This window comes from Episyrphus balteatus, chromosome 4, assembly GCF_945859705.1.
Source record: "Episyrphus balteatus chromosome 4, idEpiBalt1.1, whole genome shotgun sequence".
In the NCBI taxonomy this organism is placed as follows: Eukaryota; Metazoa; Arthropoda; class Insecta; order Diptera; family Syrphidae; genus Episyrphus; species Episyrphus balteatus.
The window spans coordinates 34,997,084-35,069,172 of record NC_079137.1 but is presented as its reverse complement, the minus strand read 5'-3'; the positions used below and the strand labels follow the sequence as shown (position 1 = coordinate 35,069,172).

Genomic DNA, 72,089 nt, shown 5'->3' with positions numbered 1-72,089 from the left:
CAAGCATCGTGGAGTCCAGGTCTTCAGGCCGTTTTTCACGAAGGGACCTAATAATAACACAGCAACACAAAACATTTTAAAAGTTCTGACCTGGGGTTGCGACTAGATTTTTCATATAGTTTTTGGGTCCCTGAAACCGAATCCAAAGTCCGTTTTTCCCCATCACGTCAGGTTTTCGAGATAACCTCAAAAACTGTCACGAAAACAAAAATTTTTTTCCCCTAATCTGGAGGTGCGAATATGTTAATCATATAGTTTTTGGATCGCTGAGTCCAGATTCGGAGTCAATTTTGTTCTATCACGTCACGCTTCTGAGATATGCTCAAAAAAATGTCAAAACCAAAAAACAAAAGTTCTTATCTGGAGTTGCGACCAGGTTTTTCATATATTTTTTGGGTCGCTAAAACCGAATCCGAAGTTTATTTTGCCGTATCACATCAGGTTTTTGAAATATCTTCAAAAAATATCTAAACTAAAAAAAAAGTTCTTATCTGACATTTTTTTAGGATATCTCGAAAACCTGACGTGATACGGCAAAATAGACTTCGGATTCGATTTCAGCGACCCAAAAACTATATGAAAAATCTAGTCGCAACCCCAGGTCAGAACTTTTATTTTTTTTTGTGTGGCTGTGTAATCGTAAATTTTCGATTATTAGCTTTACGAACTATGTAAACTGGTTGTAACACCTTTCATCCATCCCAAAAAGTGTAAGAAGATGTTTCCTGTTTCCAATTTAGCTTCGCCAAAGACTCATTTAGACTATAAATCATTCTGCAAAGTTACATTTCACCATCACAAGTGACCTTTCACGCGCCCTTAATGTTGGTTTAGCTGACTTCGGTCCTGCCCTCAGTTTATTATATTAAATTTGTCGAATACACAAAAATGCCACTATACCTATGTTTTTTTGTTTTCCCTTACCAACTTAAATTTTGATATTTATCTCAATTCAAATTACTGAAGTTATACGAACTACCCTATTAAAAATATTTAGTTGGTTGAATGGACCTCTGATAAAAAAAGCAAAAAACAAAAAAAAATTATCAAAAACTTCATCATTAACACGGTTTGTGTCGGTCGACTATTGTGTCGTCATGTCGCAAGCAGAATAGTGATGGAGTGTGGCAGTGGCAGTGGAAGCGTGAGGCGTGCGTGCTGCCTCAATTGAACAAAAAAAAAAAAATAAAAACAAGAAGTCAACATCAACACATCACACATAAATAACAAACCCCCACTTAACACTGGTAATTTACACTTGAAGGTCTATTGTTTATTTTTTTTTTCGTTTGTTTGTTTGTGTGTTTATTCCCTTACAAGTCCGCATATATATTGTCTAAGTTCCCGCCATGTGAATTTTTGAAAATTTCGTTTCGTAAATTCCTCTCGACGTATATCTCAAGTGTCGCGCTGTGAAATCCCACTACAAAGCGTGACAAAATATCCTGTTTTTGTGGGGATCTCAATTGCGCAAGTCTCTCTTGTGTGTTGTTTTGCAAAGATGCAAAAAAAACTCACTGCAAAATGCAAAATAACACAACAATGCAAAAATACAGAACAACACTAAACAAAACGTACAAAAAAAATAAGAAATAAAAAAAAAAAAAACAGAACAACTAGAGAATAACACCCCCTACTTTTGAGGATTTGTGCATTTCTGCGTGACCTCTTTATCGATTTGAACTATCGTTTGGCTTCGTTCATGTGGCACGGACAACAGAACAATCACACCAGGCATTCTCTAGTGTTTTGTCGTCGTCGGTCGTATAGTCGATATACCAACTACTATATCGTTCTATTCAAACCTCATCTACCACTGCCCTCTGCCTTCACTATTATACCGTCGAGGTATATAGGCAAAATTCTAAGGACTTTAAAGGACGAAAAAGGACTTGGAGGCAACACAACGAATGAAATAAAGGGCCAAAGGCATTATATCGTGCCACTTCCGCACTTAAAACTTGTGCAACTGCAATCAATCTCGAATCTCGGTCTCTAATCAAACCAGGGCTTTTCGATATGTATATTCAGCCAGAGCACAGAGCCTCTTTTGGGTTGTACACTTATAATGTTGTAGGTGGAAAATGCGACTGCCATCAGTACTCTGTGATTTTGGATATCCATAAGAGTATACTTTCACCCCCGCTTTTTCGTCATCGTCAACACGGCTATATGATGACGATTACGATATGACGATAGCGATAGCTGCTATACGACCGACAATGACGACGATAGCGATGTTTGGGATTTCTTGCTTCCTCCTAGATTTCTGGATACTCGCATCTAACACAGAAGAATCACTTATCGTGATGATAAACATTCGAAAATATCAGAGGGGTTCGTTCTTTTCATGGTCTACCATTTTGAAGGGACTTATTACATATTCGTTGTACCATCCTATAGCAAGCATACCATAATTCGTGCACATCGCATACATCTCTCACATAGGCCATGTATAAATAGACTTTGCACTTAGGGTATTTAGCAGCAAACACCGGGTGGTGATTATACTGCGTTTTTCTTCCCTTTGTGAATGCGAGAATGAGATTTGAGATGAATTATAATCTTTGTTTGAATCTGGTAGAAGCTTCTTTAGAAATATTTCAATACTTCGTAAAGTATACGCATTGGCAAATCTTATTCATTTTATTATTTTTGATGGGTAACATAGCTAAGAAAAATACACTTCTGTTCATTTGAATGGGGTTTTTGGCTTTTTAAAAAATTTCTTTCAATAAGTTGAATGGGGAAGAATTACGGATTTTCGGAATTTTAAATTTCGATGCACGCGAATAATCTTCTTCTTCTCTTTCTTTTTCTGCCAATTCTCATATCATGATTTCGTCTATTACGACTATACCTACGGTGACCATATTTTTAAATTCCAAATAATGAACTAAAACAAAAGTTAAGCCCAGTTCTTAACTACTTTTTTTTTGACGTCTTATAAATCGATGAACCATGGCAGCCACCATAAAAAAGTGACGCCATTTTCTCCCGTTCCACTCTTGCACTTTCGCAGTGCGGCAAAAATTTCAATTAAAAATTAAAAATAAACTATTAGAGATAAAAAAATCTTCTATAGCTTATTTGAAAGATAATAATCTAAAGTTGAATACATTTGAAAGATTTAAAAAAATTCCATCTTTTAATAGGGTAAATAGGGGTAAAACAAAATTTTTTTTGACAATTTGAAAAACGTCATTTCATAGATAATAAAAACGAAGTTAGGGGTCTAACACGGATTTTTTGTTAAGTCTCTGCGTTTCGAAATATGAATTTTTGTAAAACACCTACTCATTTTGGCGTATTTTTGGGTGATTTTTTTAAATTTTTGTAGCGTTCAAGCACCTGATGATGTTATCTTTCATTTGGTATATCACACATAACTGTAGATTCACTACAAGCTTCACAATGTTAAATTAAAAAACTTGCAAAATACCTCGAAACACCTGTGGAGATCTGTTGATCATGAACACGAACAGCAACCAGTGTGGAAAGTACCGTATTCTCAGTTTGAAATGTAGACATGGTTGGATTTAAAATATTCTAACTTTTTTTCTAGGCATCGCAGAAATAAGATTGAAACGTCATTTGATAGGTGAAATAATGAGCTTTCACATAATATAAAATTTTGTATAAGTTGTCATTGAAAAAATTGATTCAATAGCGTGAGAAAATAAAATTATATGCTTTTTTTTTGCCTTTTTTGATGAAAATTGATCGAGTTCAAAAAATTCTACCTCTTTTTGTAGATGTCTAATAGACATGATCGTTAAGCTGAAGCAATAAGCTTTCAGGTGGTATAAAATTTTTTATAGGTTGTTATATCGAAAAAATGGATTTTTTTTGTGATGGAAGTGATTTTTTCACTTTTTTTATAAGAAATGATTGTTTTTAATAAATTATTTTAATACTTTTTTCACATTGAAAAAAATTTGAAAATGGTTTTATTTTGTAAGCTTTTAAAATAAAAAAATTAATACCTATAATGAGAAAAGAAAAGAGGTATTTTTTTTTAGCTTTTTCTTGTAAATTATGATTGTTTGAAATAAATAAACGCTTCAATTGACTCATTTCAAACATTATCATTTTGTTCCAGAAATAACTTTACTTTTCCATTTTAATTTGATAAAATCATAAATACTGAACAAATAATGAACAGATTTTGAAGTAATGAACATTTGTATGTTTTTGAATACAAAATAATTCATAATGATCATTTACTTTAAACAATGGAGAGTTCATTATTACATATAATTAGCTGCTAAATAGCTCCACTTTTATCGGTTAAAAGACAAACAAATGTTTGGCAAGACGATGCCATATAGGAGACTTAAGGCCTAGTGATTCACAAATCTATAGGGGAAAGTGGCCCAAAATGGCACCCCAAGATGAAATGGCCCCCTTGCAATAGAAATCGTAGAATCGAACAGAATTAAAAGGTTTTCTGAATGTGATTCTTTATTTTACATATCGTTCCTCTCAATTGTTGCCAACTCAAAAACAACTTTTATAGCTTTGGTATTCATAGCTCTGGTTTTTCATAACTTTGGTTTCTCATATCTTTGACGCGCATAACTCTGGTTTTCATAACTGGATCAGTTTCCCATGGAAAAGATCTCCCCGTCTCATTTGGTGCGCTTTTGAGAGCATCGCAGGGGAAGCAGCTGATGAAATCAAATGAGGGATCAACGTTTCCTACGTTATTACTTTGGTCAGCGAAAAGGCAGTCAATATGAATGTCATACCTTGAAATGAATACTGAAATTTAGAGGCTAATTCAGTGGCGTAGCTTTGCCCTTTGGTGGCCCTGTGGCGCACTTAATTAGATTCGTCAAGAATTCTTAATATTGTTCTATTAAAATGTTCTATTAATATGTTTCGTCAAAATCCATCGGGATTCCAAGATAATTTGAAGCTTTTATTTTATACTTCGCAAAGATCTTGAGAAAATCTAAGAAGACCGCTGAAAATAATTTTCTTTCTAGGTTTGTTAAACCTTTCCGTAGGAGCATTCTTACAATTTCTGAAGTAGAAAGGGTTTTGGTACCGCTTTTTAATACTTACAATTTCTATTGATTAAGTTGCTTGTTGGAATCCTTCAAGGGTGTGGAAACATTAATAATAAATTTAAATGAGTCTGATGATCGGATTGGTCTCCGTGTAATAGCTATAACTCCAGCATAGAGCAGATTATTTCATTTACTTGCAATTCGGTGGTCAGACGTTAGAGTTACATAAAAAAAATGGTCAAGTTTAGAGAAAGTTCTTCGCAAACAATTTAAGTTTATGGACTCTTTTGACTCTTGTTCTTCACGACAAACCAAACATTTTTATCTCATTTTGTAAAGTCAAAAAAAAACAAAGAGTTTTTCAGGCTTCCACATCTCTCCTCCTTAATTCTTTTATCAACAGCCTAGAATATGAATTCCCTAATTTGTTGGCGTCATCAGTTTGTATAAATTTAAACTATTTTTTGAGTACCTATTTGAGTATATACCAAAACTATATGTCATCCGTCAGAACTTTGGAAAAGGGAGTGTGTATGCGATAAAAGATGTGATTTTTCTTATACCATAAGCTTGTTAATGACTTTACATGTAATAAAATTCGTCCTTTAAGGATATGCCCTATACCACCCCTGGCGCGAATAAAAAAAAAAACTATAAATGTCAAACTTAATTAATAAAAACAAAAACGCACAAATTAGCATTAAATTATACGTTCTATTATGAAATCTCTAAAATGTCAAACGGTAGGCATTATGGTGTATGAAGTAATTAATTAATTGGTAATTGTTAGTTGATTGCAAATAAAAACATTGCTTTGATTTTATATTCTTAAAACCAATTAATGGCCTTTTGTTCAAATAATACAAAAATTGCTTCATATAATATTTGTGTTCTTTTTTTTTTGTTCAGGTTTTTTTTTTTTACATGCACAAATACATACATGCCTACTCGCATATTAATATTTTTTTAAGTATTCAATTTTTTTTTTGTTCAATTTTTAGCGAGAATTATATATTAATAATAATAGGTCAACAATTTCTTTTGTAGATATTTACATATACCAATTAATTAATCATATTTGCATAACTGTTTCTATAAAATTGAATGTAATTCAACACTCTTTTTATGTAATTAAAGTTAAGAGTGTGGCAAAATAACAGAGTAAATAGTGTATAAACAAAAAAAAAATGGTTTTAATTTAAAATTCATTTCACTCAGATTATTTAACTTATTATGTGGGGATTTACACGATTAACAAAATTGTTATAATTTTATTGTGAAAATGGGTTTAAAATCTGCTCATAATTTTCCAGCTTAATATAATTTGCCATTTTTTTTTTTTTATGGTTAGAATATAATGGCGGATACAGACAGAGTTGCCATTAAAAATATTATTATATTAAGTAGTTTGGTTTTCAGATAACTTAGTTTAACCATTGGCTTTTTTTCAAATACAGATGCTGGTGAGGACGGTTCAGAGCAGTGTTTCTCAATGTGCGGCCACGCCCCACAGGGGGGCGATTTGGTTTTATAGAGGGGCAATTCAAAATAATACAGAATAACACTTTTTTCGAAAAAAATATGAAATTCTTCTGTTTCCACACTTAAAGATGTATTTGTAAACCAATCTGGGATCTGTTATTCATTGTGTCAACTGTCACTTATTTGACTTCATTCAACAGTTTCGTTCAAAAAGTACAATTTTTTGGTTTTTTGTTCATAATTGCGCATATTTATTGGTATTTAAATACTGTTTAATGATCATGTCAGCGTTCTGACCCGGCCAGGATTCCAAAAATTTTCATTTAACACACATAACAACAAGAGCTTTCCGTAAATCGTGGATGCAAGTACTTGGGTTAGAGAGGTGTGGTTAACAAAACAGGATCATATATAAGTGGTCAAAACTACCGAAAAACGTTACTTGATTTTTTCAAAAATGTTCCAGCATTACTTTCTAATACTAGAGTCAATACAGGGACAGCCTTAAAAAAATAATATCTGGCCAGTTAAAAAAGATATCAACATCAATTAAATTATATTTATTCTAAAAATTAGAATCTTAACGCAGTTTCAATCATTAGTTTTATCAGTGAAGTTGGCGTTGACGTGAGTTTATAGGTACACCAAGCACAAAGTAGGGATATTATCACATAATCGAAAAATGATACAAACTTTGTAGGTAGACACTAATTGTACACTGAGGGAAAAAACGCAACGTAAAATGTAAAATGTTCAACGTTGATTTAATGTTGAAAAAATTAACATGAAACTTCTTCAAAATAGAATTGAAACAACTTAAGAAATTTTTTTATTTTTTGCGGACTTCAGCTTTTGTTGCATTTTATCACTCTTATTTTCAACAGTGAGATAGCACGTTGGTAAAGCATTCGCCTAGTAACCCAAGAGTTGTAGGTTCGATCCCCAGCGGCTGCCCATTTTTCTTTTTTTTTTAATAAATTGATGTTTTTTTTTTAAGTTGAAACAACTTTGATTTAGGTCCAATTTATTCACACTCCATTAAATTTAAAGTCGCCATTAAAAAAGGGAAATTTTACAATTTGTATGCGATTTGACAGTTTTATAATTTTTAATGGAGCCTTTAAAAATAATGGAGAGTGAATAAATTGGGCCTTAAAGATGTTTTATAACGGTAAACCACTTTAAACTAACGATGTTCTACTTTGATTTTAAAATTTTCATCTTCAACGCAAAATCATTCCGAAAAATAGTTGAATCAACGTGGTTTTCGTTGATTTTAAGTTGTTTTTTCCCTCAGTGTAGAACAATTTTTTTCTAAGAAGATACCCAACAAATGTTTTGTTTTTTATTTTTTGGTCTGTTTATTTTTTCTCTTTACTATGTCACTGCAAAAATGTATAAAATATTATTATGGAACACTAAAACAAAAAAAAAAATACAATTTTAATAATAAATAAAAACATTTCAGAAACAGGTGTGTTAACTTTAAGCATCCACTGTTGTGATCAATTATAATTTGGAACAACCTATGAACACTTAGGTGATACAAATTTTTAGTTTTAAAAAATTTTGCTAAAGATTAGGTCTCTTTAATGAAAACATTCTAGAACAGAACAGATCAGAGCAGCACAAGTTTGTAAATACTGTCAGAACAAGAAAGAACAGAAAAGTTCAACTTCGTATTTAACAAGATTGACAGTTGTCTATATCAGTTGCAAAATTTTTAATTCAAAATTATTTCTTCAAATGATTTTTTACTAAAATTAATGATTTATAAGCACTTTTAATATTCCCGTAATTTTTTTTTGTTATTATTCAAAAAACTCTTAAGAAATTCACTTTTTAAAATCTTATTTTCTCTTATTTTTTTCACAATCAAACAAACAGCTGACAATTGACACTTTTCACTCACTTGCTCTACCCCTAAAGTAGGAGCAGATAAACTTGAACTTTTCTGTCCTGAAAAAATTCATGAAATATAGAATGACAGATTTTAGAACAAGTTGGGGCGAGTTTTTTTTTCATGAAACAGAAAAACTTGTACTTTTCGTATCTTTTCTGTTCTTTTCTGTGCGGATCAGATTCATTAAACAGACCTATTAAGACAATTTTTAAAGTTTTACTTCAATTATTTTTTCTTAGAAAATCTTTCTTCAGTGAATGATCCGAAACACAAAATTTTCTTAAAATTCATTGTTTTAATAGCTCTGATCTGTGAAACTGTGAAGTGATAAAAAATTTTTGAAGTTTGTTTTAATTTGTTAATTGTTTTAATTTAATTTTTGAAGTTTGTTTTAATTTTTGTTATAAATCCAGAATCGAATTTATTATGAAAACGTGATAAAACTTATCACTTCACAGTTTTACAGATCGGGAATTGACCCCCTGGAAGTTTTGTTCAAATAAAAAACAAATACACTGCTTGGCAAAAAAAACTCTGCAAGATGATTTTAATTAATTTTACTGTGGTGAATTCAAAACTGTTTCCAGATTTATTCCATCAGTCATCACGTCTAGTTTTTGAGCTCTACTGTCTACTCATCCCTTTTTTCGGTATAAAGTCTCAAAAACTAATTTTGAATTAAATGTTTTTGATAACCTATAACTTTCTTTTTTATCCAAATTAGCAGTCGAAAACTGGAATTTACTTCAAGTCTGCTTCAATAAACCATTAGTTTCGTTAACCACTTAGATTTTAAGATATTCTAAATTTATATTTAAAATACCTTTTAGAAAAAAATAACTTTGAAAAAAGAATTAACACATTTAAGACGATAAAATATGGATTTTTGAGATTGCATAAGTAGTTTTGGAAAAACAAAATTTAACGGTGATGTTTTTGACGCCAAAAGTCCCAAAAAAAAAACACGTTTTTGACCTATTAATCTTCAAATATTTCAAAAACTTGACGTGCCAGTGAAATTTTAATTTTGAATTCAAAATCAGCACATAAGAATCTTTTAGAAAATGATGGTTTGGTTCAAGCTCTATTTTCCTTACCGACCAATGTTACCATTATCTTAGTGAAAAATAGGAAAAGTCATTTTGGACAACAGTCCAGCTGTTGGGATCATATTCTTATGGGCGCTTTGAGTGGTACAAATCGAAATTGAAATTCGCCATATTATTATAACATTTTCTCTTCTAGTACATTAGTATTATTATAGAATAATAAATTATATATGGTTTTGAATATACGCATTTAACAGTTCCACTTTTATGCTAACCATGAAATTTAAAGTTTAATCTTTAAAATTTGAAAAAAAAACTCAAAATTTTTATTTTTAAAATAACCGGCTTAAAAAAATATTAAACGAAAATCCATAGTTGTAAAAAATTTTAATTTAACATCAATACCAATTTTAGGTATATTTATAATAATATTCATCTTCACAAACAACATCAATTTAAATAAACATTAATTTAATTTTATTATCAGTTTCCCTTTATTTTTTTTTTTTATTCATTCATTCATTTATTTTTACTAAGCTTATCGATAAAATCGCATAAATGTCAACAATTAAAAACCAAGAAAATAAATAAATCTTAATAAAATAAAAAAAAAAAAAAACGGAAATTAAATTAAAAAACATAAAAGTAACATTTTGTATATAATTATAAGTAAAACAATGTCGTCGGTTTGTCTGTCTCTAGTGGATATTCCCTTATACTCTCTGACCTGATGGCCATTTATTTATTAACTATTATCTTTGTCGCTGAATCAAATATTCAGATTTATCACACAACCAACACAACACAACACAACACCAGACCTTGGATGATGATGGTGTTTGGGTGCCTTTTTGGTGTGATGATGGTGGATGGTAGTGGCTTGAAGCTGGACCTCGTTAGTATAAGTATAGCTGCATGATGTAGACTTTTTTTAATTTGTTATTTTACGACTCACTTTCTGAAATGGAACTTCCAACACACAAAGAAGCCCTGGCAACCTAGATGCTGTTGGCCCACGCTTTCCCCCTTACCAACATCCCAACTTACCATCTTGGAGCATAGGTTTGGTCTTGCTATACAGCAGCGCCCACATTATTTTTCATGTAAAATTTTTTACTTTTTCCATTTTTTTTTTATGAATGGACGGTCATTAAATCAGCCAGGTGGATAACTTTGCGACTTGATTTCGTGGTGCCTACATTTTAAGTTATAGTCACAGAGACGACCATCCAACGCTTAAAATGTGGGTTTCCAAAAAAAAAAATCAGCAGGCACCATATACTAACTATTAACTCAACTCTCTCGAGTCTTGAGCAATCAACCTCTAAAAGATTTCTGAATGAATAATCACACTCCAAGACGACGACCGACCGACGACCGTTCTCCATCCGTCGTCATAGGAGTTTGTTATACTTGGTAACGTATAGTAACAACATTGAATTAATGGCAATACTCTACACACACACAGTTTGAAGATATGGACAAAAGTCAAATTGAAAACCGGGCCTATTAAAATAAATTATTGCATCTAAGTCGCAATCGGATCAAGGGACAGATGGGCTATTAACGGAGATTGAATATAAAATCAATTTTGATTTTGATTAAAATTGTGTAGGTCTACTGTTTGTTGTGAAAATGGAAGTGGAATTGGAAGTTTTTGTCATCTGGTCGAGATTGACTGACCTCAAGTCGGGTTTTGACCCTATTCAGTTCACATCAGCATAGTAGCTCAACTACACCATTTAGTTTTAATCAGATACATACGGATACATTTTATTATGAAGTTCAATGAGAGAGGAACCAGAACAGACATGTGAGATGAGTGACCATGTGAGTTAGTTCCCATGGTTTGTCTTCTCTTATACTTGTGGTTTAATATCATATATCTGACGAAGATGATTATGATGATGATGGTGGAAGACCAACTAAGGATGTGGTCAGCAAATCATTTATTAAATATGGTAACACGATGATTTTATTTCCAACGTCATCCTCATTATCATCTTCCCATATAATCTTTATCATCATTGTCATTAGTTTTGCGTCGGTTTCGGTTGTCGTCATAGGGAAAGCATTATAATAATAATAACCATGAAAGACGTTGAAAGGCGAATTATAAAAATTTATTGATTGAATACTCGTTATTTTAACTTATTTATGATGTTTTTTTTTGGCAAAAATAATATTAATAAATCATTTTTGTCAAAGCTCATTTAATAAAGTAAAATGATCAATTTGCGGAAAGCATTTGAGCCACAAAAAAGTTGTATAAAATGATTCTTTTTTTTTTATTTTGGTGTTTGAGTTAGGCTTGGGGTATTTTATTCAACACAGTTTTTGTCAATAAAAGCCCCCATCTACCTTCTCATAACTCAAAAAGGAAAAGAAAAGACAACGTTGACATGTAACAAACCTAATCAACTATAATAATAGAAAGTTCATTTTTAAATATAATTTCTTTCAAGGCCAAGCTCTTTTGCTAAGAATATTGATGTTATCAAAACAAAAGTTTTCCTTGGATCTTAATACTGAAAATAGATTCCAATTTTTATGTTTCAGCAGCAGCTTTTGAAGTTAATAATGACAATACTGACAAACTATGTGAAGTTTGAACGTCCAGATGCAAATTTTTGTTGCAAAGCTATGTGTTTCGTTTGCCCAACGTTAGCTCAACATTTATCCTTTCAGAACTTTTCAGAATACAAAAATAATATGGAAAAATTACCTAATAAAAAGGTCAATTTTATCTCGGTTATTTATGGAATATTCTCAACAATTGTATACCATTTAGAAAAAAGAATTGAACACACCAACTTTTAAGGTAACTTGATGAAACATCGTTGTGCATTTTTTTTACACTACGGTTCATTGAATTGGAGTCATATAAAATTTTTTAGTACTTAGTTGCTTTAAAACTGATGCAGCTGAGTTAAAACTTTTGAATGCATTTGGTAGCAGGGTAATTTAAGGTTCCGTAACAAAAGAAAAAAATGGGAAAAATTAAGAAAAAATTTATTATATTTTTTTTAATTTGCTTTTAAAGTCAGCAGATCAATTTCCAGTATTCAAGTTAATCTGTCTTTTACAAAAATTCTCGTGCGTAATTTTGGCAAAAACTCGAGAACATCTTAACTGATTTGGCTGATTTTTGTTTTGTTTTCTCCATTTTAATGCTGTTTTCATATTCATATTGAGAAAAATAAAAAAAATTAAATTTAAAAAGAAAAAAGAAAAATTAAATCGAAATTTTCGTTTTGTTCGAATCTTTATCAAATTGGAGCTTGAGGCACTATTTGATATCTACTGTTTTGAATAGTTATGGTAAAAGAAATTCACTCTGATGGTATTTCTATTAGGTATACAAAAATAACTGCTTACACATATAACTGTATCCAAACTGTAGCCAAACTAGTTCATATTGAAATTCTTTATTTGTTGAAAAATTAAATTAATTTGTTTGCATAGTATTTTTTATTATTTTCTTGCATATACAGGGTTTCTAAAAAGTAATGGATCAAACGAAATGTGCTGATAGGCTAACTTAAGATCTCTCAGAATTTGGTTACTTGTTCATCCCAAATCCTTACGGCAGTTCTTGTGAAATTTCAAAAAATCCCTACTTTGCAACAGTATTTTGCTTCCTCTGCCCATAATTGATTTTTGTTTTTTTGCAATTCTTTCACTAAAACATTGCCTTATAGTAAGAAACAATCAATTACCTAATAAAAATATTTTTTATTTCATACGCCATTTTTCGGCAAGTTAATTAGTTTCATAAAAACTCAATTTCTTACTTTTATTTCAGAGTAACAAGACGAAAAAAATTTGTATTGTGTGACTCTGGTTTATTATTTTTAAAACTTGTTCTGGTATTGCAGTTTTCAAAAAAGTATAAAAGTTTAAAAAGTTGAAGTTAGATAAAAAAAATATTACAGGTTTTTCAGAGCCTTGTATTCATCATAACTTTTTTCTTATAATTTAAGTCGAAAAAAGTGCTTGAGCAAAAATGTAGAACTTTAAATTATCTACATTTTATACCTTAACAGTTTTTTTGTACAATGCACGGTTCTTGCACCATAAAACTCATAAAACTCGAGTTAGGCTCACAGGGTATGAAAATTGTATTTTTGCTCCCAACACTACAAAAGCAAATCTTAGGAGGGGAAACGGTGATTATCTATTGTTTTGGTTTACCATGAACCCAAAAAGTTCAAATTAAACCCAATCACAAAAAATATTTTTATTTTTGTCGACCTGTGTTATTAATTCATTGAAAATTCAATTTTATTTATTTCATAAGAAATTTTGCAAGTTTTAATTCATAAAACTGTTTGAGGTTGAAAAAATAAACTACGATTTAAATTAAAAATCAGAATAATTTTAATCGTGAATTTTATCCATGAATTTATTGTGAAATAGTTTTTCACCAAAAACAAGATGGTTTTATATACCCTTAGCGTTATTTATATACCGAAAATCGGTATAATTTTTTAACCACCGGTGTTTATTATATACGAGAAAACGGTGTATTTATATTCAAAATGTATATCACGAAAGTGCAAAAAATACTCCAAATATTTTGGTGTATTTTAGACTTTTGTGCTACTTGAGGCCCATAAGTTCAAACATTTTTATCAATAAAAATGCATAGATAACTTAAAAAAACATCGTTTTTTGCATTTTATTAAAGATTTAATGTAAGGCGTTATGTAAAAAGGCGTAGGTATTATAAAAAAATCTAATTTTTTGTTTTGAATTTCTTGCAAGGTAGACTGACCAATGGGCTTGAAATTTTCACACGATTTTTTTATACTTTTTTTTCAGGTAATGATAGAAGGATTTAGGTTTCTGGCAATTTTTTGAGTTAAAAATGTCTTTATTTTGTAAAGCAGCCATTTTGTCAAAAATTTTGGCTATTCAATCGTTTATTACCTGTAATTCTTCTATTCTGAAAAAGAATTTTTTTTCGGAGGGACATCTTTTCCGGTTTTTCTCAATATCTCCTTAATGTCCCAAAAGCCACCAAAACCCTTTTTTTTCTTGATGAAAACAATAAATAACTTTTGTTTCAAAAAACTATATCTAATTTTTGTGGGAAATTTATTTAAGATTTGAGAACCCTCGGTAATTTTCTTGTGTTTTTTAATTTATTTTGGTTAGTTATTATTGGTTAAAGACAAAAAGATCCTTTTTCATGTTTGATATCTCAGCAAAAAGTTAGAGGTTAAGCATTTTTTGACGATGTTTTCGATCGGAACAAGCGATGCTAACTATTGTTAAATAAATTTTTTTCCCGCTGCCAAAACGTCTTCGTTGTGTAGTGACTTCGAAAAATGGTCAATACATGAAGCGTGAAGCGATTACAGCCATTGTTTAATTCCAATGAATATGAAAACTCAATCTCATCCGTAAAAAATAAGAAGCCCTTTCAACAATTACACAAATTATACAGAATTAAGTCTTGTCAACATAGATGATAACAATTAATCAGCCTCTACAACCGACCTAATCAGATCTTGCAAATAATCTAAGTATTACTAACCAGCTTTTTATGGACTTTTAAGTCCAAGGCGAACTTAACAGGGCCATCTCACTTCTTGACGTTCTTATGAAAATTTTTTTTATGAACAATTTTAGGACACGTTATTTCAATTGGGTTTTTAAGATTTTTAAAAAATTAGCATTTTTCTATAAATGGCTTAGTCCAAGGATAATTCTTTAACTTAAATTCTTTCATCAAAAAATCACTTTATGCCTGAGGCTTATGATTGTAAATTGTATTTATTATAGGTATCTCCTGAATAAGTCTTTTGATGGTTTGATGTGCAATCTTTCGATAGCAAATTAACATAGTATGAAAAAGGTTTGCGTAGATACTGCCTTATGAAAAAAAAGAGTCTTTTAAGGTCGTATGATTACTAGCAGATAAAACCATTCACCTGATTTGAGGACAAAGGCCACCTTTTTTTATCTTTCCCATCACTTAACCTTCAATAAGTGACTCTTCAGGACTTTCGAAGCAATTAGAATTCATAACACTACGTCTCTGAGTGCTTCAAACACGAGGGTCCTCATTTACCATTCCGCCTTATAACCCAATCTGGCTTTTTACTCCCCCTTTCCTCTCTCTCTTTCTTTTTTTCTAAAAGAAAAACAAATGCTAATAGATTTGCAGCTCATAAGAAATTATTGAAATGACTTTTGAATAAATCAACTAATAATAAGAAAAATGAAGACAAAACAAAAAATTCACAAAAAAAAAACTTGCCAATATTTTAGAGCCGTCTTATGAATGAAAATAAGATGAAAAAAAAAAAAAAATCATTGAACTTCTAAAGTAAAATTGCTCTAGCAAAGTCAAAAACAAAGTTTACCCGCATTGCAAAGCATTCATAATGGACCAAGCTTCAAAGATTCAAAATTTAATATCGCTCGCTGCCGCCATTTGATTGAATTCACAGCGAGTTTTTTTTTTTGCTTTTATTTTTAATTTCATATTCAGTGATTTATTCATGAAAAAGTCAATTTGTTTGTCTTCGTTCTTCCTATTTTTCTGGAATATATTCTTCATTTTGATAGCCAAGGAGTTATGATGGATTTATTGGTCTCGTTGCACGTCCTATAAATACAAACAATTTAACTCAACGGAAAGTGCGTCGTTGCCATCGTTGCGTCGTCATTGTTGTGCGTCAGTGTTATTGGAAAATGGAGCGTAACAATTTGTCCACTATTCTACATGTCCGTCCATTCGCTTGTTTACTTTAACTCGCTAGAATAGGTTCTACATGCACATGTTGTGGGATCTTGAAATAATATCCCCAAACCAAATGGTTTAAAATTTCCATCACAAACAAAGACGGTATATACCTAATATACAAATATGTGGGACTTTAATTTTTGTTTCAAGGATTTTCAAAAAGGGCAATATGAGCCTCTCTCAAATTATACTAAAAAATCAACGATTTTTTTTTATATTTTAATAATAATGAGAATAGGAGGTAATTTTAATAAAGCAACAAGATGATTACACTATCTTCTATTATTTGATTTTTTTTCAAAATACGAATTCTTAAAGATTAGTCAAGAAATGTTTACAGGCCTAGTTAAACGTTGTTCTACAGGGCTTTAAGGCCCATTGTTTGACTTCTCTTCCTAAATATACTAATATCTTCCTTCATAGACTGCACGCACATGGTAACTTTTTCAATAATTTTTGTCAAGCTACAAAATTTTTTTAAATCTGGACTTTTTTACCATGTATTTATCCATGAGCTCTATAAATCAGAATGATATCCAGCTGATACCCCTGTAAAGATAGTAACTGAAAAGGTTCCTTATAGCTCCTTAAAAATACTTTAAAATAAAAGCTTTTCCGAATAAAAATGACTTACTAAAACAAAAAAAAAAGGAAAACAAAATTGAAAAAGTTAAAGGTAAACATACTTAAAATGTTAAACATTTTGAAAAAAGTGTGACTAAATTTTGTTATATATTTTATTATGAAAACATGTTTGAAATTGTAATAGATAAAGTATAGTTTACGGCTCTAACGATTTTAAACTTCAAACTTTAACTTAAATTTCTTATCGAAAAGCTGTTCTATATTGATTCGGTTGTTTAAATATAGTTGATTTATATAATTTCTTACCAGTTCAGATAAATTTTGAAAAAAGGAATTAATGCCAAAATAATAATAATTTTTTTTTAATAAAAAAGTACGTATACGCCATACAACATTCTTTTGAAATTGCAAGTTATTGTGTTCTTTTGAAATGAAAACAAAATTAAAAAAAAAAAATTATATATGTTCATAAAAGCTGCATAGTCAAGCTATAAGCTTTCCATAAGAAAAAGAGTAATCGGAAAATATCAAGTAGGTATAACAGGTCGGTAGGATAAAGGGTTTATATTTTGTCGACCCATTCATTGTATTTTTCGTTTATGCCTATAGAAAGCAGAATTTACACATTATGATCGATTTTGGAACGAATCTTCTTCAAGTAATACTCTAGAAATCTCATCTTGAAGTGACATTAAACTTTTTTTCGAATCTAAATGGCAAAGGTGAGATCAATTTTTTTTCAAAACATATTAGCATAAAACGAAGGATCAGGAAATTTTTGATAAATGTTATACAAATCGATTGGACTGTAGTTCAGAAATGAGCTGGTGAAGGAAACGAAAGGGGTAAAACAGGTTTTTTTTACGATTTCTGTCAAAGGTATCCTTCATACAGTTAAAACATCTTTAACTTTAAGGTTACTGAACCTTTTTATACATAAATTTAAAAAAAAACATTGAGAACAATTTTTAAAACTATTTTTTTGGTTGGATTTCTTTAAAATTTTGTGAAAATGTGATTTTTTATTTTTGTATTTTTCAAGTGAGCTTGATTGAAGCAAAAATATTGTTTTTCGATTTATTAGGTATTACTTCTTTTTGTAAAATTACCAAATAAGAGTTATTGAAAAAAGTTGAGCTTTGAAAATTTTAATGCAGTAGTTTTTTATTATCTATAACTTTTACTTTAAGATGATGTAAGAAAAAAAAAATTTGCTGCTGCTGTAGAAAAATAGGAAAAATACTGTCAAATAAATAGAAATAGCTAAAAAAAAACTACAAAATACATTTTGGGGGTAGAATTTTTTGCAAATGCCAGAATGAGGTGTCTCATAATTCTTTAATATATTTTATTTTTACTAAATACAAAATCCTAAGAACTGCAATATTTATAGGTAGTGAGAGAAATTTAGGAAATATCTCAATTTATGATAGAGATCTATCTAGAACCTATATACAGCACTTCAAATTTAGAGTATGCCGAGTTATAATCTAGCCTAAGACGCATTTAGAAACCTTTAAAGTCGGTGGACTTATGTCGTTTCTGAAATAAACGAAATTTTTTTGGTAAAACTTATGTTTTTATTTAGCTATAGTTTTTGAACCCTACTTTCGATTTTAATAAATTAAATAGCAGTAGATAGAGTAAATCTTACCTATTTATAGATATATATTTATACCTTTTTATAGATGTATAACTTAGATACTTGCGTGTCATGATGTTTGCCAAAATAATTTAAAACTGGTAAAATGTCATATTATTCAAGAGTTAAAAATGCTGCCACCACCAGAAATCTGGCTATAACCTTTGAATCCTGAGTACAATTTTAATGAATTTAATAGATTTAGATAGAGTAATTCTTTGCCTTTTTATAGATATTTAACAAAAGGGGATGCGTGTCAAGATTGCTGCCAAAATAATTTAAAACTGGTAAAAAGTCATGTATTTAACAGTCAAAAATGTTGTCATCGGGTGAAATTTTTCCATATATTTTGAACCCTTTTCTTTCAGTTTTCGTATTTTGAGGGGTCTGACATACTTAATTTTTTTTTTCAGAAGATGAATAACTATACATAAATGAGAAATTTTCAAAAAAAATTTTTTTTGAAACTTAACTGGACTTATGCTGTTTCTGAAACAAACGATTCAAATAATAACACTTTTTTTAAAAACATGCATTTTGCATACAAAATTAGTTGTTAATTGAAACTTACTTTAATATTCTAAACTTTTTCTTTAACCCTTTCGGTGCCAGCGTTACTCTCATGTAACATATCTTTGAAAATTCGTAAAAAATATTCCATTAAATATTTTTTTAGGTTTCGATGGCTAAATTGAAAGATAATAATGCCTTGTTACTGGATTAGTACAAAAAGTTAGTCAAATATTAATCAAGAAAGTGTTTTGTTTTTTGGCTTAGAAGAAGTAGCATTCATTATTGTTCTATAAAAAGTTATTTCCTCAGTTGTCCGACTTTTTTTTTGTGGTCATAGGCAGGCTATTCATATTTCTTAGTTGTGATGTTTTTGACACGATAATACTTAAAAAGCATTTTTGAAGTGATAACGTCTTATAAATCGATGAACCATGGCAGCCACCACAAAAAAGTGACGCCATTTTCTGCCGTTCCACTCTCGCACTTTTGCAGTGCGGCCAAAAATTTCAATTAAAAATTAAAAATAAACTATTAGAGATACAAAAATCTCCTATAGCTTATTTGAAAGATGATAACCTAAAGCTTAATCCAAATGAAGGATTTTTAAAAATTCCGTCATTTAATAGGGTAAACAGGGGTAAAACGGAAAGATGAAATTTGCGCTAAAATCTAAACGCGTGGTTGTAGAGAGTTGATTCTTTTTGCTATAGATAGAGGAGACTGATTTATGGATAACTACATTTAAAAAAAAATTCTAAAAAATTCTGGAACTCCGCTATAACGTTTTGTTTGAACGTTGATCAGGTGTAGTTGTGGGTATGACAAAATGTTGATTATGGGTAGGGGAAATTTTTTTTGACAATTCTAAAGATGCTAGGTGAAAGATGAAGGAAAAAAAATTAGGGGTCTAATACGGATTTTTTTCCAACACTCTGCGTTTCGAAACATGAATTTTTGAAAAATACCTACTTTTTTAGGGGTATTTTTGGGTAGTTTTTGATTTTTAGCTTTATTTTGGAGCGATCAAAAAATCTCAAGTTATATAGGACATGTAGGATCAATGCACATACATATGCAAAAAATTGGAATCGTTTAAAGAGTTTTGACTGAAAACGGAGAAAAATAAATTTAAAAAAAACAGGTTTTTTGGCCGTTTTTAACCCATTTTCACCGTTTTTAATTTTTATCTTTTTTTCTTTAATAGACAGAGGAATATTATAAATTGAGTAATGATAGACCATGACTACGACTATATGTGTGCGAAATTTCAATCATTTTCGTAAACACAATTTTGAGATAACGGTAAAATAAAATTTTAGAATTCAACAGGTTATAACTTTTGACCAAAAGCAGATTGAAATTTGATTAAACATTAATGAGCATTCTGATACAACTACCTTTCATTTGGTATATCACACATAACGCTAGACTAACTACAAGCCACACAATGTTAAATCAAGAATCTTGCGAAAAACCTCAAACCACCAGTGGAGATCTGTTGCGCCATGAACAGCCACATGTGTGGGAAGTACCGTAATCTCAGTCTGGAAATTCCACATGGTTAACTTTAAAAAATTCTAACTTCTCTTGTAGGCATCTTTGAAATGAGATTGATACGTCAAGGTGAAACAATAAGCTTTCACATGGTATAAAATTTTTTATAGGTTTTTAGGGAAAAAATTCATTTAATAGCATGAGAACATAAAAATAAATGTTTTTTTTTTTTGCTTTTTTTGATGAAATTTCATCGAGTTTAAAAAATTCTAGCTCTTTTTGTAGATGTCTCATAGGCTTGATCTATATATATATTTTTAGCTAAGACAATAAGCTTTTAGATGGTGTAAAAATTTGTAAAGATTGTTGAAAAAAAAATGGATTTAATAGTGTGAGAAGATAAATTTACATGTTTTGTTTTTGCTTTTTTTAATGAAATTTGATCGAGTTCAAAAAATTCTAGCTCTCTTTGTAGATGTCTAATAGGCATGATCTATATATATTAGGGTGGGTCAAAAAAATCTAAATTCTTTTTTTTGATTTGGTACTCCAAAAAATCGATTGCTAGACACCTCTAAAATATACACACCAAATATGAGCTCTTTATATTAATAGGAAGGTCCTCCGCTTTGCAATTTTCCATTTTTACATCAAGCTTCTACTAAAAAAAAATATTTTTTTTATTAATTGACTTTTCAGAAAATTTCTTCTTTTCTTGTAGGAACTTGAAAGCTCTACAAAAAAGTCCTTATACACTTTTTTCGTTTACCTAACCGTTGAATAGATATTTGAGGTGCAAAAATCGAGAAAATCTTTAAAAATTCGTTTTTTGTTCTTAATTTTGTAACAAATTGAAAAATTATAAAAATCAAACACGCAAGACGTGTTCTTATTGGAAATTGAATGCTTCACAAAAAAGGTATTGTTAAATTTTTTCATTTATCTAACCATTTTGAAGATAAACGAGGTCAAAGTTAAAAAAAAAATATAAAAACATTTTATATTCTTAAAAAATTTCCAATTCACTGAAACTTCATTGTTTTCAAATTAGCAAGATATATTCTTGTAGAGGCTTAAACGATCTACAAAAAATTCCTTGGAATCAAATTGATTGCTTTAACCGTTTAGAAGATATTCGTATCCAAACCAATGCTCACTGATTTCAATAGTTTTCTGATGACCCGTATGCATTGCGATTTGGATACGAATATCTTCTAAACGGTTAAAGCAATCAATTTGATTCCAAGAAATTTTTTGTAGATCGTTTAAGCCCCTACAAGAATATGTCTTGCTAAATTGAAAATAATGAATTTTCAGTGAACTGAAAAATATAAAATGTTTTTATAATTTTTTTAAACTTTGATCTCGAATATCTTTAGAATGGTTAGATAAATGAAAAAACCTTTTTTGTAGAGCAATCAATTTCCAATAAGAATACGTCTTGCGCGTTTGATTTTTATAATTTTTCAATTTGTTACAAAATTAAGAACAAAAAACGAATTTTTAAAGATTTTCTCGATTTTTGGACCTCAAATATCTATTCAACGGTTAGGTAAACGAAAAAAGTGTATAAGGCCTTTTTTGTAGAGCTTTCAATTTCCTACAAGAATACGAAAAGAAATTTGCTAAAAAGTCAATTAATAAAAAAATTATTTTTTTTTAGTAGAAGCTTGATGTAAAAATGGAAAATTGCAAAGAGGAGGACCTTCCCATTAATATAAAGAGCTCATATTTGGTGTGTATATTCTAGAGGGGTTTAGCAATCAATTTTTAGTAGTACCAAATCAAAAAAAAAAAATTCGATTTTTTTGACCCACCCTAATATATATATTTTGAGCTGAAGCAATAGGCTTTCAGGTGTTATAAAATTTACTATAGGTTGTTGCATCAAAAAAATGAGTTTTTGTGTGAAGTGGTTTTTTCACTTTTTTCATAAGAAATTATTGTTTTCAATAAATTATTTTAATACTTTTTGCTCATTGTAAAAATTTAAAAATGGTTTTTTTATTTAGAAGAAATATTTGGCTTTTTAATGGTATAATTTTTTTTGTGAGCTTTTAAAATAAAAAAATTAATATAATGAGAAAAGAAAAAAGGTATTTTTTTTTAGCTTTTTCTTGTAAATTATGATTGTTTGAAATAAATAAACGCTTCAAATGGCTCATTTTAAAAGCACACAACCTGTTTTCCTACGACGTTATCACGTAAAATCATCGTCCGTAAACCAGCTTTACACAACCTCTTTTTAATATTGATTTCATAGCTTGGGTTCAAAAGGATTAAATAACTTCAAATCTCTGCAACATTAATGCCGTTTATATTAATACTTTCTGTTTTGGCCCACACATGCAAATTTCTTTTACTGCATTGTACAAAGTTCAATTCTCTGGTAATGGTACCAAATTGCGTGGAAATGGTTGGTTCTTGTTTTTTTTTTTTATTATTTAGTAAAGGTAGTATGTGACATGAAGTTTTCAAAGTTATGGATTCTTGAAATACCTGTCTCTACCTCTTGACAAAAAAAGCAGACACATAAATGTAGGTATTTATAGCTTATTTTTATTCCTAGAAAATATATCGTGAATGAGCTTCAATAACCTTTTAAGCAAAGGCAAACCCTTTAATAAATTATTGCGTCAGGCAATTATAATTGATTTCATTAAATTGCATGCAAAATGTAATGCGTGTTCGAACCGAATGCGTGAATGGTTATTATGCAAACTTATTAAAGTAATTACTGGTTCTACTTTATTTAACTTATTTTTACCTTTCAACACTTTTGCTTTCGAAAGCAATTTCCAAAAGGCTGTCAACAGTTTTTTGCAACAAAAAAAAAAAAAAAATCAAAAGAAAGAAAAAGTAGAACCAGAGCCCATTAAAGTTAAACAAATAAAAGAAGAAAAAAAAAAATTAAAGATCTCAATATTATACGAACTGGTTAGTTATAGGAGAAGAAACACTTAAATAGCAACTACAACAACAACAAAAAAAAAAAAGAAAAAATGACCAAATTAAAAGACATCAACTGAAGTACAATTTCTTTTAAAATCGGAACACACAAAATGCCAACTACATAAACTGGAACAAAAAAGAAGGGCAATTCATTAACTTAATTGGCTATTAAGCTAAATGAATTCGAAATTATGTCCAGGGGAGTGCAAAAATATATATATAAAGAACCATACCTATATAGAATAGGGAAACGGAAAGCTTTGTCTGATTAGCAAGACATCTACTATAAAATCTAATCTAAATGCTCTCCAGCTTCAGCTCTCCCTCTCTCTATCACTATTGCTTTTCGCTTTTTCTTCGCTCCAACAAAAATTTCACATCTTTAATAATAACTCTCGGTATTCTTGTGGAACTATTCAGAATTATCTTCTAGGAAACTTTATTTGCAAATTGGCCTCCAGAGTCTGTTATAAGGGGTCTGGCTAGGCTAGCGCCCCCTAACGTCGTCGTTGTAGTTGTCGCATTAAATCGTAGCACACCACACATATTTAATATAAATCTTGCATTTTAAATTAGGGAATTCTTTTTCATGGCTTATGATATTGTGAATTACAAATTAAGTTATATGCTATTGCATATTTCAAAGAAATACGTAGCTTAAATTTGTTTTTTTAAGGGAAAGTATAAATTGTATGCAAAAATTTAAGGAGTTTTTATTTACCTTCTGATTTTTCGCGTTTTCCAGGAATGCTTTTTCTAGTTTTTTTTTTTTATTTTGATTTTTTTGTTAAAGTGGTATACCAAATGTCATAAGACCAAAACTAACGGTATCGCCATATAACGGAAAACATTTTTTTTTTTTTCAAAAACGACTCTTACTATTTTGATTAAGTAACCGTAATATTAAAATTTAAAAAAATTAAAAAAAAAAAACACATTTTTGAAATTTTATAAAACATTTCAATTTTTGTCTTGAAAAATAAAAAATATTTTTTTTGAAAATAGCTTGGTGAAATAGTTCGAAATATCGTTTTTAAATATTATTTATTTATTTCTTCAAAATGGCATACCATTTTTTTTTTGTAAAATGTTGTAAAATTAAAAAAAAAAAAAAAAAAAACGGCTCTAACGATTTTCAAATTGGTGTTTCATAAAGTATAAAAACAGATTTTATGTATTTTTTTACATTATCAAAAATACTTTAATAAAATCAAATTATAATTTTCCCTAACTTTTTGTTCCATTAAAAGCCTTACGATAACAGCTAATTTTACTATAAGAGCAAGTAAGTGCCACCTAGTCGTGCATTTTATTTTTAACGAATCTTAGACTTGCCCTCGCAAATAAAAAAAAATTTAAAGTTAATTACACAATCATACAAAAAATTAAATAATTTTGAACACCAGATCGTTTAACTTATAGCCCACAAGCCAAAACACTTCAAAATTTTATCTAAGAAAAAGATTAGGTTTTCGAAATATGAATTTTTAAAAGAATAATTTTTGACAAATTTTACTCAAAAAAAAAAAAATCAAAATCTTTCGAATCCTCAAAGTTTCAAATTTGTGTATGTTTAGTCTGATTGCTAACAAAGATAAAAATATATTTTTTGTTAAAAAAATTATACTTTCAAATATTCTATACTATAAATTCTGTAAGAAATTTAAGGAAAACTTTAATGCAGGGGAAGGTAGCTTAAAATTTCCACACAATTTTAGTGGGTGTACTTTTTGGATGGCTTGAGACAGTCTGACCTGTCAATTTTCAAATATTAGCTAACATTTTATAAATGTCGGGGTTACCAAAAAAAAAGAAGACTTCTGAGGACCTTGCATCTAAAGGAGAGCAAGTCCAAACATAACTTTTTGTGGAAAACTAAACAAAAATTCTTTTCAAAATTAATTTTATCACAAATGTTTTGAAATGACATATTTTTAATCAATTATTAGCTTCTTTTTTTGAAGTTGGGATCCGCCTATGCTAAAAATCGATGCAAAGATCCTCAATTGTATTCACAAAACCTTTTAGCGGATTCTGTTTTATTTTACGATTTCCAGCAATTAGGCCATTTTACCTTTTTGGGCCATTTTAGGCTTCCTTCAAAAAATCAACATTTAAATGATTTATGATAGCAAAAAGCGTGAAAGAGACAACAACTGTGCGCCTTGATTTTGATGTCTTATTATCGAAGAACTATGAAATTGACACATTATTTGACTTTTCAAAAGTCACACGGAGAAAAGAGACCACATAGAATTAAGCGGATCGCACCTTAATTTAAGCGGATTTCTGCATGGTTTTTTGCTAAGATGACTTTCACTTTAAATTAAGGTGACAAGTCACATTAATTTCATGAATGCACTGTTGAAAATAAGCATAATAAACTGCAAGTTAAGCTAAAGTGTGACTATAATTTTAAATTTTTTATTTTTGGTCGGTTTTTTTAAGATGAACATTCACATTAAAATAAGATGAAGTTCACATTAAATTTAACTGAGTTTAAGTGGAATCACCTTATTTTAATAAATTCTAATAAATTCATTTATCAACCGAAGATACTATTTTCAGTGGTCTTAGCCTTAAATGAAGCCTAAAAAGTATCTAGATAGTCCCGAATCCCATGCGCTCCGAACCTACCACAGTACGAAAACGTAAACTTTAAACGCATTTTTTTCGAAACGCGTTTTTTTCCGCGATGTGCAACGTAACTCAAAAGCTATTGAAGCTATCGACTTGAAATATAAGGCAAATTACTCGTTAAATAATTGACAGTTGCATGAACCTAAAAGTTCAATAAAATAATTATACAATAAATATTTTTTTTAACAATTTCTTTATACAAAAAAATGTGTTTTTTCGTTTTTTTGGTCTCTAATTTTTATTTTAGATTTGTTTTTACTAAATTTAGGTTCATACAATGCGTATAAATATATCACAACAAAAACATTACTGTTAAAAAAAGAGCCAAGTTATCCTATGTTGAAATTATGCTGGCACAAAAATTACTGAGATGTAAAAGTGTACCAAGTTCTAAAGTTTGGGTTCAAATTCGTATCAATAAAATTTTGATTGTTCTCTTGACAATTTTTTTTAACCATCGATTTTTAAAGTTATTTCAAAAATTGAAAAGTAAACAATCAAAATTTTATTGATACGAATTTGAACCCAAACTTTAGAACTTGGTACACTTTTACATCTCAGTAATTTTTTTGCCAGCATAATTTCAACATAGGATAACTTGGCTCTTTTTTTAACAGTAATGTTTTTTGTTGTGATTTCACTACTTTTTGCAAGGTATGGCTGTAGAATATAAAATCTCTTTATTTGATGAAAATTCAGCGGGAATGGGCGGTTGCCACGCCCCCTGGCTGAAATTCTCAAATTTTAAATTTTTTCCTTTGTATAAACTACCATCTCTACCATTCTACCAAATTTAAAGATTCTACGACATACAGAAGTGCTCTATAATATTTGATGAAAATTCAGCGGGAATGGGCGGTTGCCACGCCCCCTGGCTGAAATTCTCAAATTTTAAATTTTTTCCTTTGTGTAAACTACCAGCACCACCATTCTACCAAATTTCAAGATTCTACGACAATCAGAAGTGCTCTATAATAATTTATGAAAATTCAGCGGAAATGGGCGGATGCCACGCCCCCTGAATTGAAAATCTCAAATTTTCGATTTTTTCCTTTGTATACACCACAAGTCCTATCACCGTGTAAAATTTCAAGTTTCTACGTTAACGGGAAGTTCTCCATAATTTTGATGATCTGTCAGTGAGTGAGTGAGTCAGTCAGTCAGTCAGTTACGGTTTTTGCGATTTTCGAAGCCCTATATCTCAGAAACTACTCATCGTAAAAGACTGAAATTTTGTGAGGAGTTTGGTTTTGACAAGCTCAATAAATGTTTGAAATTTCTAGCATCTTTGGTGTGGAAGTTAGAGGGGGGTCGAAAATGGCCTGAGTTGTTTCCTGTAAATAAGGGTGTAGTGCCAAAGTTGCTAGAGAACTTGGCTGGGCACTACCGTGCCCCTTGATCATATACTTTTCCAAATTTCAACAAATGCTTTCGGTTTTCCAAAAAAAAAGTTATTGAAAAAGCTGTCTTCCAGAGGGATTTCCCCCCTTAAGCGGATATCACCTTATTTTAAGGTGGTGAAATTCTCCGTGCATGAAAGAAAGTTAAGTGATAACCACATTTCCAACTCGACATAATAGATACATAAAATTCAAAAGATTTGAAATTCTTAAATACCATAATATCGGTCTATAGTAAAAATCCATGTTTAAGTTTTGAATTTAAGTTTGAAAATTTATACATGACAATGGAATTGCCAAAGTAAAACATTGGTATTCTTCAAATTTGGATGAAGTAAAGCTCAAAGAAAAATTTATCAAAAGCCTTCAAAAACAAAAATCTTCAAAATTCTATTTATTTATGGACAAGAAGAATCAATTTTAACTATATGAAATACCTTAAGTCCATCAAAAATCTGTTAAAAAACTCATTTCCAATAAATTTTTGAAACTTGCATCAGTAATTTTTTCTTTGAAATCTTTAAAATCAAATCAAAGTAAGAAGAACAGATAGTCTACAAGATTTTGTTATTTAAAACAAAAAATCTTTCATTTTCTTCTTGAAGAAATAGTGTCTTAAATAAACTACTTAGCTTTTATTTGCAAATGAACATAACCAAAAAGGAAATATTTTAAAGATTTTCTCAGGTGCAAGAGCTTTGTAAATATTACCTAAAATTTATTTATAAAATTTTACATATATAACACTAACATGCAACACAAAAATAGATAGTTCCTACATGTTTGCTCGATATAAGCAACAAAATCCCTTTTGTCTATGCGTCTGTTTTTATCCTTTTTTTTTTGTTTTTGTTTATATGATAAAGCTTGTCTATGCTTTTAATCCGGGTTAACTGCTTCAGACTCGACCTCTTCTAAATGCTCTATGCAATTTTTTTTATTAGGGCAGACAATATTAATGCAATCTATTCCTGAGGCCAAAAAATGTCCTCGTTCATTTTGAAAAAAAAAAATATATATATTATATCCTTTTTGCTATACAAGCGGTCACCACCCGCTTTCACTTTACACCCTCTCTCAGTGTGTTCCCTTTTTATACATTTTTTTTTGTTGTTGTCGAATATTTATCTGCCACAAACGAGGCACAAGCTATAACAATGTCAAATGGCTTGCAACCCAATTATTTATTGTTTAAGCCAGTAAATTTCGATTTTTTGACGGGTCACTAACAATTCGCAACGGGGGGGGAGTTCAATTCTCCATTCATTTTGTGTCGCGTCACTTACCCTCCCTGGATGACATATTAGGTGTAGACTTTGTATAGAAATCCTCCTAAATAATACCCACAACAGAGTCGAGAGTCCCGTCCGTGTCGGTCTCGGTCTCCGTGTCGCTTGTCCCGAGAGTGTTATATTTCGTCGTCAATATATACGAGTATTTATATCTCTGTATAGTGTTATACTCGGTTAAATGTGTAAAATTTTATTTTTGAGGGAAATATTGTTTGTTTAATTTTTGTGTCGCCTGGATGGTTTTTTTTTTTTATAAACTCTCATATAGCTCATATATATACCCGCAGAATATGGCAGAACAGAAGCTGAATTGATAACAACAACAAGAACCATAACCGAGACCGACGCACGGTTTCCACACTTGAAATATTTCATCTTTTAGTTATTTATTTATTTTTTTTCTTCTTCAGCTTGGACCGATGTTCATATAAAATACTTAAAAGTATTTCGAGCTGATATACCACAGGCAAAGATACACTCCACTCGAGAGCATAAATTTTTTTTAAAAATAGATGAATGTTTTGTCACTGTGTATAGAGTCTTTCTTATGTCGGATGCCATCTTCAGGCAAAAAAAAAAATAAAATGAAAATTGAAAAAAAAAAAAATTTGATCCTTATCCCTGGTGTGACCGAAGCATGAGTTAATGCGTTTAAGAAATTTGTCTTCCATTTGGTCCATTTCTAAATTTATAATGTGTTGATGTTGAAAAAGCCGATGGATGGTTTGCGGTAATATGGCATCGGGATTTGTCGTCGTCGTTGTCTACTTGACAACGCTTGAGTTTTTGTGGATATTTGTAAGCGATATACAAAATTATGCCTAATTATCCTTTTTTCAAATGCACACACACGATGAAAGATATGGTTTCTATTTTCTTTTTTTTTTTTTTTATTGTCTGGAGGTATGGAAATTATCCTTATACCTAGTCTGAGTCCCTATACAAAAAAAGGTCTTCGTTTTTTTCAATGACAGTAAATTATTCTGTGTCTAGCCTTTTCTATAACCTAAAAGATGTAGAATTCATTGAGTCTGTCATAGAATTCGAACACATGATGAATGAATAACGTAATTCATGGGTTTTCATTTAGTTTTCAATTTGTCAGGATAATTTCCTGTGTTTTTTTTTTTTGAAGAATTTGGATATATAAAGGAACTGAGGTTTAACAAAATAAGCAGGATATTAAAATAGTTGGTTTATAATTGGGAGACATTTCTCACACATATTGAAGTTTTAATGTGGTTTCGAAAGGTAGAAAGGCATCAAAAGACTCGTAAATAAGAATTGTTTAATAAATAATTTACATCGAGATAAGAGTTATTGGATAAAGCAGGAGTCTTGAGGGAGACCTTTTAACTCAAAAAGATTTTGTATACGGGTTGGTATTGACGTGAACGTGGTTTATTTTCTTTGCAAAATAATGTGTCAAAAATGATGTAGTACCACGTGTTGCAATGATAAGTGCGATGGACTTAGCCCAGTAGAATTAAACATTTCAAATGGAAAAAATTAGATCGTGCAATTTTTTTTCATAGGATGATAGAGGGGATCACTGGGAACTTGAAACCAGTTTTTCGGGAAAATCGACCTTGTGCTTAAGCCGCCATCTTGGATTAAAGGTAAAACACGTTTTAGTAAATAACTCGGCCATTTTTGATTTTTGACAAAAATTATATATGTAAAACGTGTAGAAAATTTTATTTTCTATAACTTTTGTCTTAATAAATTTTTCTATATGACCTATATTTTTCGAGTTAATTTGAAAAAACTATACCCCTACTCAGCTTAAACTGTATACCCGCTTTGATTATAGATTTTAAGATCAACGCAATATGGGAGTGTTTTTATATGTTTTTGGGGATGATAAATCTAGCTGCAATGTTAGTTTTTGCAAATTCATGAAATTTTATAAACAAAAGGAACTATCTCAAAATCGGAAAGTGTCGTTTTAAACAAGATTAGTAAATATTATAATTGATGTCTAGCAAGACAAGCAAGTTTTTGAATTTTTCAAATCGGTTCATTAATGCCTGAGATATGACCAATTGTTTATAATAAAAGCTTAAAAGAGAGAGTGAGTTATAAACAATTGGTCATATCTCAGGCATTAATGAACCGATTTGAAAAATTCAAAAACTTGCTTGTCTTGCTAGACATCAATTATAATATTTACTAATCTTGTTTAAAACGACACTTTCCGATTTTGAGATAGTTCCTTTTGTTTATAAAATTTCATGAATTTGAAAAAACTAACATTGCAGCTAGATTTATCATCCCCAAAAACATATAAAAACACTCCCATATTGCGTTGATCTTAAAATCTATAATCAAAGCGGGTATACAGTTTAAGCTGAGTAGGGGTATAGTTTTTTCAAATTAACTCGAAAAATATAGGTCATATAGAAAAATTTATTAAGACAAAAGTTATAGAAAATAAAATTTTCTACAAGTTTTACATATATAATTTTTGTCAAAAATCAAAAATGGCCGAGTTATTTACTAAAACGTGTTTTACCTTTAATCCAAGATGGCGGCTTAAGCACAAGGTCGATTTTCCCGAAAAACTGGTTTCAAGTTCCCAGTGATCCCCTCTATCATCCTATGAAAAAAAATTGCACGATCTAATTATTTCCATTTCAGCTTAATTTTTTGTACATCCCGACTGGGCTAACTATGAAGCCAGAGATCTGGGTTCGACTCTCAGCCTCTACCAATAAAAAGATTTTTGTAGTGAAAACTTCTTTAGTATCGTAGTGATTTGAAACAAGATGAATCGAAAAAGCGGCAGGAAAAATCAATTATTAATTATAATTTTTTTGTTTTATTAGATAGATGAATGAAATTATGCTGTAGATATGTAATAGAATAAACTTTAACTGTACAAAATTTCAATTTATATTCCAAATCCTGCAATAACGATGAAAAGATATTCTTTTTCTAAACACGTTTTATCTTTTGATCTAGAGCACATACAAATTTGATTGAATTTTAGTACACATAATATAATATTTTCTTTCATTTGATATATCACACATAACGGTACGTGCTCTTCAAGTTATACAATCTTAAATTGAAAAACTTGAAAAATACCTCAAGATCTGTTGCCAATGACCACGACTAGCCACCAGTGTAGGAAGTACCATAATTTCAGTTTGAAATTTCGACATGGTTGGCCTTAAAAAATTCTTACGTTTTTTGTAGGCATCGTAGAGATATGATTGAAGCTTCAAATAGAAGGTGAAATAATAAGCTTTAAGATGATATAAAATTTATTATTAGCTGTCATAGAAAAATCATGTACCTATGCAATTTAAACGTGGTAGAAGTTAAACCTTTAAAAATTATTTTACTTGAAAAAAGAAAAAGAAACTTCATCCAATAGTAGAGTCACAAGTGATGCTATAAGAATTTGGAGAAATCACTTCTGGAATCTCTACAGTGGCGATGATAAAACTAACTTCGCCCAAAAGGCAGGCTGCATCATTCAAAACCTCTTTGAACGGGTTTAAAAAATAATATAAGTGAGCTTAACTGTAGAACACTTTTTTCTTAGAGGGTAACCAAGAATCACCCCTTAAATTTTCATTATTTTATCTTCGGAAATCCTTTTTATACAATGCTATTCAGTGTTGCACTTAAATTTTAATCGAATTTTATCCGTTTAGTTTTTTTTTTTTAATATTTCTATAATAAGGTGAAATTTTGATTCCTCTCACTCAGCAAATTTTGGGCATATTTTTTTTAGCGTTGCCGACGAAGCTTAGATTGAATTCCGCATACTAAAGAGCTCAACAACTGACCCCATATGAAACCCATAATGAATTCGAATAAACGGGTTTAGCTTCTAAAGACTGAAAATCCGCTCTAATCCACTTCACTTGACATTAACAGCCAACAGTTCAATAATGGAAACATTTATGTTTTTAATGTTGTTCAAGAAATAACAATTTTTGACGTGATAACGTCTTATAAATCGATGAACCATGGCAGCCACCACAAAAAAGTGACGCCATTTTCTGCCGTTCCACTCTCGCACTTTCGCAGTGCGGCAAAAAATTTCAATTCAAAATTTAAAATAAACTATTAGAGGTACAAAAATCTTATCTATAGCTTATTTGAAAGATAATAACCTAAAGCTTAATCCAGTTGAAGGATTTTTAAAAATTCCGTAATTTAATAAGGTAAACAGGAGTAAAACGGAAAGATGATGTTTGGGCTAAAATCTAAACGCAAAATTGTAGAGAGTTCATTTTTTTTGCTATAGATAGATAAAACTAATTTAAGAATAACTGCATTTAAGAAAAAATTCCAAAAAATTTTGAAACTAAACTGCAATGTTTTATTTGAGAAAATGATGATTTTGGGTAGGAGAAATTTTTTTGACAATTCTAAAGGTGCCAGGTGAAAGATGATTAAAACAAAAAGTAGGCGTCTGATACGGATTTTTTTTCCAACACTCTGAGTTTCGAAATATGAATTTTTGAAAAACACCTTGTTTTTTAGGGGTATTTTTGGATAGTTTTTGATTTTTAGATTTTTTTTGGAGCGTTCAAAAAATCTGAAACTAATAGGACATGTTGGTTTTTGTCTTATGCATACATGTGCAAAATTGGAATCGTTTAGTGAGTTTTGACTGAAAAACGGAAGAAACAAGTTTTTTAAAAATACGTTTTTTGACCGTTTTTAACCAATTTTCATCGTTTTTTATTTTTATACAGGAATAAAGTCTATGGAGTAATGATAGACCATGACCACGACTAAATGTGTGCTAAGTTTCAATTATTTTCGTAAACACAATTTTGAGATAACGGTAAAATAAAATTTTAGAATTCAAAGGGTAAGAGCAGATTGAAATTTTATTAAACTTTTATGAGCATCCTGATACAATTACCTTTCATTTGGTATATCACACACAACGGTAGACTAACAACAAGCTACACAATGTTAAATCAAGAAACTTGCAAAAAACCTCAAAACACCAGTGGAGATCTGTTGCCCTCCGAACAGCCACCAGTGTGGGAAGTACCGTACCTAATCTGGAAATTCGACATGGTTGACTTTAAAAAATTCTAACTTCTCTCGTAGGCATCTTTTAAATGAGTTTGATACGTCATAATGAAAGGTGAAATAATAAGCTTTCACATTGTATAAAATTTTGTATAGGTTGTCAAACAAAAAAATTGATTCCATAGCGTGAGAACATAAAAATAAATGTTTTTTTTGGTTTTTTTTGATGAAAATGATTGTTTTCAATAAATTATTTTTATACTTTTTGCGCATTGTAAAAATTTAAAAATGGTTTTATTCTTAAGAAGAAATACTTGGCTTTTAAATTGCATAATTTTTTTTGTTAGCTTTTTCTTGTAAATTATGATTGTTTGAAAAAGTTAAAGCTTCAATTGACTCATTTTAAACAAAAGCACACAACCTGTTTTCTGACGATGTTATCACGTAAAATCATCGTCCGTTAACCGGCTTTACAGACAACCTCTTTTTAAAGACTATTTTGCTTTTTTTCATACCCAACTCTCAAGATATGTATTAAGACTTTTCAACTTGAAAATAGTTAAATATGATATATTTGATATTTGTCCATTTTCAATAAAAATTGAATAAATCTTTTTCCATCACCTTTCACTTTAATTATAGAAACACATCAGCAACGAACTTGGTAGCTAGCCCTTCACATAAATTTACACACCCGACTTAAAATGCTTAGCCTGATTAAAAGTCTTCTATATCTTCTATTATACTGACTTATCCATCGCGATGAGAAACAGGAGCTGTACTACCGCATTAATGATCGGGCGAATAAGTGAGTGACATCCGTGATCGAGAAGGTAAACAAGGATGATTGATTATAGTCACGTCTCACATATCGCAAAAGTGCATTCCGAATCGTAGTTAGTTTTTTTCATTTGCGACAACAACGTCGTACCTATGCGATGGACAAAATCATTTTCTTAATGCAGAAACATGTGCATGTTGTGCCAGTTGCAATGCAATGTTAGTAGCCAGTGCAAATGCATTGCAATGCAAGTGCTGTGCAAGCAACCCATCAATTCGACATCACACATATCGAACCAATCACAACCAATCGAACGAAACCAAGCCTACAAGTAGGAACATTTATAACCAAGGGAAGGGAGAATGAATCTCAAATTACGATTATTATGGTTATCGATCAGTTCGGTAGCCGCAGCGCCAGTAGTCGCTATTTTTTTTTTTTTTTTTTGTATCCCAATACTACTTGATGTTCCTCTAAGTCGTCGTTGTTGTTGGTGTTGTTGTCGATGGGTTGGACTGGACTGGATTCGAATTCGGGTTCAAGTTTTGAGTTTGGGTTGAAATAAATTGAATTGCGTGCCCACAAGGCATTCAAATGATTTTCATGAGATATTTCGATAAATCATTAGCTCACAGCTCAAGGCTGCTGCTTCAGTTTGTAGTAGTTGTGGAACTGAGCGATTTCGCATTGATGATGATGCAGTCATCATCATCAATGTCACCAAAAAATAAAAAAAAAAAAAAATAAAAATGCAGAGTGAGTTGAGTTTATATTATTTTGTATCACAAATGTACAGCAAGCTTAAGAGGAAACAGCCAGGAGCAAATCATAGAATCACAGCGCTGCCATAGCAAATGCAACTTATACCAATTCCAGCTAAAGCTATAGCGAGCGCCAACACACACATACACACTAACACATTCTAAACGGACTTTTTGATTTCATTAGGCATCAGCCGTCCACGTCCAGCCGAGCTCATGTCCATTGTATTATGCATGAGTTCATTTGCGAGCAACATCCCTCTTTATGTAGGCATCCGCGGATAAGCCTTTTACTTGTTCTACATCAGGACGTGTCTGGTAGGTATTGCGTCAGTCAGTCAAATATAAAGGAACGTATATACCTAAATAAAAAAAAAAAAAAAAATCCTGTCTATATTGTGATGGAATCGAATAAAGGAAGTATCAAATTGACTTGATGGTTTTAGTTGGAGTATAGGAGGTACGAGTATAATTTTTAGAAGAATATTTATATGCATAAGAGTATTACGTGATACGTGCAAAAATATCTGGAAAACACTGGTGAAATGTATGCATTTAGGTGTTTCCAAGCGCCTTTACAGAACGCTAATCATAAAAACGTAAGAGTGTCTGATGGTCCAGAATTTTGTTTCTTTGACATGATAATTCAAAGCAGGATATTATGGTTTTGACTCATTGTATTACATAGTGATCTATATCATTGGAAAGGTACTGATGAGTGTAATATTTTTTGAAATCCCATAATCTGTATCTCATAAAGGAAAGAGATATGGTGGTTCCATATATAGTTCATTTATTAAGGAACAAAATCGAAACTTGCTCAACAAAAAGTCGTGGAGAAACAGTTTTGTTTTTAATACATACATATATCTCGACATTGCCACGAGTTATAAGGGAGACGGAATCTCGATAAACGGCAACCAGAACTGAAAAACAATGGACTTGGGCTATGATGAAGGTAGGAACGACATAACAGATTATAAAACAACACAAAGCACAACACACAACGCACAACACACAACACACAATACACAATACACAACACACAACACACAACACACAACACACAACACACAACACACAACACACAACACACAACACACAACACACAACATACAACACACAATACACAGCACACATTACACTACACACAATACACAGCACACATTACACTACACACAATACACAGCACACATTACACAACCAAACAGCACAACACAACACAACACAACACAACACAACACAACACAACACAACACAACACAACACAACACAACACAACACAACACAACACAACACAACACAACACAACACAACACAACACAACACAACACAACACAACACAACACAACACAACACAACACAACACAACACAACACAACACAACACAACACAATAAGAGTCAATATCAGCAACATGAACAAAAAATAGAACGAACTCACTCTTTGAAGGATACAATTTTCCATCTACTGAACTAGCTACTTATGCCGCTTAAAAAATTTTAAGTATTGAAAAATATTTTGTAGTTCGAGAAATATTTCATCGTTTTCGAAGTAAAACCAATCTGAAATAATATCCTGAATATTGAGCTGTTGATGAATTTAAATGGATTGAATTAAATTTTTATTAAAATCTGCGAAAACTTTATTGTGAGCTCAATTCTTTCCGAGAAATTTAAGATAAAAATACTCATACAAAACAGGATAAACAAAAGTGCAATTCTGGCAAAATAAATTAACCTTTCGAAAATACGTGAAACATATAGGATTTTATGAGACAGGCTTTTTTTGTTTGTTTCCAGTGAAATTTGTTTACGACACTTCACAAGTGACATCTTATTTCATTTACGTAAAAGTATCTAGTAGGTATGTGTAAATTTATTTTTCTTTTTTTTTTTCTAAAAATTAATTATTTTATTGAAATTTTCTCCCTTTTTGATAAAAGACTGATCCTGAATCCAATAAAGTCACGTATTAAGTTAATTCCCGACACACGAGATTTGTATTCTTCATTTTTGCGCTCTTCTTAGTTTTTTTTTTTTTTTTCATACGCCAAAACCATTTCCCTAAAGTGCCAACGAAGTGCGGTTGTATACATCTTGAGGCAGGTGATTGTATGATGTAGCAGCAGCCTCGTCGTCTTTTGGTAGGCAAGACATCATCACCACCAGGTAGGCAGAGGTAAAGGTAGTTATAGGCACGTGCTACAAGACAACAAGTTTTATAAATGTCAGGTGCAATGTGGCAGGAGAGTCGCTTTGTTTATGAACAAAAGCGAAAAACATCCGGCGATGTGTAATAAAGAGACCACAAAGCAATCGCTATGTTGGTTGGTAGAGAATTCTATAAAGGCTCGAGGCATAGGTAAAGGTATGGTATAGAGTAGAAAAGTATATCTAAGAAGACATAACATGGGGTTGATGATTAAATTGTTAGGTGCGCATGATTGTCTGTCTTTGGGTAGGTAGGTAGGTACTATCCATCTGTCTGATATAAGTTGTTGCCGATGGTGATTGAATAACATATGAAGCTCATTCAAGGAATCAGACAGAATCCATCTATATGCCCTTGATATGGTGACGGAGTAGAGAGATATATTGACTTGATGGCAGAATGAATGACATCAACATTGCCATTTTTATGGACTGTTTTCAATCAAACAACAATAACAACAACGAACACATAAAAACACAACAAAAAAATAAAAAATGAGAACAAGAAGAAAAATTAATTTTATTTCCTTTGATGAGTGAAATGCCTGAGATCCCTGAGATAAAGTTTTGAAGGAAAAAAAAAAAAATAAAATAATATAAAACGTGTGGTTTTGCACATTTGTTTAATGCTTAGTCGTAGTAATTATACAGGGGATTGGGTTTTGCGTTTATTTTTTATTTTTTTTTTTTTTTTTTCAAAGGACATATTGCATTTTCTACCTTTTTTTTTCTTGGTTATATTTTTAGGGGAAACTTAAAAAAATTGTTTAATATTTGATGGAAGATTATACCAAGTAATGCAATATACATATAACGATCTTTCAGAACTTTGTCTTAAATTAACTTTAGTAAACCAGGAGAAACTATAAAGGATATTGGTTTTTGAAATAATGCAAACACAGAAGAATTTAACATCTTTGTTTCCATGAATTAAAAATTAGTTAAGTATGTATAATTTTTTGCAAATGGACTCCCAATGTATATAGATTCATTTCAATACAAAATATTATGCAAGTACATATGTATTTATAAGGAATTTAGGAAGATTAAAAGATTTTGGATATGATGATGAGATTAGTTGGCATAGAATCGCGAATTGTGGTGCAATCTAATTTATTAATAATTAACTACACAAACAAACTAATAACCAAATGTTCCTACAACTTGCATCGCGGTTATAATCAATAACTATGACCAAATTTCAATACTGGACAAAGATAAGTATGAAATAGCAGAAATTTTAAAGAAAATAAAATGCACGACTGGGTCGCACGAACTTGCTCTTAGAGTTAAAGTTGCTTAAATTTTTAAGACTTTTTATATAGAAATTTGAAAAATATAGGTACAAAACAAAAAAAAATTAAATAAAAAAAAATAAAATTCGTTTTAAAAAAAAATTAAATAAAATCTGAAATAAAATTGCCCTCCAAAACAAGTATGCAGTTTTGTTTGATATATTAAGATGCATTTTTAGAAAAAAATTTTCAAAATCGTTAGAGCCGTTTTTTAAAAAACTAATTTTTTATAAATAATTTTTTGGAAAAAAAGTTTTAAAATAAAATTGGTATGCTGTTTTGTAGAAATCACTAATCAACATCTAAAAACGAAATTTCAAAAAAATTCAATTTCCCGTTTTCAAAACTTTTTTTTTTAAATCCAAAAATAATTTTTTTCAAAATTTTATTTTTGGCTTATATTAAAATTATATAAATGCTTCTTCACAAAAAGTTTCGTTGAAATCGAATAAGCAGTTTCAGATATAATCGGATTTAAAAAAAAAGGGTTCTATGGCAGGCACTGTTAATAATGATTTTCAAAAAATATTTTTTTTCAAGAAGATAGACCTTGTCTTTAAACTTAGATTTTAATATTTTAAACAAAATCGTTGGAGCCGTTTTTGAGCAATTTCAACTTTACTAAAATCGGTATAATGACAAGTACCGTTATTTTTGGTCCAAAAAAATCAATTCCAAAAATCCCTCTGGAGAGGCGCCAAATAATTCTGCATACCAAGTTTGACATCAATCGGACAGACAGACTGACGGACTTCCGGGACCCACTTTTTTGGCATTCTCTACCATCGTAATGTCATGGAAAAATGCTATCCCAACTTTTTTTTTTGTACGAATGCATAACTTGATATATAGTACCTATATCGCAAGTACAACAAAGACTGCAACGAAAAGCAGCTCAATTGCTGGTAAGCTGAGAATGGTATTGTTGAAATTTGTGATAATAACCTCCTCCTTTTTGGAAGGCAGGATTGTATCCCACGTACTTAATAAAGTGAGACATTAAAAGAAAGGTCTCTCTCTTCTCTTTATATCTGTTCACAACTGAAAACCAAAAGTTTCTTGGAGATCTAGTTTTAGAGTTATTTGCATCCAAACATTTGTGTTTTTTCTTATATTCGGAAACAGACATCTGCGGACCAATATATAGAAATAAGTTTGGTTTAAAGATATGAGTTCACTTTCACTGTTAAAGAAAAATAGTTAAAAAAGGTATAATATTTTTTTTCAACTCAAAAATCACAAAAAATAATTTTTTTTTCCAGTGTAAAAATTTTTGGTTTTGCACTGTGGCTCGTTTGCTCAACGTTAGCCCAGGATAGCCCGACAATTTTTTTTCTTTATTCCAATATTTTTTCAAATTATACAACAAAAAAAACTTTTTTTCATATCAGAAACCGAAACAATTGTGATTTTTTTTAATGTTAAAAAATCGGTAGTTTTTTTGCCCAATGTAAGCCCAGGATAGCCAAAATTTTAGTTTCGCTATCCTGCGCTTATAGTTTTAAAATTTTTTTTTATTCACCAAACCAAGAAAAAAAGTGCGCATACACCACAGTGACTTTTTTTAAATTCATAATTGAAAAATATTAAATCCACTGGTGTTTGCATTGCGTCTCAAATGTTATTTATTGGACTTAGAATTTTACTTGATTAAACGTAGTCCATATAACATTCCTGTTAAGAAGTTTAAGTTGATTTGTTTCATTTTACCTTAAAAACTAATATTTTTTCAAGTGTAAAAATCATTGATTTTTTTGGTTTGCCATATAAGAAACTAGAAAAGCTACATGCTAAGTATAAGAACAATCTATCCAAAAAATGTTCAAAAGTAATAACAAATAAAAAGTGGTGTCAAGTGATATCTTTTTCAGTACACGAATAGAACTTCTTAGACTTTTTTGAACTATCCTTGGTAATTCCAAAAAATTACATCACTGTTTTTCTTTATCCCACCCTTAGTTCAAAAATTACGGCAAAAAAACTTTTTTCAAATTTCTTATGATAAAAGTAGATCTTATCTTAAAGCTCTAAAAAAAAAAAATAGAGAACATTATAATAAAGAAGATTATATTAAAGCACTTCCGATAATGTAAAAAAATACATAAAATCTGTTTTTAAATTCATGAAACAGCGTGAGGATTTTGAGCACAAAACAAAGTCTGATTTTTTGTATGAAAAGAAATTTTTAGAAAAAAAAAAGAATTGAAAATCGCTAGAGCCGTTTAAAAAAAAAATATTTTTTTATATAAAAATTCTTAATTTTTCGAAATTTTTATTAACACTTAAAAACGAAATTTCGAAATATTTTACTAATCCGTTTTCAAAAAATTGATTTTTCTCAAAAATTTTTTACTTATTTTTTAAAAGTCCAAAAATCTGATTTTTGAAAGTTTTTCAAAATTTTAATATGACCACTCTTTTGTATAAAAATTTTCATTGAACTTGCTTTTGATTTGTTGCAATGAAACATCTGAAGTGATGCAGAAAAATTTTAATAGAGTTTCATTCTTATTTATTCATCTCTTATGTGCTTGTTCTTCTGTACATAGGAAGATATTGTGTCGGAAAGTTTATTCCACTTAACCATCACAAAGGTTTAAAGATATTCCATAGTTTAAAATTGTTTTCCAAAATATTAATCTCAACTCATTTTAATCATAAGAAAAATTAATGTCGAAGTTATTCAAAGTAAGTTTTTGTGGTTAGGGCGTTTTTTTTATGGGGCATTTTTTGTCCATGCGACACTTTTTGATGCATGAGGCTTTTTTTTTAGCATTTTTTGTGATTTTTTGTGAAATGCGCGAAAACCAGTTTTACGAACTTCTGCATAATCTGTCTGTTTTAAAGAACCTCTAAAATATGATTTGAAAACAAACCAAGACTTGCTTTATGGAAAATAATAGCCAAATCTCAAAATAAATTTCAGAAAAGCGCATTTTTATCAATAACTTAATATTAGTAAAAAGTCTCTTTAAACTTTTTCCAGGTCATAGGGTATTTTTTCTCTATAACTGCCCTAAACTAAACCAAATAAAAAGTAGAAAAAAAACTTAAACGAAATTTATCAAAAAAAAAGTTTATTTTCTGAATAATTTCAAATACAAAAAAAATGTCTTTTTGTTTTTTGCTTCACAAAACGAAACAAAAAGTTTTATCTAAAAAAAAACTCAAACTAGCTCCTGTTTAAATTACAAGGATGGTGTTATTTTTTTTATTTACTTCCAACAACAATTTTACATCTTGAGGCCATATTCGAGACTAAACATCTTAGATGGTTTGCCTTTGAGTGTATATCGTTGTCGGTCGTAGCTCTTAAAATTTAATGGTTATTTTAATTTTAACTAAAGAACACTTTGTATGCAAAGGTAAACGTTAATTTAAATTATCAAACGAATAAAAATAAAATCTCGTAAAAATTAATTACTCCTGATCGAAATGATACCAAAAAGGCAAAAATGAAAAAATATATCTTGAAGAAAAAACAAAAAAAAAAGGCACAGGAACAAAAGTAAAATAATGAAAAGCGATTTTAATTTTAGATAAAAATCATGTTCATTATGTTTTTTTTTTTTTCTTATTTTTTTTTTTCTTGAATTTATTATTAATAACCAAAAACAAGTTGTTAGTCATTTTAATATTTTGTTTTATAGACCAAAGTAAAAAAAGAGTATAAAAAGGAATTTAAATTAAATATCTCGAAGCATGGTGTAAAGTTTAGTGTCATGATGTTGTTCTTATGGATATCACTTTTGACCTAGTTAATAAAAATTTTCTTGTTTATTTGTATATCAGAAAGGACATCAAAAAATGCATCAGTAAAAGAAGACCAAAGAGATAAGTGTGTTAAATTAAAATTACTCTCGTCATAATTTTGAGAGTACTGAGATCTATTCGAAGACCTATAAATAACACGGTGTAACACTCAAAATATACGCGGGCGGAGACCTATCAGGTTTTGTAGAGCTAGTCGCACTGAATACGAAACGGTATTTGAAAATCCCCTAACACCCCCAAAATCTGAAGTTACGGGCAAAAAACGGTTTTTTGGACCTTCACCCATTGAAAAAATTCTAGCTTCGACAATTTTTTACCCATTTTCGATTTTGTTACAGTTTCTGATAGAAGATAAATATACCTTTTCAACAATGTATAAAACATGTAACTCGGTTAAACCACTTAGAAATTATAAGCTGTCAAAGTTCAAAAATTCCATTTTTTTCGTCATTTGCCCAACTTCGGCATCAGTTTAAAGTATATGTTTTCAAAACAACATGCTATTTAAAAAATATATTCATAAACTATATCTATTTTCCAATCAATCGAGGTATTTTTTATGAAAATCACTCCAAAATTGACTTAGAAAAAAAAATTTTTCGATTTCAACCCAGATACAGAAATTCGAACTTTTAGGTATAGAACAAAAATGTTGTTTCGGCACGTAGTAGGATAACCTTGGCGCCAGGATTTGATAACGTGTTTTTATAGAGGAGCTCAGTACAAACATTTTTTTCTTTGGGAGGGGGGTCTATCTCCCCCCGTTTAGGTGGGAGGGGCAGTTTTATAAAAAAAAATTATCAAAATAAAAAAAATTATTAAAAAACAACGGCAACACTTACAGTACTAAATGATACCATTCCCGAAAGGAAAAATTGTACATTTGATTCTAATTTTTAAATCAATATAACATAACCAATAGTTTTTGAAATAATCGATTTCAAAAATAAAAATAGGCGAAAAAATTTTTGTTTTAAACTCATTTTATACTATTTTTGTCCAGACTGTGAATTTTAGTAAAAAAATTACTCACACAGAAAACTGCCTTAATTGATTCCTTATCGAATAGTGAAAATTATATGTTTCTATGTCTTCTAGTTTTCGAGAAAATTTGAAAAATAAAAACAAATAAAAACAAAAAATATTTTGAAAAAAGAAAAATCTGATAAAATAATTTTTCAATTTTCTCATAAACTAGAAGACATAGAAACATATAGTTTTCACTGTTCGATAAGGAATCAATTAAGGCAGTTTTCTGTGTGAGTAATTTTTTTACTAAAATTCACAGTCTGGACAAAAATAGTATAAAATGAGTTTAAAACAAAAATTTTTTCGCCTATTTTTATTTTTGAAATCGATTATTTCAAAAACTATTGGTTATGTTATATTGATTTAAAAATTAGAATCAAATGTACAATTTTTCCTTTCGGGAATGGTATCATTTAGTACTGTAAGTGTTGCCGTTGTTTTTTAATAATTTTTTTTATTTTGATAATTTTTTTTTATAAAACTGCCCCTCCCACCTAAACGGGGGGAGATAGACCCCCCTCCCAAAGAAAAAAATGTTTGTACTGAGCTCCTCTATAAAAACACGTTATCAAATCCTGGCACCAAGGTTATCCTACTACGTGCCGAAACAACATTTTTGTTCTATACCTAAAAGTTCGAATTTCTGTATCTGGGTTGAAATCGAAAAATTTTTTTTTCTAAGTCAATTTTGGAGTGATTTTCATAAAAAATACCTCGATTGATTGGAAAATAGATATAGTTTATGAATATATTTTTTAAATAGCATGTTGTTTTGAAAACATATACTTTAAACTGATGCCGAAGTTGGGCAAATGACGAAAAAAATGGAATTTTTGAACTTTGACAGCTTATAAATTCTAAGTGGTTTAACCGAGTTACATGTTTTATACATTGTTGAAAAGGTATATTTATCTTCTATCAGAAACTGTAACAAAATCGAAAATGGGTAAAAAATTGTCGAAGCTAGAATTTTTTCAATGGGTGAAGGTCCAAAAAACCGTTTTTTGCCCGTAACTTCAGATTTTGGGGGTGTTAGGGGATTTTCAAATACCGTTTCGTATTCAGTGCGACTAGCTCTACAAAACCTGATAAGTCTCCGCCCGCGTATATTTTGAAACCTCATTTTTGTAACACCGTGTAATTTATTGAGTTGAAGAAAATAATAAGAATTAGGAAACAGATGTTTTTCCAACTTATTAGGGAATTTTCAAATGCTGGGGAAAAAATAGATTAGCTCCTGGCACTTTAATCACTACGATATGGATGGAAATAGATTAGATATTTTTTAGAAATGTCACTTATTAAAAAAATTATTAAAAGTGGTCCTATATGGCTTCCTTGTGGAACTCCATCCACCACTTTGATCAAAGATGACGAACTATGTTATAGATTATTTTTCAGAGTATTTTTATCGAAGATAACAAGGATTTGAAGGGCCCCCTGGACACGTCCTTAATTAAAAAACATATACCTTCTACATGGAAATGATTGAACAATTTTATTAAATTTCTCTTAAATCTTTAATATGGTCCAGTTTTTTTCATTCAACAACGCCACTATAAAAAGTTTGATTTTTTAAAATTTGTCCAATTCCAAAAGTATTCACCTGATTGCAGATGTGCTGATAAAGACCGCATTTCGTTTCTGTTTAATGATTTTGATTTATCAGATTTTTTTTTCTTCTTGTTACCGAACGAGTAGATAGATACCTTTGCCATAAACGAAATTAAATGAAAAATCTTTAGGAATTCGCTCAGCAGTACTCGCATCTTTCTGTTTGAACGTGACTTTATTGGATTCAGTCAAATTCAGAAACTTCAATCAAAATCAAAGAATTTCATCTCTCAATATGATACATATCCTTCGTTGGTTGTCGTCGTTTCGTAAGAGAGAAGGACCAACAAAAAAAAGAAACGAAGCAACGAAAAACATAAAAGCTTGTCACTCGTTTAGGAATCCTATCAAAAAATTCCAGGCCCAAGGTGCGTCCAATATAATTTTTTTTTTGTTTCTTGTCTTTCCTTATTTTGATAAAAAAAAAGGTCCTTGAAATGACAAAAAAAAAACCCTTTAGAACACATATTATTCGTCACATGTTTTACATTGAATTTTTATATGTTTTCTATTTGCTACTCTTGGTAACAACAGCAACACATTTGCATGAATTACCCTTATAAAGCGCGAAACGTTAAAAAAGACACGACGCTGTCGCTATTTTTTTTTTTTTTTATAATCACTGGCTGCTGCCCGTATATAATCAACAACCAGTCAGCCATGATATTGTAAAGAGATAAAGGATATACAACCATTGGCGATGAAAAGCAAGTGAAAAAGATGAGGAAAGAATAAAAATAAAAGTATAGATATCTGTGATCTTATGAAACATGGAAATTCAATAAAATTTTATTAGATTTCCTGATAACCGCTCAAAGGAAAAAAAAGGAGAAAAAGTAGTCGGATGCCCACCGCAGCCAGTGCTAGAAAATGGAAAACAACCTCATGAATCAAATTCTGTGTTCTATAAAAACTCGCTCCAGGATAGTCTCGGTTAAACAATGCTGAACGATTTCCAAACACCCAACTTTATGCTAAGCGCCCACAGCCCCCTTCGCCCATATCCCTTTTTTCCTTTTATTTTTCAATTGAAACCATCTTCATCAATAATAATCAATAGTGAACCCTTTTATTTCGCATCCTGATGGTAGAGAAAGGGAGTGTCGTAATCGCTCGTTGGCACTGTGTGGAATATGACGTAGGTATATCGACACCCTCCACCCCCATCACCTACCATACCCCCAACATACAATCCACATTTATATGTATTCCAATTAAATTGTGAGGTACGTTTTTGCTGTATAGTGTTGAATTTCAAAGGATAATTGCGCGAGTTGTTTGCTTTGAAATGGAAACTCGTTTCAGGCAATCTATTGACGCGTCCTTATTGACACAGTCCAATTAAATTGACAAGAAGATAATCATCACTTTCACTCACACCAAACATATAATATATCGATGTTCTCTCTAACTACTACTATATATAGAATTCCAACAACAACAACAACGAATGAACGAACGAAACAACACTTGAAGCACAATTGCCGTTAAGAGTCCTTAGAAGACAAAACAGAAGTATACCCATCACCAGGAGTATATATAACAACACAAAACAAATTACCTTCACCTTAGATACGCAAATTTGCTTTAGCTTGTCTTTGCTTGCTTCCTTCTACCTATACGGATTTCTAAAAAAGAGCCTTTTTGGTACACAAAAAAAAAAAGGAGTACAATTTGCCAAATTTGCATACGCAAAAGCGGAACACATTCAATTTACAAAGCCAGTGAGTTAAGACAAAAATAGTTATATAGAGGCCCGAAAAAAAACAAGGTTTTATTTAAGGGTTTTGAATTTACGTTTTTCTTAAGTCTATTTTTTTTTTAAATACAAAAATCAGAGCTGGATTTAGAAAAAAATGTGCAAGGGCCTGAGCAATCTGTCAATTGGTTAGTCAGTAACTATTAGTTAAAGTTTTATGATTTCTTAAGCTCAGAAACTACTCATACTAAGTAGCTTAATTCCTTGATCTTGACTTATTACTTCACCAAGTTTTGCTGATTAGATTCTTAAAACAGTGCTACAATCCATTGTAGATTTGGGCCTCAACCAACAGACTTCTCGTCTTGACTAAAGCCCCCTTCAACTTTCATACACCAATCGAATCGCGATTTTACTGCACTGCAACGTCTCTTCTCTAGGGGAAATACTCGGCCGGAACAATGTTGTCCAGATACTCAACATGACCTAGCCAACTTAGTCGCTAGGTGGTTACTGATTTAGCCAGGTTGGTGTATTTTTACAACCCCTACAGCTTGTCGTTGACCTATCTTCTTCTCCGCTAACCATCCATTTAGATCGGAGCAAAAATCGCCCAATCATAAGACTTTATCAGAGTTCATAAAATTTTTTTACACGACTTTCTTCAAACTTGTTACTGAATTGCCTTCCAAGATCAAATAAATTGCACGACTGGGGTCGCACGTACTTGCTCTTATGGCAAAAGTTACTCTAATGTTAAAGCTTTTCATTGAACAAAATAAGGGAAAATTTAAAATTTGATATTTTTGTACGGAATTTCATAAGTGGTGCAAAAAAAAAATGAAATCTGTTTTTATAAATAATTAAATACCGCTTTAAATGATCTTTTACAAAAAAATAAGTATGCCATTTTATTTCTCGTATAAAAAGGAATTTTTAGACAAAAAATTTTCGAAAATCGTTTGAGCCGTTTTTTAAAAAAATAATTTTTTATACAATAAAAATTTTGTAACATTTTTCAAAAAAAAAAGTTGGTATGCCATTTTGAACAAATAATTAATTTACACATAAAACCGGATTTTCAAACTTTTTCACCAACCCGTTTCCAAAAATTTGATTTTTCACAAAAAAATTTTGAAATATTTTTTAAAAATCCAAAAAGTTGGTTTTTTAAAAAATTTGGTCGAAATATGTATGTTTTGTCGTTTACGAGAAACTAATAAATCAAAAAAACCGTTCTATTTTAGGTACCGTTGATAACGGTACAAAAAATATTTTTTTATTTCCAAAGAAAGCTTTTATGTGTTTCACATTTCACTACACACAAAAATGTTAATCAAAATCGTTAGAGCCGTTTTTGAAAAAAAATGTACTTTTCTTTTTCCGTTATATGACAGGTACCGTTAGTTTTATTCCTAAAAAAAAATTTAATTTGTCCTCTAGGGAATCACCCAAAACTGTTAACTACCAAGTTTGCATAAAATAGCTCCAGTAGTTTAGGCTGTAGAGCTCGAGGTTCCTACATACAGACAAACAGACAGACAGAATTGCCGCACCCACGTTTTTGTCATTCTCCATCATCGTTATGTCATGTAAAATTGTTATCTCGAGTTCGATTTTTTTTACGAATCCTAAACTTGCCGTATAGTCCCTATATCGAAAGTAAAAAGGATCGGTTCATTAGTGTTCTTCACAGCTCTAGTTTTGTTATTTGTAGTTTTTGGCGTAGTTTATGTAGACGACACGCTCTTCACTACCTCCAAGTTATGGCTGTTCATGGAGATATTTTGTCCCTTTTTTCAACAAGAGCGTGTCATGTCCGTTGAACCCATTTTATCTGCTTCCGTTTCGATGATCAAAAAAGCGCCTCTGAATTCCAGTCGTGGTTTTTTTAATTACATATCTATGTCAATACCGGCGTTACACAGTGGTGCCATTGGTCGTTTTTGGAGTCAAAATTCATTTGCACGGCCATTTCTGGACGAAAAGTCATGAAATTTGGTACACTGAATGATAATAGTATGAAAAATAAGAAAAAACTGCCAATTTTCTTATATTCAAAATCGCTTTTCCAATATTGAGGAAAGAATGGGCGTTTAAATAGAATTTTAATTTTCAAAACAGTATTTAAGCTAGAAATTGGGCTAAATTCATGACGAAAAGATGTCAGATCTTAGATTTAGGATTCATAGATTCATATTCTTAAGAAAAAAATCAAAAATTTTAAAAACAAAGTCCAAAAAAATGCCAAATTAGTAAAACACACTTTAAGACCCCTTATTACGCTTTTCATAGATTGTTTTTTTAATTAGCACAATTTTGAGATCTCTTCTATTTATGTTTCATAAGAAAATTGAAAATATTGCCGTTATATGGTTGCCAACTATGTTTTTAAGTAAATATTAGAAAACATGTTATAATGAAAAGTTTCAACTCAAGTAGCACACTTGTGTATAAATTGGTGTAAATTCATTAATTTTGGTGTAAAATTGAGAAAATTGAAAAAATATGGTGTATTTCTCAAAATTAGTGGTATACAAATTATACCACTGTCTTTTCTGTACAAAATTTCAACATTTTTTTAAGATTCCGTGCAAAAAATACACCGATATTCAGTTGTTTTTATAATATACCATTAATGGTGCATAAAATTATTTGATTCTGAAATCAACCAAAACGGTTTATTTTGTACACTCTGTTTGGTGTAGGAAGCTCACCCTGTGGACATAAAATTCACCAAAATGCATATGTGGGAGACGCCATATTTTTCAATGGACGCCATTTAAAAATAGAAGACAGCGATTAATTATTTTATTAAAATAGTATATTTATCGACCTAATAGTCCCGCATTCTTAGTTTTTTCGATTCATTATAAAATAACTTTTCTTAAAAAAATGTAAAACAACACAAAAATTATAATTTTTGAAAAATGGATTCTTGAAATCGAAAAAAAAAATCATTAATTCACTGACATTTTTGAGGCGCTCGATTTTTAGAGGGGGTAGCATCTAAAATTAGTAGATAGAATGTGTTTCGTTTTAAAATTTGGCAAACAAAATCATATTTAACCATTGGTTTCTTATGGCAATATTATGAAAGTGAATGAAAATTCATTTTCATTTATTTCATAAGAAATGGTGTGAATTAGAATTCATCAAACTGTTAGAGATAAAAAATAAACTTTGGTTCAAATTTTAAATCAGAATAATTTAAATGGTGTATTTTATCCATAGATTTATTGTGTATTTTTCAATTTCAAAGGGATAATTTTCACCAAAAACAGATCATTTAATATACCACTAGTGACATTTATACACCAAAATCGGTATATTTTTTTAACCACCGGAGTTTATTTTAAACGAGAAAATGGTGTATTTTTTATATTCAAAATGCATATCACGAAAGTGCAAAAAATACACCAAATATTTTGGTGTATCTTAGACTTTTGTGCTACTTGAGAATGTTCAATAAAACTGCAAATTTATTTTTTCCGTAAACCAAAATATACTTTTCAAATAGATTTTAATGTTTTAAATTCAAATCTGAAGTCGAAAAAAATCTACGACGTCGCGTTTTTGAGATTTAAGTAATTCAAAATGAATTTTTATCTACGAAACGTGACGTCATAGATTTTTTTCGACTTCAGATTTGAATTTAAAACTCTAAAATCTATTAGAAAAGTATATTTTGGTTTACGGAAAAAATAAATTCTCAGTTTCATTGAACATTGAAACTTTTCATTATATCATATTTTCTTATATTTACTTAAAAACATAGTTGGCAACCATATAACCCCAATATTTTCAACAACAAAAAAACATCAAGTACGACCATAACATCAAGTACGACCAAGTAAATTATGTAGTTCCTATATCGGAAGTGATGAAATTTGTTTTGGGTTTTGCCAGTGTTGTAACTTGATGAATAGGCGCAGTCACTTTCCAATCCTCCACTGCAAACAAAATATTCATAGAAATACGCTTTTCTTTTTAATCGGTCATGGCCAATTTTATTTGAGGTTGGAGTTATTTGTACAAACCTCAACTAAATAAGTTTGATGTAAAATTTTTAATTGAAGGTACCAAATGGTAAAAGTATGGGATATATTGGTGACAATTACAACTGAGCGCTGAAGAAAGGCTTAGAAAACTATCGTATTTGATTCTATTTAATACAAACCTAATCAAATTTTAAAAGAGTTCGTTAAAATTCTGGTTCTTTTTTCTCATCCTGAATGATAATTCGGATGATAAAATTTGTTATCATCCAAATTTAATGTCATATAATATAATCACTGGTTTCAGGAATTTCTTTTCTAATGTTTTTTTATTTTACAGAACTCGAAAAAATTTGATAATTCCGTACTTTTTCTGAGGAGAGGAGAATCCGTCGGGAAAAAGACAACTCTGCATAATTATTGTTTCCAAAATTTTGTATCTTTAATCAGAAATTTAATACTCAAATAGAAGTACCTTGAGGCGGAGGGGGAAGGGACGTAGTAAGTTTTTGAATTGCACACCTTCACATCTTACAAACTTAATATCCTCACACACTGCATTGAACATTTTTGATCGAGGTGGTGGATGCACTTGACAGAACTGCAAATGTGTATAAGCCCCAGAAAGTTAATTTTTGTTTTCAGTTTTCGAAGAAGAGTGCATACAAGTGGACAGACTTTAAGTACAAGTCAGAGAAAATTTTTACTCAAACACTGGTACTTAACCAATTGTGGCATTCACCTTAAACTTTCTCTTCGTTCAAGCCGAAGCCATATACTCTCGAAGATGTTCCTTCACAATTGTTGGGCAATAATGTTGAATAACATGGCATTCATCCCAAAAACTTTTGCGATAAATGCACTTAAATGTGTGTGAGTTGAGTGGAGTACCCAGCCAGTAGTGCTCCTCTTTTCTGGAAATCACCGGAAAGTGTGTCCTTGTAGTAATCGATATGGCCCATCTCATGCTCTGATAGCATCCACAAAACGTAGATATCTCGCCCTTCTGTTGATAAACAAAAGCAGATGATTGTCAAGTTATACGCGCGGCATAGCTGCTGCTATCTACAATATTAGTATACATACATTATAATATAGGTGGCGCTGTATTGTGTGTGTATATGATTGTCGTATGTATATAAGTACCGTTATACTTTCTCTGAAGCGGAAGCGGAACCTCCAGTTTGAAAACTTTTGTTTGTTTACGTAGCCGTTGAATTGAATATGCGTTACATGTTCTACAGGAATGTAGAATTTCAATTTGGTTGGTTTCCCAACACCTAATTAGCAAATGCAGATTCGTTGAAGAGTGTTTAATTGCTGTGAACAGCAACGAACCGAACAAATTTTCGGGAATTAAATTCAAAATAATGCCATTTAGAATGTTCGTTGTTTGGTTGGTTGGTATAAGTTGTATAAAGGGGGTGTTATAAAGGGTATTATATACCTATACGCGAAATGCAATGTTTTTTAGCCAACACACAGAGTTTGTTGGAAACTTTTTCTGCCAAAATTTTATAAATTTTGTGTGCATTCTGATAACATTAATTTGAAACAAACAGTGAAACATTAATTCTGGTTCATATAAGTAGGTATACAGAACTAAAAATTTATCATTTTTTATTACTTTATATTTAAGACAAGAAATCCAAAGTTTGGTATAAAATGAATTAGAAAAGACAAAAGAAGTTCTGCCGAAAATGGCTTTTATTAGTAATTTTTCCAGCAGGGAAGTTAAGATTGGAAAGAGCATATCGAAATCCATAAATTTATTTATTCTCAAGACTCCTTATTTAACATGGAAAGTGGAAAAATAATAAAAACGATTTTAGCAGTTAAGAGATTTATATTTTTTTAAATTAAAATTCTTCCAAATTATTGGCAATATCAAGGGAATCATAACCCTTCCAAAAGTCTCTAATATACTAGTGAACTAAATGTGGGGTTTACCAGGTTGATCACAGAAAACGGTAGCTAGTTTTCTGCATGAAAAGCCGGCCAATTTCATTTCATAAAATAGCATGTTAAGAGGATTAAAAGAATGTTTTGAAAAGTTTTGATTTTTTTTTTTCATTGAATATCTAAATCCGAACATCTTTTTGAAATGAATAAGCTTATATACCTATCTACTATTTTGAAAAATAAAATTCTATTTAAAAGCTTAAAGGCAGCTTTTTTGTACTTTCCATACTAATATCCTTCAGTGTACCAAATTGCATAACAACTATTTCACCAAGAAATGGCCAAGGAAATTATTTTTGATGCCAAAATTCACCAAATGCATGACAAAAACAACTTTTTTGATCTTCTCCATCATCGTAATGTTGAATTTAATTAAAACGTTTTTTTTTTGACACGAAACCAAAATCGTTACAGCAGTTTTTGATAATTTCTAGGCAAGACACAGAAACAAAAATTATCGTCAGAAAAACAGACATGACATTGCGATGTCAAGAAGCTACAGCCTCTAAGCGAATGGATTAGCGCTTTTTGGCGACTCTCCAGAAGGGTTTTAGAATTAATTTTTTGGACCAAAAATAATGGTACTTGTAATACCAATTTTGGAAAAGAGCTCCAACGATTTTGTAAAAATAAAATAAAATTATACAGGTTCTATCTTTTAATGAAACTTTTTTTTTCCAGAATCATTATTAACGGTACCTGCCATAGAACCGTTTTTTTTTTATGAAAAACTACTAATTTGATTTGAACGATTTTGTATACACAGGCATTTATTACTAAGTAAACATTTTATGCTGCAAACAACAAAAAACGATAACTTTTATTTATTTTTTATAATCCTATATTGTTGAAGGGTCAAAAATGTATAAGTCTATAAAAACAGTTTCTCTGTAAACCAACAAATACAAAACATTTGTTTATCCTCAGCAATCATTTGTTGTTGTTTCCCGTGTAAAATTTTACTGAGCTAAGTACTGAGTTACCAATAAAACACGGCTATAGGTAAGCCAAAAACGGGGCATTGATTTTCTCTGAAATTTTGGTTTAAGGTGTTGATTAATAACACGGTGTAACACTAAAAATATACGCGAGCGGAGACCTATCACGTTTTGTAGAGCTAGTCGCACTGATTACGAAACGGTATTTAAAAAGTCCCTAACACCCCAAAATCTGGAGTTAGGGGCAAAAGACGTTTTTTTTTACCTTCACCCATTGAACAAAATCTAGCTTCGTCAAATTTTTACTCATTTTCATTTTTTTTTACAGTTTCTGATAGGAGATAGATATACCTTTTTAACAATGTAAGAAAATTGAAAAACAAAAACAAATAAAAACAAAAACAAAACATGTTTTGAAAAAAGAAAAATCTGATAAAATAACTTTTTAATTTTCTCAATTTAGTGGAGTAACTAAAGCTCAAAAATTGGCAATATTAGGGAACCCGGCCGAACAGCTTGGATTTTGATGATCTTTTTTTTTCAAACGTCGGTAATTAAAAATACTTTAAAGTCTATAGATTAAAAATTGCCGGTGTTGCCGTTTTGATTTTTTAAATTTAATTGAAGATTTTTGTGAACAAAAACAAATTTTTTTCTTAAATTTTTCTTAAATTTCATAAATTAATTGATGCCAAAAGATTGTCTAGGAAATTCAAGGAAAAAAAATATATGGGAGTGAGGGACAATCTTCCATCGTCCAAGCGATAGATGCAATTTTCTTATTAATTGACTTCAAATACAAAAAAAAAAATATTTGAACACAACGGCAACACCTACAATATTCAAATATACATTTTTTAAAAGCTAGAAGCTTAGTCATACATGTAAAATTAAAATTAAGTTAATTGAATGGACGGCTTTTGAAAGAATGGTAATTGAACTCAGATTTTTGAAAAAAAAAAATTATTGAAAAAATTTTAACATTTCGTTTTTTAAACTTGGTCGTAATATAAAATGCATTTATTTTCAAATTTTTTTGGCCGCATTTATTATGATTTCAAATTATAAAAGGAAATGTCAATATGTATTACGGTTTATGAAAAAAATTAAAAAGTATTTCATTTTCGAAGAACTTTTTTTAATAAAAGTTTTGAAAAAAAATGTAACTTATTTTTTTTTTTTAAGTTCAACATCTTAACATAAAATTATTTTTTATTCATTTAATAACCCTTACTGTTGAAAGTTAAATAGCAAAAATTTAAAGTTCCTATTTACCACAGTCTTTGAGAAAATTAATTATTTCAATGCAAAAATTCAGTTTTAATAAAAAAAACCATTGAAATGAAGTAATTTTTCATTTTTTTTTTTTTCAAAAGTGTGATATATTTTACCTTTTTTGCTTCGAAATTCAACTGATAATATTTATGGCCAAAAATTTTTTTTAAATAAATTCATATTTTATTAGAAAAAGTTTGGAAAAAAGTCATTTTAAATTTTTCTAATAACATTTTTTTTTTTTAATTCTGAGTTTGAGGACCATTTTTTCAAAAAGTCTTGATTAAATTTAGTGGATTTAAATTTAAGAGATAAGAATGAGCTTCTGGCTTTTTAAAAATGTATTTTAAAATATTGTAGGTGTTGCCGTTGTTTTCTAAATATTTTTTTTTGTGTTTGAGGTCAGAATGTTATAAAATTGCATTTATCGCTTAAACGATGGAAGATTGTCCCTTACTGCCTTTTATATATTTTCCTTAAATTACCTAGAGAATCTTTTGCTATCATTTGTTTTATGAAATTTAAGCAAAAAAAATGGTTTTGTTAAAAAAGTTAATTTTAATTTAGACTATAGACTTTAAAGTATTTTTAATTACCTACGTTTGAAAAAAAAAATCGTCAAAATCAGAGCTGTTCGGCCGGGTTCCCTAATAATTTGCTTTAGTTACTCTACTAATTAGGTGATTCAACCGAGTTACATGTTTTATACATTGTTGCCCCTAACACCAGATTTTGGGGGTGTTAGGGACTTTTTAAATACCGTTTCGTAATCAGTGCGACTAGCTCTACAGAACGTGATAGGCAGTGCCGGATTAGCCTCAAGGCAAACTAGGCAGCTGCCTAGGGGCCCCACTTCAGCTAGGGGCCCCTCGCCCCGACTACGAACAAACAAAATTTCTTGGAGTTGTACCTTCAATAAAAAACAGCATTACATTTGTATTAGTAAAAATAAGAAAAAAGAAGAATAAAAAAACGTTTGCAAATCATTAAACATTAGCCCCGTTTCATTGGAGGTGGTAGTTTACTCATGAGTTGATCTAGTACTATAATTACCACATGATCTTCTACTTCTACCACTGATCTTCTATTTTTTTTTTTTTTTTTTTTTTTTATAATGAGCGCGCACTAAAGGGGTTTTGGGTACCCTTAATATACATGTGTTTATAATGAATTATGACTCCCATCCCATCCTGAAGGGCCCAACCCAGCGATGCCAGATTGAGGGATTTTTTAATGTTTTTTTTTCGGTATTTTTGATTAGGGAAAAATGGAAAATCAACCCAGAACAGTCAGCTCAAAATATATCCCGTTTAAATACCAAGACAAATACTGGTCTATTCAAATATTATTCCAACGACATCGAACCAGAGTTTAGTGACGAGATGGTGCCATTAAAGCTCTTCATGTTGCAATCAGATAATATGTCAGAAAAATCTGAGATTGTGCATGCAGAGAAGTTAGAAGTTAATATAGGCACCGTTACAAATTTATTCATAATGAACTACCCCAAATAAAAACATAACTTTGAAAATAAACAAAATGACGTTTTTTGGCATTTTCTAACGGTAATATTTCAAAAACGGATGCCAATAAAAAATTTTGACTTCAGATTCGAGTTCAACACATCCAACACTACTAGGAAAGTATATTTTGGTTCTTGTGGCAAAAACCTTATTGACCAGTGTTATCAATTAAAAAAAAAACTAAACCACCCACACGCGTTTTGAACGCGTTTCAAACGCGTTTTGGATGCGTTTTGGACGCATTTCGGACGCGTTTCAGATGTGTTTTCCCAGCAAACGCAGAACTACAGAAAAAACCGGTGAAATATGTACGTAAAAGAAGTACTTCTTTTCCACTGAAAAAAGATAGGAGCTCGGGAAAAAACTCAGTTATATACTTTCTGTATATAAGAATACGTGAAGCAGCTATCTCTTTTTTGCATGCAAGATGAAATAAATTTCCCCTCCATTAATAGTACAGACAAATGTACTTCAAAAGTGCATCAGCGAAGCACTTCTGGAAGTGGTTCTGATGTACATTTTCCAGTACTTTTTTAACCTACAGAAAAAGAACTGAAACTTGTACTTTTAAAGTACTTATTTGGAGCACTTTCATGTATTTATATCCGTACTGCTAAAATCCATATTTTAATTTCATCTGAAAATAAAAAAATCTTCAAAACAAACAAACAATTCTTTTAAACTATTATTTAATATTTTATTGGAAAAACACAAAATAGTTTTTTTTTTTGAAAACAAAATACATAAAAAAAAGATCCTTGGGCACGCGCCTGTGGCCTGGCCAGTTGAGAAAAGGAAAAAGAAAAAAATACTCTGCGTCTGCAGTCTGCACTTTGGTGGTAGTTTTTGTATCTTGTTATGATTTTTTTTTCTAAATGCTCAAGGCTGAAGCTGCTGTAAACTCAGTCAATGATGTCTGGAATTGATCGCCACTAAAAGACAGAAAAATCAACAACTTTATAATTCATCAATTTTATAGTCAGCATACCTTTATTTTCCAAATCAATTGGTGGTTGTTTTTGTATCATTTTTGTATTACTTTTTTTTTTCTAAATGCACAAATCTAAGGCTGTGCATTTTGATGGTGGAAATAAATTTTTGTGGCGTGCCGAAGAATTTGTGTGGTAGATATTGTTTAGAGAAAATAGTTTTCACAAATAACAAATAGCGTTTCGAACGCGTTTTTGACGCATTTCGGACGTGTTTTGGACGCGTTTTAGACGCGTTTCGGACGCGTTCCAGACGCGTTTTGGGCGCGTTTCAGATGCGTTTTGGACGCGTTTTGGACGCGTTTCAGACGCGTTTCAGACGCGTTTTGGACGCGTTTTGGACGCGATTCAGACGCGTTTCGGACGCGTTCCAGACGCGTTTATGACGCGTTTTAGGCGCGTTTTGGGCGCGTTTCAGATGTGTTTTGGACGCGTTTCGGGCGCGTTTCAGACGCGTTTTGGACGCGTTTCAGATGCGTTTCAGGCGCGTTTTGGACGCGTTTTGGGCGCGTTTTAGGCGCGTTTTGGGCGCGTTTCAGATGCGTTTTGGACGCGTTTTGGACGCGTTTCAGACGCGTTTTAGGCGCGTTTTGGGCGCGTTTCAGATGCGTTTTGGACGCGTTTTGGACGCGTTTCAGACGCGTTTTAGGCGCGTTTTGGACGCGTTTCAGACGCGTTTTAGGCGCGTTTTGGGCACGTTTCAGACGCGTTTTGGACGCGTTTCGGACGCGTTTCAGACGCGTTTTGGACGCGTTTCAGACGCGTTTTGGATGCGTTTTGGATGCGTTTTGGACGCGTTTCAGACGCGTTACGGACGCGTTTCGAACGTGTTCCAGACGTGTTTAAGACGCGTTTTGGGCGCGTTTTAGGCGCGTTTTGGGCGCGTTTCAGATGAGTTTTGGACGGGTTTTGGACGCGTTTCAGTCGCGTTTTAGGCGCGTTTTGAGCGCGTTTCAGATGCGTTTTGGACGCGTTTTGAACGCGTTTCAGACGCGTTTTGGACGCGTTTTGTACGCGTTTCAGGCGCGTTTTGGTAGCGTTTCGGACGCGTTTTAGACGCGTTTCAGACGCGTTTCGGACGCGTTTCAGATGCGTTTCAGACGCGTTTTGGACGCGTTTCAGACGCGTTGTGGACGCGTTTCAGACGCGTTTTGGACGCGTTTCGCACGCGTTTCGGACGCGTTTCAGACGCGTTTTGGAAGCGTTTCAGATGCGTTTTGGGCGCGTTTCAGACGCGTTTTGGACGCGTTTCAGACGCGTTTTGGACTTGTTTCGCACGCGTTTCAGACGCGTTTTGGACCCGTTTTGGATGCGTTTTGGGCGCGTTTCGGACGCGTTTCAGACGCGTTTTGGACGCGTTTCAGATGCGTTTTGGGCGCGTTTCAGATGCGTTTTGGAAGCGTTTCAGATGCGTTGTAGACGCGTTTCAAACGCGTTTTGGACGCGTTTCAGACGCGTTTTGGGCTCGTTTCAGCCTTGTTTAAGGCGCGTTTCAGATGCATTTTGGACGCGTTTAGACGCGTTTCAAACGCGTTTCGGACGCGTTTCAAACGCGTTTCGGACGCGTTTCAGACTATAGATGGATAGTTCCGCAGCCAAATAGTTCCTGGAACTAGTTCCTCACTCGGAACTAGTTCCACTATTTCCCCAAAATTAATTTAAACAGTTCCATCGTTCAGACACAGCCACACACAATAGAAAGAAAGAAGAAGAGGAACAAGAAACAAAACGAATGCGAATTTAATCTCTGTCTCTGTTTGAAATACACAATACACACACGCATGTCATAGAATTCTCATCCAAAGCCAACACACATGGATGCGAACGAGTTGAGCGCCAAAAATTCACAAACCAAAACCACAACTACTTTCTTATGAATCATGCTCACGGACATGGAACTACATTAATAGTTCCAGTTCCAGGATCAGGAAAAAATATTCAAATCCATACTATTTCTTATTTTGATGCATTTTATTGAAAAAAAAAACTTAAATTCTAGATAGTTCCGCGGAACTAGTTCCAGGAACTAGTAGGTAGATTAAGTTTGTGTCAACCGACATACGTTTTTCTGGCCGCTTTAAAAGGTAGATTAAGTTTGTTTCAACTGACATAAGTTTTTCTGGTCGCTTTAAACGGCCATCAGGAAAAAATATTCAATATCATACTATTTCTTTTTTTGATGCATTTTCCTGAAAAAAACTAAAATTCGAGATAGTTCCGCGGAACTAGTTCCAGGAACTTGTTCCGACCGAAAAAAGAACCATTCCATCGTTCCATGTTCGTTCCGGCTTTGGAACTGTTTTGCGGATCTCTGTTTTGAGTAATTTGCCTTGTCTATAATAATAATAAAATCAAAATTGAAACTTTTTCTCATGATTTCTCTTTCCAGTTTTATAATGAAACCGTAATGCCGACTTATAACGAGTCGATTTTCGCCGTGCGGCGAAGCTTTTTGGCGTCAGTCGAGTCGTGTGAACGTAAGCCGCACGCGACTAAAGTGACAATCCCCATACTAGAGTCCTAGTCGACTTAAGCCGTGAGACATATCATGTGGTTAAAATCGACTCGTGAAAAGTCGGGATAGGTATACCTACTTATACCTTTTGAATCTAATATATTTTCTAATAACTTATCGTTAATAAAAATTATCTGTGAACCATCAAGTTGCTAAAATTTTTTTGTTGAGATATCACTACAATATTTATTATAGTTATTTCAAAACTTTTAGTTTACATTTATAAAATGACATGATAGGACACCAGATTATATCCGATTAGTCTCTAGTAAGTTACCTGCACAAATTTCTAACCAAACTTAAAAATAGCTTATGATATTGAAAAAGCATCGGAAAAGGGCCCAAGAATTATTTTGCCTAGAGGCCCATGACATGGTTAATCCGGCACTGGTGATAGGTCTCCGCCCGCGTATATTTTAAAACCTCATTTTTGTAACACCGTGTAATTGGTGCGAAAAACAAACCAACTTGTTTTTCAAAAAATTATTTAAATGCTAGTTTAAAAAAAACTCTCTATAGATTTTGAATTTTTTTCTATAAAAATGCTTCTTTATACCTAAATGAAATTAAACTGCACACTTTTTTTTGCGCAATTTGTTTAAATAGTTATTTTTCTTTTCATTTATAGAACAAATTTTATGTTTTTAAATTTAACTTATTTTCATATAAATTTAAAAAAAATTTTAAAATTTTAGCAATTTGAATTCTAAGAGTATGCTTGTACATCCCAGTCGTGCATTTTTGTTTACAAATACGAAGTAATTCAAAATGGCGTATGGCGATTTTTAATTATTTGTTTTCTATTACAATTGATCTTAATCACTTCCTGTCCTAACGGGAAGTAACGAGTCCCCTTATAAAAATTTGTATTATTGTTTCGACATAACTTATGCCAATAGATTTTTTTTTTTAAATCTTATTCAAATCTTTCTGTATACAAGAACACATACATAATGTTACTTAATGATACATTAAAAAGTATTGTACCTACATGCTAAAATGAAAGATTTATTATACTAAAAGCAATATTTACCACAAGAACAAGTACCTACTTAATTTTTACTCTTGACTTTTTTCTATAATCAGCCAAATAATTAAACTAAACTTAACTTGGTAACTCAATCTTTTGTTTTGTAATTAAAACCTACCTGTTTTAAGGACAAAAGTAGCTTCAAGATATGAATTTATTTATTCCTTACTGTCTACGTTTACGAAAAACGATAATAACGGTTTTCCTATCCGGAAGGATATTTTTTTCTTTTTTAACCAAAAAATTTGAAAATAATCAACCCCATCTCAGGTAAACTATTATAAAAGAGACTTTAGCTCTATTAGTTTTGAAATTTATTTTGTTTTTCAGTATATCTTTTGTACTCTACATGCAAACATGTAAATTGTGAATATAACACACATATATCTGTCTGTTAAATTGGAATGCCTCAGGTGTGTAGATGTTCATTATAATTTAGGTATATGTTATTCAAGGAAACGATGACTCCAAAAACCGACAAGTTCTTGGCAAATAGAATGAAAAAGAATTTTTCGACAAAAAGCTTTGCAATCAATTTTACCATAAGGTCTACAAAATATAGCAAGGTACCTTTACCTACCTAAAACTGTGTTCAAGTTACTGCATTATATTGTTTTTCATTTTTAGACAGAAGCGAGCTTAAAAAGTTAGAAGAAGAAAATGCAAATGGATGCAGGGTGCAGTATCATCCGGATCTATGAAGAATATTCACATTTTGGTTTTGCCTTTTCATATACTTACAGGAGTACAGATACCTACTTGATTACTGGGTAGTAATCGTTTAATTTAAAAGGGTGCATCCTCCCTTGAGAAATAATTTTCAATTTTTATTGGGATTTATTTGACTTTTCTTCATAACAGGATTTTTAGTCCAATTAAATTGATATCCAGGTGGTCTGGTCTCTAGTTAGCTTATTTTTGTTACCTGGTTGAGGCTTTACCTACTGCTGTCAGGAAATACAATTGAAGACTTATTGAACTGTTAAATATGCTCCTCTAGGATCAACAAACCCCAAGTATTCCAGCGATTTTTGCCTAGAGCTTTACTATTAGTGAGATGTAGATAATCTGCAAAAAAAAAAACAACAAAAAACAGGTAGAGGAAACCCGTGGTGTTGATTTTGTTATTTTTTAAAATTTCGATTTTACCACACAGTTTCTATATGAGATTTAATACCGTTTACTGAAAATTACCTATTAAATTATTTTGTTGCAGAAAAAAAACATTTATAAACACTTTTTCTGATAAATTTTAAAATAAAAAAAAAATCATGTGTGCAATCCACATGTTGTAGAAGTGAATCCTTAAAACAATTTTTTTCTCTTGCAAAAAAAAAATCGAAAAATTTAAATTTTTTTACTTGCTCTATAGGGCAAGTATTGGTTTCGTGTCGAAAAAAAAAATTGAGGTTTTAATCAAAACCAACATTACGATGATGAAGAATTCCGAAAAAGTGGGTCCCGCAATTCCGTCCGTGCGTCTGTGCGTCCATCTGTACACATTTCCACAGCCTAAACGGGTGGATGGATTTTCTTCAAATTTGGTATAGATGATTTTTATGGAATTCTGAAAGTTGTTTTTTTTTTGTTTTTTTTTATATCTCGTTTAGAACGTATAGCTCCCATACAAAAAAATACGATTTTAAGAATTTCTCGAAAACGGCTCCAACGATTTTGATTAAAATTTGTATACGTAATATTTAAAGCAGTGGCAATAAAACTGCATTTTTATTTTTCTCAAAAAAGTCAAATAACAAAAAAAAAAATGTTTTCATTTAACAAAATTTTGCCCTAAATTTCGACTCTTCCCCAATAGGTATCAATTTTTTAAAAATTTAGATCCAGCTTTTAAAATCTACAAGTAGACTAACATAAAAGTGCTTTGAACTGCAAGAGCAAGTACGTGCGACCCCAGTCGTGCATTTTATTTTTATTCTATCACCTTTAAATCCATGTTTTTTATATAACAACCTATAATAAATTTTACATGGGAACCCGTCAAAAGTGTGCAAACAAAAAGTGTTCACGACTTTTAGTATTAGGTAGGAAAGTATGAACAGATAAAAGTATTCAAGGAAAAAAGTATGCGCAACAAAAGTTCGAAAAATGGAAAACTATTATTTTGACTGGGTTTTGATCTGGCAATAGTTACAAAGAGAAATGAGAATTTGCGAACACAAATGTGGCGATGGACAATTCTGATTGGTCAAAAAAGAATAAATAGACGAATTTATTGTTAGATAGGGCTGGGGTCTCAGAAAAAAAGAGAGTATATTCATAAGGATAGGAGTAGGAGGTCTAAATTTAATTTTCAGTCTCGCAGCTGCGATGAGCGAGGCAAGGTTAAGAGTGCGCTCGATTATTTTTTTTTAATTAGGGAGAGTGGAGTATTTGTATGGAAGGTGGACGAACCGCGGCCAATATATTGTTATTTATTAAGTTAGTTAAGTTAAAATGCAATTTTATATTTATGTATTTTGTATATGTAGGTATGTAGGTACGTTGAATCACAAGGTATGTAATGTATGTTCTAAAAAGATAGTGCATGTAGGTCGGGTTGGGACAAGAAAAAATTCGTAGAGGAGAGGGAGAGTTCTATTCCCTTATACTTTTCAAAAACATGGCTTAGCTTGGAAAAAAACATTATTAAAAATCAACGGTTATACTCACAACGACGTGCTATCACTTCTTGTAAAGATAATAAATTTTTAATTCATTTTGTTATTAAATAAAACTGTTTTCAGGAATGATTTTTGAAAAAAACAAAAAAAAAAAAGTTTTCCAAGTTATAACATAAAAAAAGAACAAAGTTCTATGTAAGTTCTAATTTTGTTTTCAAAATAGAAAACCGAATCCAAAAATGTTTTGTCTTATTCGAAAAAGATAAAAACAAAACTAGTTTTTTTGTAAGAAAATCTTTTATTTTTGGTGTATCTATCTGCATGGTTGATACCAATTAGCGATTTAAGAAAAAACTTAATTTGGTATAGGGTGTTTTCATAAACGTCTGCCTAACTTGGCCTGCGTTAGTCGTGTTCATAAAGTAAGATCTGCTATCGAACTAACTTAGTCCAACTGCAGTACTGCTGTTCATGAACGTCATTTATGTCGTCAACGTCCGTCGGGCATATTGCGCAGCCAAAATTGTATGGCTGCAGATCTCCCCAAGAAGTTTATTTTGCTCTTGATTCCATGTTTTTATTGTTAAAAAATGTAAATAGGTATCTATTGTAAAAAAAAATTGAAAGGCAAACATATACCTATTAGAGTGGTGCAAAAAATGTTACTTTTTTCATTATATATTTTTTATTTTGTTTTGCTGAATTGTTACTTTTTTCATTTTTCGAAGAATTTAAATTTTAATGAAACAGAAAATTTCTAAATTCTGTTTTTTGATACAATGAGTTTAAATTAATTTTTTTTGTATTAGGGTGGCTCTAAAAAATGTTATCTTCTACAGTTGCTCGTGGAATACGAAAAAATTCAACGTGGATATTATTTTGACCAAATTATCGAAGAAAAAAAATTTTGCATTGGGATTTCCTGGCGAAAAGTTATTCACATTCTGCAATCTCCTTGTATTTTCAACATTTTTCAGGTAATTTGTCAGGCATTCGACGGCTCTTCACTCACTTAAATTTTGGTGCCGAACAAGAAACCAGTTAAGCGGAAAATCTAAATTCCCTTCGGGTGAAACTCAATTTTAAATTCCGGGTGAACAAAAATATTCCGGGCGGAAAACATTTCACGTGAAACTCACAATAGGGCAAAGTATATTTTACATTTACTCTTGGAATTCAACCAAAACCGATTTAATTATTAAATTAAAATATTGCTATAGCAAACAAACAAACTTTCTGTGCACTAAAACTAATTTTTTTTTTTTCAAACTCAAAACAAAATTTTTTTTGAACACCCAAATTAAAATTATTTTTTTCCATTCAATAATTTGTTTCAAACCATTGTTTTTTTTATTCCGCTAATAAAAGTAGAAGAAAATATGTATTTTTAATTAAAGGAGTGAATATTGACAAATAACCAAACTGCGGGTTGAATTAGAATTTCCAATTAAATTTTGCGAGCAATGTCAATGTGTAAATCAAGCCAATAAACGCAAAAACCTGAACAATAACCTTTTTATTCAATATAATGCATTTTTTAAGAGATCGCCACAAAATCCTCATGTTGTATAATAGGTTTTAATACAAATTTAAATTTATTTAAACTTCGCTTAGTTTTTGAGTTACTAAAAAAGGCTATTAAAAAGTTGGATGTTTATATATAGTACGTGTCATTTTGTGTTGCAGCTCTTTTGTAAAATGGAAATCTAAAATCGCCGGAATTCCTTCGATTATAAAACGATTAATTTAATTTAATTTTATCTAATTTAACATTCAATTCTCACCTAGCATAGAAACTAAATCCAGTTTACTAAAAATTATTTCGTTCCCACGGAGCGAGAACTAACTCTAACTCTCTAAGTGGAATTAGTTCCCTGCTACGCCAAAGGGATTAATAACTCCAACCCTTGAATCATTTCCAGTTCCAAACTTTAATTTTTTTTGTCGATTCAATAATTTTTTTTATTTTTAAAACAGAAACCAGACTTTATATTGGAGAGGATTAGGTTCATATTCCTTACCAACTAATAGCCTGTTGCTTTGAACTCCTGTGTTGAGCTTGGAACCTTTTGGGACTTTATGGCTAAAAGCGCAATTCGCCGACAGAAGCTTGCAGAAAATATTTTTTCAAATACCTACCGTGAACTGGTATTCTTTGCAGGTTATTGTTAATGTACTCATGAAGTTAAATTTTTCCTTTCCTCTTTCAATACGTTTGGACCTCTCTATAGTCTCAATGGCGAGTCGTTTTTTTTTTTCGTTTTGATTTCACGGTGCTCTTATTGCAATCATTCTTGCGTTGTCAATTTTCAATTATTATCCTTTCCAATTTGATTTTAGGCATGTACTTGAACTAGAATATAATATTTTTAATTAATATACATATTAAAACAATATTTTAATATTTCCAAATCCAACGATATATTTTTCAAGAAAATCGGTTGAAAATTGGCTAAGAAATGAATTTTTAACGACTTCCCACAGGCAGAAACACGAAAATTTCATTTTTAACGAGCTTTTTCACAGAGCTTTTAAAAGAAAGCTCTTTCAAGTTCTAAAAGTTCGGTTGACTGTTAAATAACAGATTGACAGAATTGACAGCATTGACAGCCAGACCATAGATTGGGAGCTTTCGAGGGAGCTTCGAAGGGAGAGCTTTTCAATTTAGTTTTGGAAACAAATGTGGATGGTAGGGTGCGTTCTAAAAGTTCGGTTGACTGTTAAATAACAGATTGACAGAATTTAGACGGAATTGACAGGCAGACCATAGATTGGTAAATTTTTGACAATTAAATGTCACATTTGACAAATTCAAGACAAAAATAACAGACCAGCTTCACAAATCGGAAAATATACCTTTAATGACCTCAGAACACAGTGAATGACACCGCGGGAAAACCGTGGAACACGGCGTAAGACCGCGGAATTAACCGTGGACCACCGCGAATGATCGCGGAAAAAACCGTGGAACACCGTGACTGACCGCGAAAAAACCACAGAACACCGCGAACGATCACGGAAAAAACCGTGGAACACCGTGACTGACCGCGAAAAAACCACAGAACATCGCGAACGATCGCGGGAAAAACCGTGGACCACCGCAAATGACCACGGCAAAAACTGTGGAACACCGTGAATGACCAAGGTAAAAACCGCGAAAAAAAACGCGGACCACCGGGAATGACCAGAGAAAAAACCGCGAAAAAAACCGCGGAACATCTTAATCGTCCGGAGAAAAAACCGCGAACCCGCGGTTTTTTTCGCGGTTTTTACCGCGTTTTTTCGCGATGTTCCGCGGTTTTTCCGCGGTCAGTCACGGTGTTCCACGGTTTTTTCCGCGATCATTCGCGGTGGTCCACGGTTAATTCCGCGGTCTTACGCCGTGTTCCACGGTTTTCCCGCGGTGTCATTCACTGTGTTCTGAGGTCATTAAAGGTATATTTTCCGATTTGTGAAGCTGGTCTGTTATTTTTGTCTTGAATTTGTCAAATGTGACATTTAATTGTCAAAAATTTACCAATCTATGGTCTGCCTGTCAATTCCGTCTAAATTCTGTCAATCTGTTATTTAACAGTCAACCGAACTTTTAGAACGCACCCTACCATCCACATTTGTTTCCAAAACTAAATTGAAAAGCTCTCCCTTCGAAGCTCCCTCGAAAGCTCCCAATCTATGGTCTGGCTGTCAATGCTGTCAATTCTGTCAATCTGTTATTTAACAGTCAACCGAACTTTTAGAACTTGAAAGAGCTTTCTTTTAAAAGCTCCCTCCCCCTCTCCAAAACAAAAATTTTCAAATTGTACCCAATTTTACACTTCACACATTTTACAATTCACAGATTTTTTTTCGAGCCCGGACGAATCAGAGTCAGAATTGACGCTCCACCTGATAGGGGTCTGTTGGGCAGTTAGATAAATCTCATCTGTTTAGGGAAATGAAATTACGTTGATTATATCTGTTATGAGTATGTTAGAAAGTAACAGACGGGTAGGAAATGTCCGGAGATTAGTATATTTGGTATTAATGAGTATTGGTAAAATTAAATGGTGAGATTTAGATAACTGCGATCCCATTTTTCTCCAAATCTGCATAGCTGAAGACTACTTGTTCAAATCTCAGGCTGAAAAGAATATTTTTTTTTAATTTGACTTTATTTTAGAATATTTTTTTCTGTATGCTGTCAATTTTTGCAATGTTTTTTTGTTTTTCAATTTGAGCCAAAATTTATGAATATGGTGTTATGGTATGGAAAATTTTTAAAATGTGTATGAGAAGCAAAAAACGTTAAATATGAAATTTTCGTGTTTCTGCCTGTGGGAAGTCGTTAAAAATTCATTTCTTAGCCAATTTTCAACCGATTTTCTTGAAAAATATATCGTTGGATTTGGAAATATTAAAATATTGTTTTAATATGTATATTAATTAAAAATATTATATTCTAGTTCAAGTACATGCCTAAAATCAAATTGGAAAGGATAATAATTGAAAATTGACAACGCAAGAATGATTGCAATAAGAGCACCGTGAAATCAAAACGAAAAAAAAAACGACTCGCCATTGAGACTATAGAGAGGTCCAAACGTATTGAAAGAGGAAAGGAAAAATTTAACTTCATGAGTACATTAACAATAACCTGCAAAGAATACCAGTTCACGGTAGGTATTTGAAAAAATATTTTCTGCAAGCTTCTGACGGCGAATTGCGCTTTTAGCCATAAAGTCCCAAAAGGTTCCAAGCTCAACACAGGAGTTCAAAGCAACAGGCTATTAGTTGGTAAGGAATATGAACCTAATCCTCTCTAATATAAAGTCTGGTTTCTGTTTTAAAAATAAAAAAAATTATTGAATCGACAAAAAAAATTAAAGTTTGGAACTGGAAATGATTCAAGGGTTGGAGTTATTAATCCCTTTGGCGTAGCAGGGAACTAATTCCACTTAGAGAGTTAGAGTTAGTTCTCGCTCCGTGGGAACGAAATAATTTTTAGTAAACTGGATTTAGTTTCTATGCTAGGTGAGAATTGAATGTTAAATTAGATAAAATTAAATTAAATTAATCGTTTTATAATCGAAGGAATTCCGGCGATTTTAGATTTCCATTTTACAAAAGAGCTGCAACACAAAATGACACGTACTATATATAAACATCCAACTTTTTAATAGCCTTTTTTAGTAACTCAAAAACTAAGCGAAGTTTAAATAAATTTAAATTTGTATTAAAACCTATTATACAACATGAGGATTTTGTGGCGATCTCTTAAAAAATGCATTATATTGAATAAAAAGGTTATTGTTCAGGTTTTTGCGTTTATTGGCTTGATTTACACATTGACATTGCTCGCAAAATTTAATTGGAAATTCTAATTCAACCCGCAGTTTGGTTATTTGTCAATATTCACTCCTTTAATTAAAAATACATATTTTCTTCTACTTTTATTAGCGGAATAAAAAAAACAATGGTTTGAAACAAATTATTGAATGGAAAAAAATAATTTTAATTTGGGTGTTCAAAAAAATTTTGTTTTGAGTTTGAAAAAAAAAAATTAGTTTTAGTGCACAGAAAGTTTGTTTGTTTGCTATAGCAATATTTTAATTTAATAATTAAATCGGTTTTGGTTGAATTCCAAGAGTAAATGTAAAATATACTTTGCCCTATTGTGAGTTTCACGTGAAATGTTTTCCGCCCGGAATATTTTTGTTCGCCCGGAATTTAAAATTGAGTTTCACCCGAAGGGAATTTAGATTTTCCGCTTAACTGGTTTCTTGTTCGGCACCAAAATTTAAGTGAGTGAAGAGCCGTCGAATGCCTGACAAATTACCTGAAAAATGTTGAAAATACAAGGAGATTGCAGAATGTGAATAACTTTTCGCCAGGAAATCCCAATGCAAAATTTTTTTTCTTCGATAATTTGGTCAAAATAATATCCACGTTGAATTTTTTCATATTCCACGAGCAACTGTAGAAGATAACATTTTTTAGAGCCACCCTAATACAAAAAAAATTAATTTAAACTCATTGTATCAAAAAACAGAATTTAGAAATTTTCTGTTTCATTAAAATTTAAATTCTTCGAAAAATGAAAAAAGTAACATTTTTTGCACCACTCTAATAGGTATATGTTTGCCTTTCAATTTTTTTTTACAATAGATATTTACATTTTTTAACAATAAAAACATCGAATCAAGAGCAAAATAAACTTCTTGGGGAGATCTGCAGCCATACAATTTTGGCTGCGCAATATGCCCGACGGACGTTGACGACATAAATGACGTTCATGAACAGCAGTACTGCAGTTGGACTAAGTTAGTTCGATAGCAGATCTTACTTTATGAACACGACTAACGCAGGCCAAGTTAGGCAGACGTTTATGAAAACACCCTATACCAAATTAAGTATTTTCTTAAATCGCTAATTGGTATCAACCATGCAGATAGATACACCAAAAATAAAAGATTTTCTTACAAAAAAACTAGTTTTGTTTTTATCTTTTTCGAATAAGACAAAACATTTTTGGATTCGGTTTTCTATTTTGAAAACAAAATTAGAACTTACATAGAACTTTGTTCTTTTTTTATGTTATAACTTGGAAAACTTTTTTTTTTTTGTTTTTTCAAAAATCATTCCTGAAAACAGTTTTATTTAATAACAAAATGAATTAAAAATTTATTATCTTTACAAGAAGTGATAGCACGTCGTTGTGAGTATAACCGTTGATTTTTAATAATGTTTTTTTCCAAGCTAAGCCATGTTTTTGAAAAGTATAAGGGAATAGAACTCTCCCTCTCCTCTACGAATTTTTTCTTGTCCCAACCCGACCTACATGCACTATCTTTTTAGAACATACATTACATACCTTGTGATTCAACGTACCTACATACCTACATATACAAAATACATAAATATAAAATTGCATTTTAACTTAACTAACTTAATAAATAACAATATATTGGCCGCGGGACGTCCACCTTCCATACAAATACTCCACTCTCCCTAATTAAAAAAAAAATAATCGAGCGCACTCTTAACCTTGCCTCGCTCATCGCAGCTGCGAGACTGAAAATTAAATTTAGACCTCCTACTCCTATCCTTATGAATATCTATATACTCTCTTTTTTCTGAGACCCCAGCCCTATCTAACAATAAATTCGTCTATTTATTCTTTTTTGACCAATCAGAATTGTCCATCGCCACATTTGTGTTCGCAAATTCTCATTTCTCTTTGTAACTATTGCCAGATCAAAACCCAGTCAAAATAATAGTTTTCCATTTTTCGAACTTTTGTCGCGCATACTTTTTTCCTTGAATACTTTTATCTGTTCATACTTTCCTACCTAATACCAAAAGTCGTGAATACTTTTTGTTTTCACACTTTTGTTACGGATTCATTTTACATCATCTGAAAGCTTATTGTTTCAGCTCAAAATATTTATACAAACCATGTCTATAAAACATCTACGAGAAGAGCTAGAATTTTTTGAACAGAATCACTTAAAAAAAAAAATAAAACAATCTTTTTTTTCTTCTATTTTTTTTAAGTGACAACCTATGATTAATTTTATATATATTTCAAACTGAGAAGAGTTATTGAACTGTTGAATATGTTCCTCTAGGATTAAAAAAAAACTATAAGTATTCCAGGGATACTTTTTTCACCAGCACTCCCTCTTAGGTAGATGTAGATAATCTGCTTATTTGGTCCAGTAACCGTTGTCATGAAGGAAAACGGTGTGTTAGATTTTTGGAATATTAAAAAAATTAGTTTTTAATATTTTGATTTTACTACCAGAAAAAATAAAATGCACGACTGGGTCGCACGCACTTGCTCTTAGAGTTAAAGTTGCTTAAATTTTTAAGACTTTTTATACCTATAGAAATTTGGAAAATGTAGGTAACTTACCTACTACATATATAGGTACATAAGTACAAAAAAAAAAATTCGTTAAAAAAAAATAACATAAAATCTGAAATCAAATTGCCCTCCAAAACAAGTATGTAGGTAGTTTTTATTGATATATTAAGATGCATTTTTAGAAAAAAAATTTCAAAATCGTTGGAGCCGTTTTTTAAAAAACTAATTTTTTATAAATAACTTTTTGGAAAAAAAGTTTTAAAATAAAATTTATATGCCATTTTATAGAAATCACTTATCAACATCTTAAAACAAAATTTCAAACAAATTCAATGTAACGTTTTCGAAAATTTGATTTTTCAAAAAAAAATTTAAAATTTTTATAAAAATCCAAAAATTATTTTTTTGGAAATCTGGTTTTTGGTTTATATTTAAATTCTATAAATGCTTCTTTACAAAATGTTCCGTTGAAATCGAATAAGCAGTTTCGGAGATA

The 72,089-nt window shown here is 31.0% G+C and overlaps 2 long non-coding RNA genes across 4 annotated transcripts; one reads left to right on the top strand and one right to left on the bottom strand.

The window, feature by feature from the left end:
* Positions 1 to 65,108: 65,108 nt before the first annotated feature.
* Positions 65,109 to 66,105, bottom strand: LOC129920204 (uncharacterized). The gene is made up of 3 exons (XR_008773206.1): positions 65,887 to 66,105; positions 65,532 to 65,830; positions 65,109 to 65,471 (listed from the first exon to the last, which is right to left on the bottom strand). It is a non-coding gene; the product is annotated as an uncharacterized LOC129920204 (long non-coding RNA).
* Positions 66,106 to 67,581: 1,476 nt separating this feature from the next.
* LOC129919693 (uncharacterized) lies at positions 67,582 to 69,180 on the top strand. Of its 3 annotated transcripts, XR_008773105.1 has the most exons (5): positions 67,584 to 67,990; positions 68,190 to 68,402; positions 68,459 to 68,520; positions 68,613 to 68,757; positions 68,818 to 69,180. It is a non-coding gene; the product is annotated as an uncharacterized LOC129919693 (long non-coding RNA). The 3 variants fall into 3 exon arrangements; XR_008773104.1 differs by having other exon boundaries at positions 67,582 to 67,990; positions 68,459 to 68,757; XR_008773106.1 differs by lacking the exon at positions 67,584 to 67,990 and adding an exon at positions 68,016 to 68,060 and having other exon boundaries at positions 68,459 to 68,757.
* Positions 69,181 to 72,089: the final 2,909 nt, after the last annotated feature.